The sequence below is a fragment of the Tachysurus fulvidraco genome, chromosome 21 (genome assembly GCF_022655615.1).
Source record: "Tachysurus fulvidraco isolate hzauxx_2018 chromosome 21, HZAU_PFXX_2.0, whole genome shotgun sequence".
Taxonomy (NCBI): domain Eukaryota; kingdom Metazoa; phylum Chordata; class Actinopteri; order Siluriformes; family Bagridae; genus Tachysurus; species Tachysurus fulvidraco.
The window spans coordinates 12,652,979-12,714,423 of NC_062538.1; the positions used below are offsets into that span (position 1 = coordinate 12,652,979).

Sequence of the window (61,445 nt, forward strand, 5' to 3'; positions counted from 1 at the left end):
TTCTAGAAAAGCCGCTATCTTACCTGCACATGATTTCATGGGTCAGTAACACACGACACATCTCAGGGTTCTTGTCCTGACCTTCATAGATGATCGCCTTGGAAAACAGAAAGCAAAGGTTGGAGTAACACTGCTTGATTTGTTCATCCAGTAGCCAAGAAGATACAGTTATTTTTTCATGCGAATTTGTGGGTATAAAACAGAGAATACATCTCTGATACTTTACAAAGAAGTACCTTAAAATTAGTACAGAATATACTGTAACACCCATTTGAGCTTATTCCAAGACTTAACTAACATATATCATCTTGGCAATCAAATGACGTCTTTCCAGTGACCCCTTACTTTTTTCCCAAACTGCTTTGTGATCTCTTGCTCCCGTTCAGCTCAGAATTCAAGAGCACAGATTCCACTTGATAAACACTCAAGAGACACACTGAGAGGGTTCAACAGCTTGAGTATTTTAGAGTGTGTGGTCAGGGCTGTGTTTAATAAAATGTCGTGGGAATCCAGCAGTGTCCTGCTAGTGCCTCTGGTCACTCAGTTTCTGAGCAGAGTGTGCCTCTGATTCCATGAAAAAAGAAGTGTGTTGGGGGAAAAAGTGACTAAAGGGTTTCAAATGTAGGTGTGGGTAGGAAGAGTTCATGAAGGTTAGGAAGCATCATAATTTCTACCTTGAGTAATTCCCCTGTTTTCCTTTACCCAGATTGACAGTTAGAGATAACTTGAGAGAATACAGAACACCTGTGAGCAGGTTGACGAGGGAAAGGATTGGGCAAATGAGCCAATCTGAGCTTTATATGTATACCTCAAAGAGTATTTCATCCTTCATTTGGGAGACGTTAACGTTCAAATTAAGAACTTTCAAAGAACAAAAAAAATATGACTTTTAAAATAATAGTTGTTAAGTGTTTTAAATACATACTTCATTTTATTCAGTGCAATTTTCATATGAAAACAATATAATTGACTATTTATAAGAAATAGGATTAAATTGCTTGATATTTAAAAAAAAAAAAAAAAGTCAAAATATTCCTGTCATTGCATCACTGGATCTCCACCCTATTCCCTCAGACCTTACAAATTCATGACTCATACTAGCCAGTCTTTCAAAAACTATGAAAATTGCACATAATTTCTGTCTCTATTCTTTCTCTATCTGCTTCAACTCTACATTATCTCTCTTTCTCTTTCTTGTTGTTGTTTTTTTTTATCTCACTTTGAAAGTGCCAAGGAAGCTGTGCAGGATAGGATGTGTAATGGCCTGTGCTCTCACTGGAATCTTGCCTACTCTAGCGTATAATGCAGCAAACAATCGCTGGGGTGTGGTGAATATGGGTTGGAGGGAGAGGCATGGAGGCAGGCATGAGGTGGGCATGGGGGCAAGCAGTTGGGATGCCAGACTGAAGCATGGAGGCACCATCTGGCAAGGCACCTCCTCAATTTTCTCCGAATCTTCACGGCTTTGCTCTCACCCCTCCCCAGTACAAAATAAATGTCCATGCCAGGATGGGGAAGCTGAATATTGGAGGTGGCATGCTATTCCAACCAATCCCTCGCTTGACAATGCCAAAGACATCACCTTGCTAGGACTCATGGATCTCGCTTAGATACTTGCAGACTGGTCACAAATCTCCTGTTACTAAAAAGTCTATAACCTCTATACAATGAGGCTAATATTTCTAGATGCCAAGCACAAATGTTAAAATACACCCAGGACTCATCTCCAGGCTAAGACTTTTTACTGTTATTGGTTGCATAATGAATGCTTAATAATAATCAATAGTTACTAAATAACTAATAGTGCTTTAGTAATGCAGGAAAATAAGCTGGGGCTTTAAGGGGTTAAATGAAACGGTAAATAACAGAAACACTAGTGCCAGAGTGTTTAAGTCTATTTTAAAGAGGGTAACTGGATGTGAGAAACATCCTTACTTGTCAATTGAGATGTTGGCTTACAATGGAAGACAATTGATACATTGTTTGATGTTTAGGTGTACTTTACACCACACAATGACACTGAAAGTGATATCACTGCAGCCAATGCTGTAGCTGGCAAGCTCATACAATCTAGTCAATTCAGTTACTTTTCTTTCACTTTGAGAGAAAAGGGCCAAGGGCTTTTAAAAGTGCACAGAATGCATCACTGTCTACCTGCTGCTCCATGCTAGTAGACCACATTAATCCATCTTATCACAGGTTCTTTAAGGGGGTCAACCTTATTTCTTTTCTTAATCACATGACACAAATACCACACCAGAAAGGAATACATAAGTTATAATCATATACAGTACACTTAGATCTGAAAACTTACTAGTCTTTGTAGCAGTTGCAGTACTGTAGCAGGACAAACTTCATTATACAATGAATTAAATCACACAATAATAAGTCATGATGAGAGATGAATTATCCATACGGGCTACACAAATTAGGACAAGCCAATCTTGACCTCTTTCTTTCTTTAGCAGCTTACAAATAGAAACATTCTCAACAAGTGTTAAATTATTTTCTGGTAGTGTTGAGTTGTTATAAGTCTGTGTTATTAGGTCATTCATGTCAGGACTTTGACATGCACAACTTAGCCTCTTTTATCTAAAAGATATCTAATAAATCAAAGCTTTTACAGACGTAAGTTCTACTTATGTCTATCTGTCAAAATATTCAGAAGATGCATTGCAAACAAACATGAGTAGCATTCATAATACGTGTCATCTTGCCAGCTGCACTTTCCTTCTCCGGATCCTTCAACAACTTTGATATAAACAAAACCCTATAAATACATGGAAACATGTTTCCTACAAGGTTAGTATCATCCGTTAGCGTGCCAACACAATGTCCTTTTTTTCCAAGCTGCTGTGTGGCTTTAAAAGGGTGCCGCAATTTCCTTCTTTGTTCCCAAACACACACACACCACCACCAAACCCCATATCAAATACACTTACATTCTGTTTCATAAACCAGAAAATGACACACAACCCATAGGAGGATGATGGAGGATAGAAGAGGAACAGCTACAGGACAAGTTCCAGTCCCAGAGTTTAAAGTTTTATCTAAGAGATTAAAGATTAGAAATTTGATGTCAAAATATAACACAAGGTGTAGGAGAAAGTGATATAAGGATGTACAAGAATGTGGAATACAAGTTCCTGCAAGTGGAAGGGAAATATAGAGACAGCATATAGCTAGATGCAGACAGGGAGAAATAATAATGCAGGGATGGAACAGGTCTCAGGGTGGAATCACCAGTCACAAACTTCTCCTTTCACTATCCTTTGTTTTCTTATAAGCTCAAAACCAATTCTGACTTAACTAATATTATACCTGGTTCTTCTGTACACATATTATCTACTGTTATTTCCATGATTTGTATATAGATCACTGTTACATAATTTAGGATATATTTTATTTATAAAACTTTTAGATGTGGAGAAAAACTCCAGAATAATAGAATCATTATGTCAGACTCTATGTGTATTTATGGTTACTGTATTTACAGATATATACTGGATACTAACAGAGATGTCTAATGTATGGTAAAGTGTGCATGATTAGCTCTGTTGAGCAGGAATACCATAGATGCAGATGTAAAATTCTTTATTTTACGGGTGCTCATATAAACCAAGTCCTACTTTTGTGATCATGCTAGCAGTAAATAAACCAGGATTTTGAAACATTATCTCTGACTCTATATCTGTTTACTTGTCTTTGCCAACAATGTATAAATCTCTTGTCATCAGCCTTGTTTTTACCTAATGATACACCACACCAACACAAAACCTCAAATTTTTGTGTCAGTTTTAAGTAGGCAATGCAGAAAAAAAAAGAAAGAAAAAAAGACAAACTCAGCTCGAGTTTCACACAATAATGACTAATAGTAGATGAACACTCTTAATAACCCCTTAAGGGCTCATCAACTCTGGTAAAATATGCTCAAACAGAGCCAAGGCGGAGTCTCACACCACCCAGTCCAATAACAATACGCCTATACATTTTATGCGCATTCATGATAAATCTGTCTGCTCACTCGAGGGGGTGCGTCGGGGGGTCTTGGGGCATCAGTGTGGGTGCTTAGTAAGATAAAGCAAAATGTTATATCTGTTGGCTGCATTTAACGCTTCATTAAACGAACAAGACTGTACTTCTTTCTAGACAATTTAAATAACACAGTCTTATTAAATAAATAAAGCTTATTACACCAGACTTTTGTTAGGTCGGGTTTGGGAATAATAAAGACTAACGCTAAATATAGTCTGAGGTATGAAAACTACAAAGAAACCCATAGAGAATTTGCAAAACTGAGGCAACTGATTTTTTTTTCTAATACCGATAAACCAGATAGAATACAAGCGACAAGGCGCACAAAAGCGCCAGTCCTCCCACGAAGTGTGGCAAAGCAGTGAGTTGGGAAACAGCAGTTGTTCCCAGCACGCAGGCTCTTCTTCTCACATGGAACTGTTAATGTACTTTGATATCGTCTATGACACACTTATAAAGCAAGAGATAGCAAGAGCGCGCGGGGGGGAGGGGGGATCGGGGGTGCAGCGCCTGCAGATATGTTAGTGACCTGCTAAGTGCTGACAGTCTCAGTCTACAGTACATAGAGTGACTGGCATAGCCAAGCATGTGCCAGGGTACCACCTAAATCTGCAGCTGGCAAACCCAAATGTGTGCTTGACAAAAAAGAAATAAAGAAAACCACACATTCTTAAATAAAATACATTCTGTCCAATATAATGTTTTGATTTCCACTATCTTTATTTTTTAATAAAAAAAAATCTATTTGTGTACGATTTGTTGATATGTACAGCTTTTCTAAAATTAGTGATGAAACTGAAGGATGCACTATATTACACGAGTTATTGACAAATTGTTTACGAGGAGTTTAAGAGGTTATAAGAGCGATTCGGTTATATGGATTTAGAGATAGAGGCTTTAAGAGCGCCCATGCACATCGTGGCGGAGGGACGCAAAGCAAGACAAACACAAGCTCAGACAGCAATAGGACCCACAAGCTCAAACAGCAATAGGACCTCTCACACTGGACGGTTGTGATTTTTATTACTTCTGTCTTTTACAGAAGTGCTCATGGAGACTCTGGATAACTAGGAAAAAAATATGATTTTTTCTATCTATATGCCATATAGGGGGAAAATTGTGTATTTTGCTCCGTTTCTTTGCGCATAATTTGTTTCCAGTTTTGAGTAAAAATATCAACTAAACTTTTACTTTACTGCCATTTTTATCTTCTTATGGTTTATGTCTTGACCTTCTTTCTAGCCAAGTTTAATAATAATATAGGAGAAAGGTTGGAATTCGGAGTATATTTAATTCTACTGTTGTGTTTCCACGTGATGATCTGTGTGTTTCAGGTTAATGATGAATAGGGGGTTAGGAATGTTTATCCGATTCTATTTTAGTAAATGTTAGGTACATTCACTAATGTGAATAATATAAATTATAAGAAAAAATATTCATATGAATATTAGGATCAATATGAATTAATATTAATAACATCAATGCTTGCATTTGTCAGGGCTGCAGACTAGGGCTGGTTTTGAATGTATATAAATATATTTTAAAGCACACCAATTTGGAGAGTGTTTTTGTCAATCAGAAAGTACAGTAAGACTTTAATGAATAGTTCAGACGATATCTAAGTAAAGACAAACATCCTGCGGCAGCATCGGAGAGCTGTGAGCAAGCTAAAGAGCCGGAATTCAATTCAGGTCTCGCTTTTGTAATTAAGTCACAGTTTAATAAGCCTGTACATGCCCTTAGGATTAAGTAAATCTGATCTAGGATCTATGAATACTATATATTTTGGATACTATATCATAAACATAGCTGGAGTAAAAGCCAATTACACGTTTTATCTAATTTTATCTAATAAGGATGAAGGACACGTGCATTTCTCATAAACAAGGCAAACAAATAAATAAACAAACTTTTTTAGATTACAAAAACAGGATACAGGGACACATACATTAAACACAATTCCATTAAATGGTTTGCATTAAACACACTTGCATTAAAAGTTTTGAACTATAGGGCATTATATTTAGGAGGACAGTTTACTATGCGGTTTAGTGAGTGGACAAAGTGTAATGTTTTCTTATGCTAAACAGATGGTTGGATATAGTGTTTTTGTTTGTTTGTTTGTTTGTTTGTTTGTTTGTTTAAAGACAGCATCCTTACCTGTTTGGTCATTGAATCAATAAGACGAACGTAAAAATCCTGCTCCGTCCTAATGCCTATAAACAGGGGGGGGGGGGACAGGGGGGACAGGGTTTAGAACTTTAAAACACTTTTTTCTACACTCATTACATCAGGGCTGTGGGAGTCAAACCAAACCAAAATATAGGACAACAACAAAGAAAAAAGTACATTTCTATTGTTGATTAAAAATGGAAACATGGCACGTGCGTTAGTTTTCAGCTGCAGTGAAGCATCTACATCAACCTACTTACCTGTGATTATGAACTTTACACTTTCTTATACAACAAAACAGTGAAACTTCACACACTTAATGAATCAAATAGGCTAGTAAAAGGCCGGTTTAAGACCGGTTCCTTAAAAAAAAAAAAAAAGAACACTTCCGGTTACAAGGATGACAGTCTATTTCATATAAGCTCTTTATACATTTTTATTGTAGCACAAGACACACATCTAGCTACGATTGAGCAAACTATCAGTCCTAATAAGAAGCAGTGGTCAGTGTTGTCAGTAAGGTAAAACACCTTACATAGAGCTTATTTATTGGACACATTCATAGCCCCTTTGGAATAACCCCTTTAACTGTCTAAAGTTAAGAGGTTATTTAAATTCGACCATCATTATAGAGACCGTGGCCTTATGTAACCAGTCTGAATTGCACAATGTTATTAATTAATGTCAATTCGTTTATTCACAGCGCGCATCTCCAAATGATTTTTTTTTATAAAAAGAACGATCAAATGAGCCAAGCTTCTATATTACATAGGGAGCGATGGCACCTGCTTTGGGTGTTAGTTTGTATTTTGTTTGTATGTAAATGAAGAGTAGAAAGAGAAAGATAGGGATGGATGTCTCACCGTTACTGTACAGAAGCTGGAGTCTGTAATGGATCCCATTGTTCGTTTTTTCTCCTGTCGTCTCCTGGGCACAAAATAGAACGTTACATATCCTATAACAGTCCAGCGGATGTCAAACGAATGTACAATCAATAACAACATCAGAGGTATGATAAATGAGGAGATTACGGTTTATACTGATACGAGCCATTCTGAATAAAGCATGAATCCCATGAATACATTTATTTTAGGGTTCAATGGGCAAACATGCGCAGTAATGGGTATAGAAATGCATTTTGAACGCGCACTGAATTAAAGCCGCACTTACACTGTACACTCAGGGCACATGAACCACTGTAGAAATGAGCTGAAATTGTACTGAAATTCTACACATTTTAGGAGGTAATAGTGAACATAGGAACAAACGAAAAATAACTAGAAACATAAAGCTTTAACGGTCACGAGTGTAAAAATAAATATGCATTCCATTGGAACTTATATGTTGTTTAAAAAAAAACATTGCTGGACTTTTTGTGCAATATTTATTATAGTTTATATTTGTTAAAGGTTAACAATAACATTATATTATTCGTTCATCCTACTGAATTGTTCTGTGTTTCACATAGTTCCCACTTATGAGAATAATAAATAAATGTAAGAATTTGCGTGAAGTTCTTGTGAAAATGCTTTTAGATCACACCTTCTCTTTTTCCACGAATCCGACGAACGATGTTCTTTCGATCTCCACGGGCTGCCCCTGTCGGTCATACAGAGCCAGAACGAAGTGGAAAAAGTTGGATTTCCGCAGGTTGGACGGCGGCTGCTTCTCAAAGTGCGCGCGGGCCAAACCCACTCCACTGCGGACACACACATCACCGGACCACCGGTTACCCCCCACACACACATAGTCAACATCAGTACGTTTATTCTTATACTCCCTTTAACTACGTATGTAACCAAATGAGTTTAGAATGAATTTGTATGTAAGGCACGAACGAGAACTTAAGGATAAATATTAGGAATGTGTTGAGGATGTCCTGCGACCTCTTAAGCATAAATTTAACTTTATAATTTACACTGGTATTACTACTACTCATATATTAATATACATGTTGTAATATAATAATAATAATAATAATAATAATAATAATAATAATAATAATAATAATAATAATAATAATAATAATAGAAAGAAGAATTTTTCTAAAACCCTAAGGTTTGCGGCTCCTGGATATCCTGGAGCATTGTTGTAAATATTTATAAAACATAATATAATGGTTTATTTACGTTTCCTAAAAAAATGAATCATTTCTTGATTTAGATTCAATATTCAGCGTTGTGCTCCTAAGAAGAAATTAAGCAACATACAAAATGATGGTATAAATTGATGATTAACCGGGGTTATATCCGAAGTTTCGTAAAGTATAAAGCACTGTCTGTTCTCTAACGCAAAGGAACCTGAGCCAAAGAGCACGTCCTGTCACATAACCCCGAATGTATAAAACCAGATAGGACTTTTTCAGAAGCAAGCGCTTGTCCATGGTCCCGGGAGTTAACGGCGTGTCTCCTCACCTCTGCGCGGCGGTGTTGGCGTCCAGCACGCCGGCGCTCTGCATCCACGTCCTCACGGCATTCATCCCGGCGCCAAGCGGCTCCTGCTTGAGAGTGCTTCCGCCGCGCTGCACACTCTCCGGTATCCCGAACATGAAGAATTCCCCCAGAACTACAGATCTCCGCGCTCCCTCCCTCTCCACCTGCACAAGCGGCGCGTGTATGTTTGCTCTCCGCTGTCCGCGTGCTGCCGAGCACCAGAGAAGCTGAAGAGATTCCGCGCGCGAGGGCGCACGCAAACACACACACACAGCGGGTGAACGGAACGAACGGCAGGGGCGGAATTAACGAACCTTTCAAGAAACAATTCCAAGCGAAAGAAGGAGAACAGTCAGCGAGAAATTGCAAACACAACCGGAACGAAATAGGTTTGAGTTACGTCTTCTTTCCTTCGCCCAGAGATTTTAATGTTGACAATTCGCAGAAATGACAGGGACTGACTTATTACAGCTTGATAGAGCGCGCAACATGAGATGTCATCATGCTCCAACAAGTTTTCTCCTGTTTGGCTTTTCTCATCTGAATGAATCTTACTCCGTCCAAGGAAAATAAAATAATTAAACAAATGAAATACAAATCAGGATAAGGAGGATTTTGCCGTTGCCCCTTCTTGTTAAAACTTAAGTGTTTTGCGCCCTTTCCCAAAGGACTCTCCTCTTTTGACTATATGCTCGGGGAGCCAAGCGCGAGCAAAGCGCACTGTGCCCAAAGGGTACTAGGGAGGGGCCGAGATTGTCGGACCGCCCTCGAACAAAGCCTAAAGGCCCGTGTCAGTTCCGCCTCATTACATATTTAATCCCACCTTCCTCTGCTTCGTCTACTGAACAAGACTGCCAGAAGTCACACGCCAAACAAGGCTGGAGGCAGACGTGGGCAACAAAATACGCGCAAAACGACGCCCTTTCCATTAACGTCTTGTGCACCGCGCACTACCGCCCTTAACGCTAGACGAAAGCTAGTGACACTTTACAGTAATAACCACTGCAGCAAAATAGCGTTTACATTGAGAGTTAAACTACTACTTTAGCCTTCTATTATACCAGATAGTATACGAGTCAATACGTGTAACTCATTATAAATCCTTACATTCTGTTTTAGTTTGGCTTAAACCATATTTTTATTTCATACAGCAAATTCAACGAATTGACCTCTGGAATTTTATTGTAAACCTTGTCATAACTACAAAATATTGAATACATTAAATATACCAAACAGATGTCAGAACAGTTCATACTAGTTGTTCATACAGTTAATACTAATAATTATTTGTGTAGAAGACTATCATTTAATTCTATAAAGTCAGAATAACTGCAGGTGTGGTTTAGTGATATTTTTACATGATTGTACAGTGTTTTGACATGTTTTTCAGCAACAGTCGACAAAAGCCATAAGTAGTAAAGTTCAATTAAAACTAAAAAATCTAAATGTGTTCAGTATAAATGAACTGCTTGCTTGGGTTTGATTGTATATTCACATGAGTGTGAGTGTTCTGCAACACCATGTAGATAAATAAAAGCCTATATGACTACAAGTAATTCAAAACCTGTGGATTTAGAAGAAAAATCGAATATGATCGAATTCTAACCTTTTCTTAATTTTTTGGTTTATTTATTTTTGTTTTTGTTCTGATTATTTTTTTTGTAACGCAGATCAACAACGAATACCTGAAATAGTAAAAGTATGAATAAATGAATCTATAAATGAATTAATATTTTAAGCAAATACAACATGTCTTCAAATCAAGAATTTTTTAATACTAGCCAGCAGTTGTTTGAAACAGTAACTGTTATTGAACATCCTTTAGGGCGACATTATATAAATAGAAGCTAAATGTGTGCGCCCATGGATTTTAATACTGCTGCTTGAAAGAGAAAATGACCGTGTTTACACATTGGGTCCTGGGCTGTGTGTGTGCGTGTGCGTGTGTGTGTGTGTGTGTGTGTGTGTGTGTGTGTGTGTGTGTGTGTGTGTGTGTGTGTGTGTGTGTGTGTGTGTGTGTGTGTGTGTGTGTGTGTGTGTGTGTGTGCGTGTCCTTTTGAACTATAGGACCTTTGCTGATGTCACTTTTTTTTTTACTATAAACTATAAAAAGATGTACAGATGTATTAAATATTTATTTAAAAAAAAGTAATGAATAAAACGGTTCTATGTTATTTTTTTGTTTGTTTTTTGTCTGTGATCGATTAGATATAAATAAAGTAGATCATGAATAACCAAGGAGTTTTGTTTAAATATAATCTTCCTAATAGGAGTTCATTAAACTCAACACCAATAACCTCACCATCATCAAGAACAACAATAAAAAAATTTACATACAATTTTTTTGTAATGTACAGATCTAATTCCTCTCATTATATCAATACTACTACTACTACTACTACTACTACTACTACTACTACTACTACTACTACTACTACTACTACTACCACTGCTAATAATAATAATAATAATAATAATAATTATTATTATTATTATTATTATTATTATTATTATTATTATTATTATTATTAGCAGTGGTAGTAGTAGTAGTAGTAATAGTAGTAGTAGTATAACAACAACAACAACAACAACAACAACAACAACAACAAAACAACAACAACAATAATAATAATAATAATAATAATAATAATAATAATAATAATAATAATAATAATAATAATAATAGTGAAGAAGAAGACGCACGAATTATTGTACTATTCATTGAGTCTAGTGCATTCAGTAGACCTAGATTTAAGGCACACAAAAAGACAGTAGGTCTGCATTTATTTATAAAATGACATTGCCCTATGTACTGGGTGAGAACTGTGCGGCTTTAAAGGATCCAGCTTACCTAATGAGAGCGCATGTAGATGTTTTAGAAAAAGCAACACCGCCACCATGTGTTTAATTTCAAAAAAGCACTTTTCTTTCATGGCATTTCACTATTTGACAATAAAAAGCAGTCATAATATATGTTTTCAGGTTAACAACTTAAAAATGAATCATAAAATGAATCAGTTCAATTGAATTCAATTTAGTATTACTATATAGCACTTTTAACAATGTACATTGTCTCAAAGCAGCTTTACATAAGAAATCTAATATATTATGAATAATGTCCTTTTAACAGTCTTTTTTTCTTGCAGAAGCTTTTCTTGTGAAAGCTGAGAATTTTTTTAGTTAGTTGGAAATCGTCCATTCTTATCCCAGCAGTAACACGACATGGTAGTGGTATGTAAGTGTGTTGTGCTGCATTATGCAATTTGTAAACAGCTCAGTTTCACACCTGTCAATATAAAAATTAAAACAGCAAATTCTACTTCTGCATTATTCTTACTGCTTCTGTAACTCTCGGTTTCACATCCTTTAATCATGGATAATTTCACATAGAGACCCTAAAAGTAGCTTATGTTTTAATTCACCTTCCTGCCTCAGAACATCACCTCCTCGTAATCATAAAGACACTCCTGTGCTAATCCCATGACTCCTATTGACAATATCAATACCAACCATTTTTAAGTCAGGTCAAGAAGACTTAACTAGTCTGTCTGAGACAAAATGCTCTACAGTAGATAATCCTTTTGTAATAGTGGTGAGGATGGAGGTGGTAAATGCTCTTTCCTCAGCCTTTGCAGAAATTAGAGATGCTCCTGGTCTTTCAAGGTGTGAGGTTCTCCACCATGTGATCAAGGAATATATAGTTTTGTCTAAGTTCAGAGACAGTTTGTTGGCTCTGCACTAGACCTGTTAGTTTTTGTACCTCCTATCTACTGTATATGCTGACTTGTTGTTTTTGCTGATGAGAGCCACCATGGTTGTCGCACCAGCAAACTTGATGTGGTCTGATCTGTGCATTGCTGTACAGTTATGAGTCAGCAGAATAAACAGCAGTTTACTGAGGGCACAGCCTTGAGGGGCCCCAAAGTTTAGTGTGATTGTGCTGGATATGCTGTACGCAATGCAGACTGTCTGAGGCCTCCCAGTTGCAGGGAGGTGTTCAGGCACAGCAGAATTAGCTTTTCAATGAAATGCTAAGGGATGATTGAACTGAATTTAAGTCTATGAACTGCTTTCATATGTGTCTTTTTTGTCCAGGAGATTAAGGACCAAATGGCGGGTGGTTGCAATGGTATCTTCTGTGGAGCGGATGTTACGAGACACAAACTGCATTGGGCCCAGTAAGGATGGCAGTTGGGTCTTGATTTGTTTCATGACAAGCATCTCACAGCCACAGGGATGATGGAAGTGGTCCTGAAGCATGTTGAAATGATGGGGCAGCTCTGGAAAATTATGAAGATTTCACATTGCCTGAGCTCACTGCCTGAATTGTTGTCTGGTCCTGCAGCCTTCCGTTAGTTAACATTGTGAGTTTTACTCACATCAGCCATAGTAAGATAAAGTGCCTGGTCATTGTGAGAGGATATCGTCTTCCTCACCACCACATGGTTACTGACCTTAAACTGAATGTAGGAGTTGTTCAGCGCATCTGGAAAGAAAGCATCATTGTCACAGGCAGGTGAAGTTGTCCTGTAGTTAGTGATGGCCTGGAAGCCCTCTAAGATGTGCTTGGTGTCAACCCTGTCATAGAAGTGGCTGTGGATTCCCTTGGTGTACGCATTCTTTGCCTCTTGACAGAATGGCCTGGGACAGTTTGGCTCTTGCAGTTTGGCCCTAGCTGTTGAGAAGCCATTCATTGCAAAGTCCAGAAGCTACTGGAATTTAGGGATTACTGCTTTGAGATTCACGTTGTTGAAATCTCAGACAACAATAAACAGTCTGACAGGGTGAGGATTCTGCAGTTTGCTAATAGTCCCATAGAATTAACAAAGTGAGTACTGACTAATTGGTCAGTAAACACACGTTTTAAAGAATACCCAAATCAGTGATTCTGCCCGATAATTTATATTTATTCAGGTGAATGAGTTAGACATTGAAGAACATTTAACGTTTTGGATTAAAAAAGTTTTGCTTTCCCAGTTTGCTTTGAGTCATTGGCCGTTGACATTGTCTGAATCTAAACACATAATAAACACTATAGACTTTATCCTTTTGCTTTCATTAGCAGTCATGTGAGTAAATACAAGCAAAATTCTGGTAGACTTAGTTTAGATTTGTCTCATTTGTCCAACAGATGTTGATCCAGAATTAGACAAGATTTTTTTGGTTCTTTTAAGGCTTACCAACGAAGCACAACTTTTGTAATTATTCAGATGAAGTCTTTTTTTTGATGACTGACAGACAGATCTAACTTATGGTAGTCTGGCCAGTTGTGAAAGCATTTTTCTTCTCTAAGAACAAAATCAAAATGTTCCTGAGCTCACCTACACACGTGGACAAAATTGTTGGTACCCTTCGGTCAATGAAAGAAAAACACACAAGGGTCGCAGAAAAAACTTTAATCTGACAAAAGTAATAATAAATAAAAATTCTATTAATGTTAACCAATGAAAGTCATACATTGCTTTTCAACCATGCTTCAAAGGAATTATTTTAAAAAATATGATAAACAAAAATGATTCTAGGTACCCCTAGAAAAGACTGAAAATAATGTGACCAAAGTTACATGTTAATTCAAGGTGTGTCTACTAATTAGCATCACAGGTGTCTACAATCTTGTAATAGTGTATAGTGGGCCTATACAGTCAGGTCCATAAATATTGGGACACCGAAACAATTCTAACATTTTTGGCTCTCTCTTTATATACCACCACAATGGATTTGAAATGAAACAAACAAGTTGTGCTTTAACTGCAGACTGTCAGCTTCAATTTGAGGGCATTTACATCCAAATCAATGGAATTACAACAGTTTGCATATGTGCCTCCCACTTGTTAAGGGACCAAAAGTAATGAGACAGAATAATATAATCAGAAATCAAACTTTCACTTTTTTTAATACTTGGTTGCAAATCCTTTACAGTCAATTACAGCCTGAAGTCTGGAACGCATAGACATCACCAGATGCTGGGTTTCATCCCTAGTGATGCTCTGTCAGGCCTCTACTGCAACTGTCTTCAGTTCCTGCTTGTTCTTGGGGCATTTTCCCTTCAGTTTTGTCTTCAGCAAGTGAAATGCATGCTCAATCGGATTCAGGTCAGGGGATTGACTTGGCCATTGCATAAGATTCCACTTTTTTCCCATAAAAAAACTCTTTGGTTGCTTTTGCAGTATGCTTTGGGACATTGTCCATCTGCACTGTGAAGCGCCGTCCAATGAGTTCTGAAGCCTTTGGCTGAATATGAGCAGATAATATTGCCCGAAACAAAGCCTGAACAAGGCCTGACAGAGCATCACTAGGAACTAGTGGAATCTTATGCATAATTTTATATTTGTTGTCACCCTCACTGTTAAATACAATTTACGCCCATGGGGGTACCATCATTTTTGTCTAGGCCTGTTCCATGACTCTATTTTTTTAAAATAATTCCATTGAAGCATGGTTGAAAAGCAATGTCTGAATTTCATTGGTTAACGTTCATAGAATTTTTATTTATTATTACTTTTGTCAGATTAAAGTTTTTTCTGTGACCATTGTGAGTTTTTCTTTCATTGACCGAAGGGTACCAACAATTTTGTCCACATGTGTAGGTGTTTTTTTTTTTTTTTTTTAAAAGAATGTGGCAAATAGCTGATGGCTTGCTTCACTGTATAGTTGATGGCAGTCACAGCTGTTTGAGCTTCATATTGAACATTGACAGCAACAGAATATATATATGTAAATTACACAGTTAAAATTAAATTAACTCTAGATCTTTTATCTGCTTACAATAATAAGGGAATAATACAATTCTGGCCATAGAACTACTCAGTTGTCACTTTCAGTCCCTTAAAATAGGAAGGACAAAGTTTTGTAACTCCTACATTCTCCTAATCTGGGTCTAAATATCCTCAAATTAAACCATCAAATATTTAAGATCAAATATGATGACAAAAAAGATAATTTGATTAATTATTTGAATTGAAAAACAAATGACCAAGTGTATTCAACATGAAATAGCTCAATTGCTTTATTTTTATTCCAAAATGTGCAAAATTAAAGACATCACAAACCATCAGATTCAGTGGTGTTTTGTGTTCATACATTGTATATGTATTCATCTACACAAATTCACCAAATATCTTAATACTGTCAATCTGACATTAGGAAGTAGCAAATCCCCATTCAGCATCTTTAGGCTCAATCCCACTTCTACCTGTAGAGGACATCGAAGTGTTCCCACGATCCCAAATGCTATGTCATAACGGTTGATAATGCTTCAATACTGTTTGGCATATCAAACAAAACTCAGTTAAAATATTTTACACATGTATAGATGTACACATAGGTATAGGTAGGTATATACCTGAACATAGATGTACACATATATATCCAAGAGGCTATAGCTCATAGTTCACAAGGATTACATGCTGGTAAAGACAGAGCCGATTTGGAAGCATTCACAGCAGGATGGCGTGGCATCAAGCTACATACAAATGACATCCCCCACTTCAATAAATCTACCTGTTCCTTAGGTAATTATTTAAAGCTCTGAGGCTCCTTAAAGTAGACATGAAAGAAGCTAAGATGGCTCAAAATCAGCTAACTAGTGCAATATTTCCCCAAAATTTGCCAGGGCTTGCCTCTGTTGATAGAAAGCAAAACAAGCAAAACATCCTGTTAATAACTGTTTGACCATGCATATGTCGAGAATTTGGGGTTGGAGGACATCTGTCCAAAATATCAGATAAACATTAACATATTTAATTGTAACATTTGTTAAGTGTAATTTAGAATGTTCTTTAGGATGGTTAAGAAATCTTGAAATAAATGTGGCTCATTTGTAGTGCAATAGAACATTATAGACAATTTGAACACCGTTTACAGAAATGATGGCAAATTGTCAACAAAAATCCACTCCTATGTGGGATCAGTTAGAAAGAAATGGGAAAATATGACCTATATAACTCACAAATCTGAAGAACTCGCTAGCACCCAAAAATTTTCCTCCAATGGATTATAACAGTCATAATATGTTCTGACTATTAATCTCTAGGACTCTTATAAGTCCTCTTGTTAGAAGACTTAACATTGGCAGCATTACAGTGTGACTGTGATAAATCTGAAGTCACCACTGAAAAAATGAACAGAGCACAGCTCTGCTTAAGGGGATGGAGGGACACTTGAAATGGAGTGTGGAGCTTGTTTGCCTAGCCTCTACTAGCTTCTTCAGTCTTTTCTTTTTCCACTTTTGAATCACATTCGCAGGTTTCTTCTTGAACCCTGCCACTTTTCATTTCTGGCTCTGCTGAACTTTGAAGACATGACAGGGTTGCAACATTTTGGGAAGCCTCTCCAACTGGTTTTGGCTCCTCTATTGCCACTAAATCTTGCCGTTCTGCCTGTTCTGCATTTGGATTGAATGGTGATATGTCAGGAGGAGCTGGGGCAGACGTGTTGGTGGATGGTGATTGGCTCTTGAGTGGGCCATGGCAAAGGGGGCAGGACTCCTGCACATACAGCCACTTTTTCAGGCAGCCTGCATGGAAAAAGTGACCGCAAGGTGTGATGACTGCCGACTTCATGTCCTATAAAAAAGATTGGATAAAATTTAGCATAAGTGGAATAAGAAACTGAATTTCTTGGATACACAAAACTACAAAGGCAAAATTTCTTTTTATGAAAATAACTTTGTAGAGCTAAAATTATGATATAACTATGATTCTGTGTTAAATAAATGAAACTAAAATTTATGCAGCACCACTACTTGTATGCCACATTTCAGTTAGGACAAACAGAACAATAGTTAGTTAGTTAGTTACTGTAGTTTACTGCCATGTCAGCTACTGAGGCTATCTTCATGGCAAGAATGGTTAATAAGAACTAAAATAACCTAAAATCACAGGAATAAATATTGACAAATATAGACACCTTAAATAAAATTTTTTACATTAATATATGACAGAAACTCTAAAACTTTTTCTGATAAAACCTTGTAAAATAGCTCTTTAAATGAATTGGCCTCATAAAATACCCTTCTGTGGTCATTATACGCAGGACAGTCCAACAGAATGTGTTTGACAGTAAGGGGAATGCTGCAGAACGAGCCAGAACAATAGTAAAAGTCAACAAGAATATGTTGTATATTCTGGGACATGATCTAATTATTATTATATGATTATTAACATATGCCTAAGAAAAAGCACCATTGTCAAACCCTTTTCTATTCCACGCTCACATAAATGCACATGCACACACACACACCTGATAGCAGATGGCACAGATATCATTGTACTGCTGTAATTGCAGTGTTGAGGCCGTGGGAAGGCTCTGAATCTTGTGCACAGCATCACGGCGCAACAGGAAGCTCTGCCAGCCGAGCTGCGCCCGCAGCCACACGTTGTAGTAGGCGTGCAGCAGAATGATGGTGGAACCCATCACACTCCACTGTCCAAACAGCGTCTCACATACACCATAGGCCACCACAAAGAGTGCCACCACAAACTCCAGCAGTCTATAGGTGCCATTCACAAAATACATGACCTCGTCCATGTTCTCAATCGGAACCTTGCGTAGCTCCTCCACCATGAACAGCACATAGATCAGCAGCGTACCGAGCACCTGAGGGAGAGCTGATACTTTAAAAATGTGTATGTGCATTTTGTATGTGCATATGTGTGTACTCTAGTATACACTTATTTTAAACTTCAAATTGGAAAATTTTCATACCCCTTGCCTACTGATTTGAAATAAAAAAAAAAAAAAAAAGTGTGTACACCTGCAGTGAGGTAAGGATGCTGGAGGAGATGATGATGAGCAGCCAGAAGTCCATATGAAAGAACTGGCAGATCATGTAGACCATGTAGGCAGGAAAGATCAGCAAGAACAGACAAAGACTCACTGCTCGGAAGTGCTTCCACAGACTCCTAGAAGAGATAGATACATACGATGAAAATAAGAATTCCATGGCTATGAAAAGTAGAACCATATGACCTTTACCAATGCCAATGTCTAATTCCAAAATCTGATGGTTTCATCAACTGGTTGGATTACGATCATGAGTAATGTTTACATTTATTCAGATTACCAATACAAGAAGACTTCTTGTAAAAGAAAATAAATCCTACAAAACAGTGGTACCAAAGGTCTAGTGTGTTCTCTGGGTGGAACATGCCCAGGAAAGAAAACCGATAACTTTCAATGAAAGTAGCCCACATATTTCTGCTATAATATTTAGCTTGCGCTGAAAGTTGGCACAGAAAGAGAAGATGCTCACTTGTCCCTGGAAGCCCCCAGTGCAAGCACTATGGGGTCAGCAATCTCCAGCATGGATTGCAAAATAGAGGCCACAACAATAAAGAGTATGATGCTCAGGAGAAAGGCCCGGTGGATGACCTGCAGCTCAATTAGCCCTGTCTGAACAGAGAGAATCAGCAAAGTGATTCCTTCTGTCATTCCCCTGAGAAAATAGGAGGAGAAAACAAATCAGGCACCAAGAGTCATCTACATATCTTGTACATCAAGAAAATACTGCAAATGCCTGTTCATGTTAATAAATATATAAACAGTAATGTATTATGCCATTATTAAGATATCACACTCTTTATACTGATTATAAGAAGCACAAGCTAAAAAAGGTTTGGGAGAATTTAACCTACCTGTTCATGGCATTGTCATTCATGAAGGCTCGGTAACCTTGTAAGTAAAACTTGCAGAGTGTGAGGACGCCCAGCGCCACAAAAGACACAGTGAAGACCAGCCCCAACAGTGAGTATGGAGAACAGCAGCACTCTGCAATGCTGCACACAGAGGCATAAGGTGGTTTATGCCCACAATATACAAAAAAAACCCCTTACCCTTCATCTTTGTGTATGCTTTTTCTGAATGACTTTATTAAGTAATCACTACAAATACATCTAAATCTACTTTTTCAAGGAACTGTTTAGATCTTGGTCTGGCAGAGGTGCCATGATCACAATGGACAGAAAAGACAGACAGCTTTTAACATATAGCTATTTCGACTGCATTCTTTGCAAAGCAACAAAGTTCTACTTCACAATCTTCTGACTACAACTTTATAGTCTACACTGAGGTGACTACAACAATTCTTTTTTTGTTAATGTACTTGAAGTGTTATTTTAAGCATCTATTTGATGTGTTTTGTATGATAAGTAATGCAAAACCTGTTTCTGTAGAGCAGAAACTTAAGCAAGCATTAACCAATCAGAAGCTCAAAGAAGTTCCACAACCAAAAGGGGTGTGTGGAAAAATTCAATGTTGCCCGAGAGAAGCCTTGCAATGACAAACAGTAGCCTTAGTTTTTTAGAGGTTTGCATAGTTACTCTATGCAATAAGACTTGTCTTTTATGAAACACTTTTTGATGTTTAATAGACAATTATTAATCTAGCAAAACTGGACATCAAATATCTGTATATCAGCACAGTGTGTTAGGTAGAACATTTTCCTATAAAAAATGGCAAAAGTTGGACTCCCATTTGGGGTGACAGAAAAGCATTTGGTCTATTGTTGGGAGATGGCAAGTTCATATTCCAACAATGCTATAGACATGTGTAGTCAGGAGTCCAAAGAAACTAAACTGGCCATCCTATTTGGATAGGGAGGTGACATTACTCTCATGGCTGTAAATTGAAGCAAAGCTAACTAAATTGTAACTTTCTTGAGTAATTACCCGAGTTTCTTCAGCTGCCCTATGATGCCAAATGAGCAGCACTTCGACACAGATGAAGTCAGCCACAAATCTTTTTCGGAGCAAGGTGTGCTAGCCTGCCCCCTCCCTAATTGATAGCTGTCTCATGTTAGGGGAGAGCTACCTGTGGGTATTAACTGGCAATTACCCAAATAAGGGAAGCAATTTAAAAAAAAAAAAAAAACAATCAAACAAAAAAGACCTGGTAAGAAAGAGGAAGAGCAATCTCTCGCGTGAGGGAGGTTGGTCCCGTGTGCTGAAGTACGAGTAGATCTGCAGCGTAAAGAGCACCAACCAGAAGCACATGAAGAGCATGGGCAAGACAAGCTGATTCCACAATGACATGCCCAGAGCCAGTAGCCCATACACCTCCACCACCTAGAAAGTGAAAGAGTGAGAGAGAGAGAGAGAGAGAGAGAGAGAACAAGGTCAAACAAATTTGGTTACACTATAATTCAGTACACTCTGTCACTTTAATAGGAACATCTTTACATTCGCAAGATCATGTGGCAGCAGCACAATGCAAAAAAAAAAAAATCATATGGTGATACAGGTCAAAAGTTTTAGTTAATATTCACATCAAACATCAGAATGGGGAAGAATGTGATCTCTGTGTTTCGTAGGGCATTTAGACCTTTTCTTTTTACGCATGATGTGAGCAGGTGTAAAAAGCCCCTAAGAATTCATGTTTCTTAAATATTTGTATAGCACTTTTAAAATCCCCTCCTTGAACCGCCACCTTATTGTGGTGGAGGGGTTTGCATGCCTGAATGATCCTGGGAGCTATGTTGTTTGGGGCTTTCTGCCCCAGGTAGGGTCTCTCCCAAGGCAAACAGGTCCTGGGTAACGGGCCAGACATAGAGACGTTCAAATCCCCCTTGTGAGAAACTCAAAATCAAAGTCTGTGACGTCGCCCCGGTATGGCACAACTGGGGCCCCACCCTGGAGCCAGGCCCGGGGTTGGGGCACGTATGCGAGCGCCTGGTGGCCGGGTCTTACCCCACGGGGCCTGGCCGGGCTCAGCCTGAAGGAGCGACGTGGGGCCGATCTCCTGTAGGCCCCACCACCTGCAGGAGGAACCGTAAGGGGCTGGTGCATTGTGGATTGGGTGGCAGTCGAAGGCGGGGGCCTCTGCGACCCAATCTCCGGACACGGAATCTGGCTCTAGGGACATTCAATGTCACCTCGCTGGGGGGAAGGAGCCTGAGCTGGTGCGGGAGGTTGAGAGATACCAACTAGAGATAGTTGGGCTCGCCTCCACGCACAGCTTGGGCTCTGGAACCCAACTCCTCGAGAGAGGCTGGACTCTTTACTACTCTGGAGTTGCCCGCGGTGAGAGGCGGCGGGTTGGTGTGGTCTTGCTCATAGCCCCTCAGCTCAGACGCCATGTGTTGGAGTTCACCCCGGTGAATGAGAGGGTCGGTTCCCTGTGCCTTCGAGTCGGGATAGGTCTCTCACTGTTATTTGCTCTTACGGGCCAAATGGCACTGTAGAGTACTCAACCTTCTTGGCGTCTCTGGGAGGAGCGCTGGAAAGTGCTCAGAACCGAGGACTCCGTCGTTCTACTGGGGGACTTGAACGCTCTGTTATTGGACTTCTGTGCTAGTCACAGTTTGTCCATAACGAACACCATGTTCAAGCATAAGGGTGTCCATCAGTGCACGTCTCACCAGTACGCCCTTGGTCAGAGGTCGATGATCGATTTTGTGGTTGTTTCATCTGACCTCCGGCCGTATGTCTTGGACACTTGGGTAAAGAGAGGGTTGGTGTCAACTGATCACCACCTGGTGGTGAGTTGGATCTGATAGCGGGGGAGGAAGTTGAACAGACTTGGCAGACCCAAACATACTGTGAGGGTCTGCTGGGAACCTTTGGCAGAGTCTCCAGTCAGAGAGATCTTCAACTCCCACCTCTGGCAGAGCCTCAACCAGATCCTGAGCGAGGTTGGACACACTTGAGTCTGAGTGGACCATGTTCTCCACCTCCATTGTCAACACGGCCGCCGTGGCCGTAAGGTCTCCGGTGCCTGTCGTGGCAGCAATCCCTGAACCCGGTGTTGGACCCCAGAAGTAAGGGATGCAGTCAAGCTGAAGGAGTCCTACCGATCCTGGTTGGCTCGGGGGACTCCGGAGGCAGCTGATAGGTACCGGAGAGGCAAGCCAGCTTCAGCCTTGGTGGTTGCAGAGGCAAAAACCCGGATCTGGGAGGAGTTCGGTGAGGCCATGGAGAAGAACTATCGGGCCTTGAATACATTCTGGCAAACCGCCCGGCACCACAGGAGGGGGAAGCAGTGCCCTGCACACACTGTTTACAGTGGGAGTGGGAATCTGCTGACTTCGACTGGGGACTTCCTTGGATGGTGGAAGGAGTACTTCGAAGATCTCCTCAACCCCACTGACATGACTTCCACTGAGAAAGCAGAAGCCGAGGGCTCAGTTGTGGACTCGTCGATCCCCCAAGCTGAGGTCACTGGGGTAGTTGAGAAGCTCCTTGGTGGCAAGGCACCGGGGGTGGATGAGATCCGCCCTGAGTACCTCAAGTCTCTGGATGTTGTGGGGCTGTCTTGGCTGACACGCCTCTGCAACATCGCGTGGCGGCTGGGGACAGTGCCTCTGGACTGGCAGACTGGGGTGGTTGTCCCTCTGTTTAAGAAGGGTGACCGGAGAGTGTGTTCCAACTACAGAGGATCACACTCCTCAGCCTCCCCGAAAGGTCTATGCCAGGGTACTGGAGAGGAGAATTCGGCCGATAGTCAAAGCTCAGATTCAGGAGAAACAATGCGGTTTTCGTCCCGGTCGTGGAACACTGGACCATCTCTATACCCTCGCCAGGTTTCTGGAGGGTTCATGGGAGTTTGCCCAACCAGTCCACATGTGCTTTGTGTATCTGGAGAAGGCATTCGACTGTGTCCCTCGTGGTGACCTGTGGGGGGTGCTCTGGGAGTATGGGGTCCGGGGCCCTCTGCTAAGGGCTGTCTGGTACCTATATGACCGGAGCAGGAGTTTGGTTCGCTTTGCCGGCAGTAAGTCAGACTTGTTCCCGGTGCATGCTGGACTCCGGCAGGGCTGCCCTTTGTCACCGGTCCTGTTCATTATTTATATGCCCTTTGTCACCGGTCCGGTTCATTATATTTTTATATGATCCCGGATACAGGTGGCCGAAATGAGTTTCCTCCATAGGGTAGCTGGGTGCTCCCTTAGAGATAATGTGAGGAGCTCGGTCACTCGGGAGGAGCTCAGAGCTCCGGATGCCTCCTGGACGCCTCCCTGGGGAGGTGTTCCGGGCATGTCCAACCGGGAGGAGGCCTGGGAACGACTCGGTATTCCCCAGAAGAGCTGGAGGAAGTGTCTGGGGAGAGGGAAGTCTGGGCGTCCCTGTTTAGACTGCTGCCCCCGCGAGCCGGGCCCGAATAAGTGGCAGAAGATGGATGGATGGATGGATAGACTTAAAAATTCACATTGTCTCAAAGCAGCTATACATAAGTATAGAAACAGATAAAAAAAATGTTAAAAGTTTAAAACTAAGTTACTATATACCTCTAATTTTATACATGCTCTCTAGAGTTTACACCAAATGGTAAGGAAAAACAAAAAACACTGAGCAAGGAACAGCTCTGTTTTATTACTCTTAACAACCATGGTGAGCAGAAATGCATCTCAGCATAAACAAAATGTCAACACTGATTTGGTTGGGCAACAATAAGTATTCTGCAGTAACCTGTACCTGTGCAAGCTCCCGGTAGGCATTCTTAGCCAGGTTGTAGGGTACCAGGAGGTTAGAAGCAAGGAAGTAGATCACTTCAAGCCCAGTGAAGATCATGGCAAAACGGTTAACAAAGACAATAGTTTCCAAAGGGACAAGGCACAGACGAGCCACCAGGGGAAGGAGGTGAGCTGAAAACAGCCAGATCTGTTTCGTCTGCATCACACAGGAGCACAGTGTACACACCACCAACTGACCTGTTTAAACCAAAAAACCAAAAGCATGTTACAATTCCTAAATACTAAAACTTGGGTATAACCTTGAAAGCATACACAAATGCTAGACTCCACCCAATATTTCGAGATAATACATGTTTGCTTTCCAACTTGAACAGACCCCATCCACTACACATTCAAACACACCATCACAGTGTTCATTAGTGACCAAGTATAGGAGTATAGGTATAGGAAAGTCTTCTTACTTTACATTTACAGCATTTAGCAGATGCCCTTATCCAGAGCGACTTTTTTTATACAACTGAGCAATTGAGAGTTAAGGGCCTTGCTCAGGGGCCCAGCGGTGGCAGCTTGGTGGACATAGGAATCGAACTCACAACCTTCCGATTGGTAGCCCAACACCTTAACCACTAGGCTACCACATCCCACATATTACAGCATATAGGTTTATGCAAGAAAGGGTTAAAATAAAATAAATAAATAAATAAAAACATTTAAATGAATTAATTTTAAACAACAATATATTTAACTAATAAAGGTAAAAAGAAGTTTCTATAATGTCTCTTTGTAAAATGGATGAAGCTTGGAACCACCAGGACTGTTCCTAGAGCTAGCTAGCTTTCTGGTCAAACTCAGTAATTGGGCTTAGAGGTGCCTTGGTCAGGAAGGTGACAAAGAACTCAATAATTTCTCTAACAGTTAACTGGAGAAATGAGATATCTGGATTGAAGGACAACCATTTCAGAAATACTCAATCAATCAGGCCTTTAAGACAAGCATGAAAAAAATATTCTCTGGTCTGAAATGTTACTTTTTGGCTGTATTCCAAGTTATAAGTCTGGTTAAAAACCAGGTACAGCTCATCAACTGGCTAATATTATCCCTATGGTGAGGCATGTTAAGGGAGTGATGAACTGTCAACACAACAATTATGCAATCCATGTAGCAGGGACAACAGAGTTTCTTGGGAACAAATCTTAAAATGTTCTTGAGTGGCTCAGCCAAAGCCCAGACCTGAATACACAAATCATCTGTAGAGCGAGCTCAAGATCACAGACTCTCTCCAAATCTGAGCTTGAGAGGATATGGCAAGAAGAAAGGGAGAAACTGTCTAAATTTAGGTGAGTAATGCTTGTACAGACTTACACAAGATTAAAAGATGTAACTGCTGGCAAAGATGCTTATACAATGTATTGAACTAAAACTAATGTATTGAATTATATCAAAGGTTTGGATTTTATAAATTGATGGCCAAATTTCAATTTAATTCAATTTAAGCAAGCCAGGGATGAAGTAAAATTTCAATCTTATCTAATATAATAAATTAACCTAAAAAAATCTTAATTTTAAATAGAACTACAGTTCCATTCAGCATCTAGCCAATAATTAGTAAACTGCTCCATATGAAACAAACATGACTGATTACTTGCTTAAGTGTGACTTACAACATCTGAAATCAAAGATTTCAGATCTTTTGGTATCCAAAATGAAGAAGACAAAAATAGAGCAAAAACCACAGATGTGCTTTTTTACATAACTATAAAAGCAACCGTAAAAGCTACATAATTGTTTTAACAACTTATTTCCAACATTAGACCTAATCAAAGGTCCACTGAGGTCCTATTCTAACATGTTTCTCATGAACAAGACTATGAATCAATTCCTCCTTCATTGCATTCAGACAGCTTACAGACTAGCACATGGCCCTTTAGTAAAATCCAGGTTCCTTACTCTCAGGTTTCATATATCACTGTGGTTAAACCTTTCAGCCAGAGATGGGAATTAAAAATGCCATTTAAAACCCATTGATAACACCTCCTCCCACAGAAGCACAACATATGCCCCAAGGAACTCAATACCATACTGAATTAGAACACTGAAGATACAACAGGTGAGCCATTGGTTTATTTGGAACCTGGTAGATCAAGAATTATTTACCAATTAGAGCTGTGGTGAATCGGTTCATGGAGAGTGGATCCAGATACAGGGGTCCTTCAAAACCAGAGTCAAGCTCGCTGCGAACATAATCCCTGCAAAGAACATGAGATGCATTTAGAATACTGTATATTTCTACCCCAGTGAAGTAGCGGTCAATGACTGTGGTAGGAAGGTGCTGCAATTTCAGGGAGAAATCATCACCTACAGCAAAACCTTCTAATAAATGTGTCTCATGCTTTGTTCTTACAATTAGATTATGGAAGGGGAGAGGGTGATAGATAGATAGATAGATAGATAGATAGATAGATAGATAGATAGATAGATAGATAGATAGATAGATAGAGAGAGAGAGAGAGAGAGAATGTGTGCTATTCTCTCAGCAGTTCAGAATACAGTAGTGCAAATGCTTAATAAGTATATATGCTCTACTGCCAAACATCCCCCTTTCAGTCCCATTTCCCCCTTCCTGAATGTTTCTTATTCATTTGAATAAATAAAGTTTCTACACTGCTGATCTTTAACAGCATGTTATTCGGGTACCCCACAGTAGTTTTGATCACTTTCAGACATAATTAGCCTGGGTAATTGTGTAAATTAATAATACATTGTTAAAATAGTTAATATTAATAATAATCATTGTAAACAATTGTACAATAATGCTCACTGCTTGTGCTGATTTGCTGTACCGCAAAATTTGTTAAATTGCTTTCGCTAGTTCCCTGCTCTTCTGAACACCTGATTTGTGACTGATGTGGCTATGGCCAGATCTCAGCGATATCAAATGAGAATTACTCATTTTGAAGCACACACACACAGCACTAGAGGTTTGTGTGTGTTTGTGTGCGTACACACCTGGAAAGCTGGTGTCCGGCAAATAGCAGCAAAGCGGTGAGCACGTACAGGTAGAGGCGTACCAAATGCTGCCGTGGTAGAGTCAGCAATACCAAGCTAAGAATATAGCCTGTGGAAAGAGGAAAAAAATATAAAAGCTACACATTTAAGCAATTCTATAGAGTTTTACTCACAGTGAACCAGTCATGTTTGATTTTAACTTCACCTACAGGCAGCAGCTTGTGACCAGCTACAGGCCACATGCTTGACTTATGTTGAACTAGTGAATTTCTAGTGTAACTCTATAAAACCATGTTCTGCTCTATGTGCATCTAGATAAAGAGTTATACAAAACCACAAACATTTGATCCATATTGAAAACTGCATATATGCAAAACAGAAATGTATTTATTTTTTCAGTGCAGTGTATTCTAATCCTATGAAACCAGATAAGATACAACAAAAATTCTGCTAGGGCTTTTCCAGAGATATCTTATACAGCATATTAAAACAAACTACCAAACCCATAAACACTGGCCTAGGTTAAACAGACTTTTTTTTACAATACAAATGCGATGATTATGCGATGAACTCAGAAAACCACTCCCTTTAATTTAAATGTTCTCTTGCTTTCGCTAGTTCCCTGCTCTTCTGAACACCTGATTTGTGACTGATGTGGCTATGAACTGTCCCATAAGTCATGTGCAGTCCAATGCAATATACAATTTAGTGTTGGAGCAGCAATCACAATCTGAAATACCAATCAAAATGCTCTGACACAGCTACAACATTGTCTTCTGTCTTTCTTAGCAGTCTAACTCAACCTGACAGCGAACATCTTGTGTTAGAACCCATTCTTACCATTTTGTATACCAGCTTCAAAGACAACATGCTATTATTTGTTTCAGATAACTAAATTTAGGAAAAAGTGACAAGCAGCTGAGCAAAACCAAGAAAATACAAGACTGGATGCTGAAATTCATTGTTTAAAATACAGTAGATAATAACCTCCATGTTAATTTTTTGGATATGTCATCTCTCTAAACTGTTCAGTTTATCAGATAATCTACTTGGACAGCATTCTCTGCTTATGGGATAGTTTCCATCTGCTTATTTTCTGTTCCAAGTAAACAAAGTGAGCTGCTTATTTACATAACTTATAAAAAGTCCATATTGCAGGTACATTTGCAAAAAGGGAGTAAAGTTGATTTATGCCAGATTTGGACCAGCAAAATAGCCCTAAAATAAGTCTCTAACAATATCACCTACAGCAAAACTGAAGTACAAATTATTTTAATAAATGTCTCATGCTTTGTTCTTACAATTAGATTATGGAAGGGGAGAGGGTGATAGATACTAGATAGATAGATAGATAGATAGATAGATAGATAGATAGATAGATAGATAGATAGATAGATAGATAGATAGATAGATAGAGAGAGAGAGGTGTGCTGTTCTCTAAGCAATTCAGAATACAGTAGTGCAAATGCTTAATAAGTACAGTGAGGAAAACAAGTATTTGAACACCCTGCCATTTTGCAAGTTCTCCCACTTAGAAATCATGGAGGGGTCTGAAATTGTCATCGTAGGTGCATGTCCACTGTGAGAGACAATCTAAAAAAAAAAATCCAGAAATCACAATGTATGATTTTTTTAACTATTTATTTGTATGATACAGCTGCAAATAAGTATTTGAACACCTGAGAAAATCATTGTTAATATTTGGTACAGTAGCCTTTGTTTGCAATTACAGAGGTCAAACGTTTCCTGTAGTTTTTCACCAGGTTTGCACACACTGAATTTTGGCCCACTCCTCCACACAGATCTTCTCTAGATCAGTCAGATTTCTGGCCTGTCGCTGAGAAACACAGAGTTTGAGCTCCCTCCAAAGATTCTCTATTGGGTTTAGGTCTAAAGACTGGCTAGGCCACGCCAGAACCTTGATATGCTTCTTACAGAGCCACTCCTTGGTTATCCTGGCTGTGTGCTTCGGGTCATTGTCATGTTGGAAGACCCAGCCTCGACCCATCTTCAATGCTCTAACTGAGGGAAGGAGGTTGTTCCCCAAAATCTCACAATACATGGCCCCGGTCATCCTCTCCTTAATACAGTGTAGTCACCCTGTCCCATGTTCAGAAAAACACCCCCTAAGCATGATACTACCACCCCCATGCTTCACAGTAGGGATGGTGTTCTTGGGATGGTACTCATCATTCTTCTTCCTCCAAACACGTTTAGTGGAATTATGACCAAAAAATTATCATCCAAATGTTCATTGGCAAACTTAAGATGGGCCTGGACATGTGCTGGTTTAAGCAGGGGAACCTTCCATGCCATGCATGATTTCAAACTATGATGTCTTAGTGTATTACCAACAGCAAACTTGGAAACGGTGGTCCCAGCTCTTTTCAGGTCATTGACCAGCTCCTCCCGTGTAGTTCTGGGCTGATTTCCCACCTTTCTTAGGATCCTTGAGACCCCACAAGGTGAGATCTTGCATGGAGCCCCAGTCCGAGGGAGATTGACAGTCATGTTTAGCTTCTTCCAGTTTCTAATGATTGCTCCAACAGTGGACCTTTTTTCACCAAGCTGCTAAGCAATTTCCCTTTACAGCCTTGTGGAGGTATACAATTTTGTGTCTAGTGTCTTTGGACAGCACTTTGGTCTTGGCCATGTTAGTAGTTGGATTCTTACTGATTGTATGGGGTGGACAGGTGTCTTTATGCAGCAAACGACCTCAAACAGGTGCATCTAATTTAGGATAATAAATGGAGTGGAGGTGGATATTTTAAAGGCAGACTAACAGGTCTTTGAGGGTCAGAATTCTAGCTGATAGACAGGTGTTCAAATACTTATTTGCAGCTGTATCATACAAATAAATAGTTAAAAAAAATCATATATTGTGATTTCTGAATTTTTTTTTAAGATTACGTCTCTCACAGTGGACATGCACCTACGATGACAATTTCAGACCCCTCCATGATTTCCAAGTGGGAGAACTTGCAAAATAGCAGGGTGTTCAAATACTTATTTTCCTCACTGTATATATGCTCTACTGTGAAACATCCCCCTTTCAGTCCCATTTCACCCTTCCTGAATGTTTCTTATTCATTTGGCACTTTGTTTATATCTGGTCAACAACGTACGTCATACACGTATCTTGCACCTTGGGTTTTTAGCAGTGTGTACTGCGCATATATTTGTGATGACAAAGATCTACTTGAGGATATATTACACTCTTAATTTGTTTTAATGGCTAGTTCTTCTGGTGACTAAAGAAAAAATACTGATCGTGTATTTCCATAGCAGCATTATAAAAGACTTCTGGAAGAAAAAAGAATTCAGAAGAAACTTTCACATCTGGAATTTGGAATAATGCACAGCAGACAAGAAAAAAGTGCGTACTCGAATTTGCATTCTTCTTCTTTATATTATTTTTTAGTTGTAGTAGTAATCCCAATAATAATAATAATAATGAGAAGATAATTACATCAATTCCTAGTTTAACAAGTGTATGTTATATTTTTGTACACTGATCCAAATATCCTGAGCCAATGGCATTTCAGTGCTTGCTCAGTTTGGCCCAGCTTGTGCCTCATTTCAAAACCTGTAAAGATTTGTGGAAAAACATGAAAGATTCCATCATATTGTCAGCCATTAATTCAATGCATGCCACCATACTTCAGCGAGATTCTGCATGTTCCTGTCAAGTTAGTGTTTGAAAAACTTACACTATCTGCACTCAATCACATATTATGACTAAATAATAACAACAATAACAACTATAACAATAGCAATAATAAATATGGCTATAAGTGGTCATCTGTGGGCTCTAAGCACCACTGACAATAGCAGCCCCAGAGGCTAGTTACAATTTTGAGATATGCATACATCATTGTATTAACTATGTGAAATACCGTTCTCCTCTATGAAATAACTCGGCTCCCTGTGTGTGGCCTTGCCCCACTGATTGAACTGACCCACAATCTTCTTTCATGCATGAAAATCTATGCAACCAATAATAAAAGTAGAAAATGCATTATAAAAGTATTAATTGCTTAGCCTTTCAGTGGTGTGTGTTTCTCACTTGAGACAATTTCATGTTAAGACCATTTTACACCACACCCTATGTGATGCACTGGACAAACCACAACTGCTCTGCAACACTATTCATGTACTAGATATGACTTACACCAGTCCATAAATGAAACACTACATACCTAAATAGTGTAGGTACAGAGCCAGGTACTTGTACTGAAAGAGAGGGTTGTTGTTCAGGCTGCTCCTCTGGATCTTCTGGAAAAAGGAGCTTACATCCCAGCGGTACAGCACCTCCAGGAGCATGATGCTGGGCACCCGGAGGCCCACATTCAGCACAGACTCCACACGGTCCCACACTGCCATTGCCGCCAGCTTGAAAAAAGTGTGTTAAAGAGAGTTAGAGCAAGAGAAAGAAAGAATGAAAGTGAGAATGAGAATGATTTTATCTATTATCAGCTTGTAAAAAGAGCTACACCCGAGCACAGAAACCTTAATGTAGCTTGAACCCAACGTATAAAATACCAAGGCAATAAGAACGATTTGTGCCAACCAAGTCTCATGATGTTTCTTCTGTCAAGGAGGAATTGTATTTAAAAACATTACACAGGCAGAAAGCAGAAAGCCAGCATGCATGCATAATTATTCTACAACCGAATTAAAGGATGTGGCAAAATTCTGTATCCTTATTTAAGTTAAACAAAAGGTATATTTTCTGAATTATACTGAAGTGATATATGGAAGTGACCCTTGCTTATTGATAAGGGCTAATCAATATTAAGGTCCCACCTGGTTATCACCCTCACAACAATTAAAGCAAAACCAAGTGATCTCTGCAATATTCTGAATCAGAAATTATTGCAGATTTGGGCTAAGATGTGTTGTGTGCCATTACAATGCACATTCAGCCAAAGCCCAATTTATGATCACTGCCATCATAGAAAAGAATGCACAACTGTCTTCATTAACAGTGGTAGTTTAAAAGAGGAATTTTGTGCCTTCAGTTTTGCCAGTTCAAGTTGAAAAAAAGCAAAACACATTTAGATTTTGCAGAGAAAATACAATCAAGCAAAATCATAAATCAAGCAATGTTCTGCTAAATACTGGAAGGACTGATAAGTGACAAGACGTATTTTATCTGATTAAATCATTTTAAAATACTCCTTATGTATAACAATCCACCCAAACACTAATAGTAACACCACCACAATGAAATTACAATAAGACAATGAAAGCCTAAAGTCACTGGAAATCAGTAATAGTAATTATGTTTTGAACAAGTCAGAATGGTGGCCTTCTGTTGGCCTTCATTCATAATCATCATGACTTTGTCTCACATGAATGAATTCACAGCAGACTCCAAGAATGTCACTTTAAAAAATGCTGATATATTAGGTATAAGGTCAATTTAAAATGCAATACACAGGAGCACCTTATTGCCTTAAACGCCTCAGTGATAAATAGCACGATTAATTATTTTCTTAATTGTAAAATATGTTAAACTGTCATCTGATAACTTGCTCCACAGGCAAGAAACGCAGGCTAATAGATAATCATGTTAATCATGCGATTGCTTTTTCTGAAATGGCTTTGAGCTACACACAGGTATCTAGTCACCTGGGACACCATGTTAATGCCATTGTATTGCTTTGGTTGAAGTTAGCAGCTATACAGAATAAAAATCTTCCAAACTAATTTGCTATTATCAAACTATTAAGAAGATTTAGCAAAGTAGCTACAGTAAGCCCACAACGTAGCTACAGTAAGCCCACAACGTAGCTACAGTAAGACCACAACGTAGCTACAGTAAGCCCACAATGTAGCTACAATAAGACCAAAATGTAGCTACAATAAGACCACAAATTCAGAATTAAGTCCCTGCACAAAGAATGCTGGAGGTAATTATAAGAAGCTGAACCTAAATTTAAAACAGCACAGAAGAAACTAAGCAGGAAATGGAGTGAAATGTTCCACAAATGTGCATCAAATATCGGTATAAAACCTGCCAGAGGCGGAATAACACCAGTTAGCTTAGCAGCTCGGCATCTCCGACAAGCTTTACTGTGACAAATGTTAACTCTAACTTAAATTAACAAATGTCTAACGTTATTTACTAGCTGGATAATCAAACAGTAACTTAACAAAGTAGCTTCCTGTTTGGACTTTGGTTTACAATTACGAGCACAGTTGCCGTTAGCTTAGCTTAACCAAACCCAGTTAGCGTTTTAGATGCCAAGATGTTCCGCTTCTCACAAAAACACCGCCTCTACTGACAACGTCAATACTTACATTATATCAGTTTATCAACGTTCCGTACAGTCTTCTTGTATGTCTCCGTACAGACATACACCATTTTAATATGGTTTACTTAATATTACCGGTCTGTTAAATCCAAAGTTTTTCCAGGAGACTAGAAGCTATATCGAGTTTCACTCATACTATTTGGCAGCCATTACAAAACTTCTTTTGCACTGCGCATGCGCTTTAGACCAAGACTAAGAAGAAAAAACAAACACGATGTGGCGCCAGTGTTCAGAGGTCACATGCACACGGATTTGAGTATTTTGATAAAATAACAGTCTTCAAAACAATAGTCTTCTGCTTTGGAAATGAAAAGACAAGTATAACATAATTAATTTGTCTATTTATGCAGAAAATGAAAAGTTTAGATTTTCTTTGTCCTTTTAGCCTTTCAGTATCATTTATGCTCTTACTATTTATAGATAATAATTGTATTGATTTTAATTATAATTTTATCTTTTAAGTAGATTTATCTTTGTACTGATTGGGATTTCATTTTATAAGTTAATTCGTTTCCTTCCAATAAGCACTAAGAATAACATTGATTTTATGTTATAAAATCACTAAAAAATCCTTTTTTAAAATTTATTTTTATAAGCATGCTCTCTGACTCATTAAATCTCTAAGGGTTGCTTATACACCTCAGGACCCAGCCCAGTGATGGATGCAACCTTGTGTGCACCCAGGTTTAATACCATGTTAGCCTGTATTTCAGCTTGTCTGATAGTTAAGACTCAAGGAACATTTTGTATTTTTTTTATTTAAAAATATAAATAAAAGACAGTTATAAAAAAATAGACATGGAATTTTTTCCAGATTTAGAGGTAGAGAATGAATGAATGAATGAATAAATAAATGAATTTCACAACAATTTCTGCAGCACAGTTTCCGTCAATATAAGAGTGGATTTATCCTCTACCAGCCCACAGGCATAAAAGAACTGGTTTGTAATTGTAAGAGTAACTTGCTCTCAACAAGTCATAAAAGCCACATTTAAAACGCCAGTTGTCTTGATTGGACAAGATGATCTGCAGGTCACACATTTAAATGCACTGCAATTCTGGCCAAAGAGTTGTTGATTAATTTAGTGGTGGTGCAGTGACCTGGGTCAGTGGTGTTTGTCTTAGCCAGCATGACGTAATAACCTTGCGTGACTTTAGTGTTATTACATTACACTGAGTGTAGATGCACAAATGATAGGGTTTGATGTGTTTACATACATGGCATGCAAAAGCAACACACTTGTAGCTTTTTCCCCCTTGCAATAAAACTTTCGCACCAGTCTGCAGTAGTTAAACTCTATGATTAGATTTACTGCAATCCTAACAGAGGGACATTTATGTTTCCAGTTATTTATCTCCATCAAGTATGTTAAGCTCAGGCAGAAATACTGGGTGTATAAATGCAATGAAGATAAGTGTCTGTACCAGCAAAGGAAACACTAATCCTGTAGGTGGCACTATTGACCAAGTAATCGGATTTTCTGTGAACATGGTGACAGTTAGGAACAAATGTTGTCCTGGAGCCCTAAATATTTCTACATAAGTCCTTAATAGTGTTAAATAATCCCTTTCACGTACTTAGGTGCATTACATATGCAGTATTTAGGCGGAAATACATGTCAGACCACACCAGTCTGACTTGGACAGTATTTAAGGAGGTTGTTGTCTTGTAAATTCTCTTCTATGTCACTGTTGCTATGAAGCCCAGACCAATCACACCGCAGGCTGTCAATCAAACACGTGAAGGCCGTGTCATAGCTGTCCGTAGAGTAGTGCGTGTTTATTTAACTACACATCGTGTCCGGTTTTCTTTAAGGCTTCGGGGTGTAATGTAATTGTCAGACAACATGCACGAGGCAGCTCACGTTAAAGTAGCGGAATATACAGGGGCCATTTTCTGTATAGCAGCAGCACACTTGAAGCTAACGAGGAAGTGGCGCACACACTGAGTCTCGAACCAGCAACAGCTTCACAACAGAGAAGCCGTTCGTGTATCGTGTATGGCACACTAGCAGTTTAGAAACACCCTACACCATGGATGCCATCGGCATCTTAAACACCAATCCGCTGGACGAATACGAGCTGATCCACCGCATCGGGAGCGGCACCTACGGAGATGTTTTTAAGGTAGACTTTGTGATTGGGCTATAAAACTATATAACCAGTGTGTTTAAACTGTGATTTGGCTATAAAAGTATATATCACCAGTGTGTTTAAACTGTGATTTGACTATAAAACTATATAACCAGTGTGTTTAAACTGTGATCGGGCTATAAAACTATATAACCAGTGTGTTTAAACTGTCAACACTAACTTGTATGACTACTTAAGGCTTGTCACAGCGACTATTTTATCTATGTATCCTATTATTTATTTATTTTATTCAGTATTTTTTGGTCCAATCCCCTATTAACTTGGATAAGAGTTGTCTTCAATTTTCCAAAGTTATATTGTTTAAAATAACAGTCGTACTGTATGGGATGTTATCTGTGGTGTAATCATTTATATTTAAGCAACTGAGGCAAATAGAGCCACCTTTAATATTTTGCATACTTTACATACTTGTTTGGGAGTCTTTTTAATTTTGGAATATATATATATATATATATATATATATATATATATATATATATATATATATATATATATATATAATGAAAGAGCAATAGAGACAATAATGCTGCAAAACCACCCTGATTGCCTATTGACTGTCAGACCACAGGAAACACTGATTTCATCATATAGATGTTTATTAGTCTGCTAGGTGTAGTATAAACGTCTTTACACTAAACATTTGCCTTGCCTTAAAAGGCATGTATTCAATATAAATATTACATCAACACCCTGTAGTTTCTGCATGTGGTTAAGCATGCAACAGGAAAACCACACACTAGTGACTAAAGAGTGTTTCAGGGAGAGTTAACAATTTGAGCGTTTGTGGCAAAATGTGTGATCGGTCTTTGTCAGGTCAGACCATGTCAAAAATACAACACACCTTTGGCAATTCATGTTATCTAAATATTTACCTACATGAATCTTATGCTATGGCTGATCAATCAACATTGTAATATTTGTGCAAAATACTGAACTATGTATTTTGATTTCACACGGAGAAAGATCTCACAGGATGTGATCGGGTAGAACAGGAAAGAAAACAGGAAATCGGTGGTGCTGCTATTTTTTCTACTGATGTAACCTGCCCTGTGGCAGCAGATCTGTCATTGGTTCTGCATCACCATGGTTACAAGCAGGCAGCCCCTTACTCATGGAGATGAGCATAATCCAAGTAGACTATATCTTCATGGTGCATAAAGTTTACAAAGCTTTGTAACAAATTTGCATGGAGAATAATGGATTGTACAGACCTACAAGCTGACGCAGGGTCAGTGCATGTTTGTGTACATTTAAACTGATTTCATGTCATTTAAAAAAACTAAAATGGTTTTCCTCTGGATACTGTATATTGTCATGTAAGTCATCTGGTCACCATGCAAGTGCTACATGTGTGTTATACTAATGTCCAAGTTGTTATATAATCTGTGTTCCATGGGTTCTGCTCATTGCTGTCAGAAGACTTTGCCACGTCATGGTTTCCGTATAATACAGTAACAAGTTGCTACAGTAAGACATATACAGTTAAAATTCAGAAACCAAAATTACACTTCCTTATCATGTAGAGCTTCTCTTTTTACCATTAACAGAGCTTTCAATTCTGTTGGCATAGCCAATCTTTGCCGCTATGAAAAGGGGTAATGTTTAGTACACTTATACTTCATTATAGCTTATTCTTCCAGTTATTCTGATCAGTTATTTTATCCATAAATGGCTTTCTATGATATAGAAAATTAAACATCAGGAGTCCCAGGAAGTAGCCTAGGGACAAATTAAACAGTTTTCCAGGAGTCTGGATCCTTACCTCAATTTTTTTTTTCAGCTCTGCCCTTCTACATGTACAGCATTTGGCAATTACCATTTTCCAGAGCAACTTACCATTATACATTTGAGCGGTTGAGGGATACTCAAGGACCTAGTAGCTTGGTGGTGCTAGGATCAAACTCACACCCTTCACTTTAACCTCTGAGCTACCACTTCCCTTTTTCTATTCACAAACTGGTGCTCAACTACTCCCCTTCCTCTTCAGAAACAAAGATCAATCACTCCAGGTCTTTTTTCCACTTTTTATATAACAAGCTTGAAATTCAGAATCATACACTTGTTAATGAAATAATTCACCAAATAAATAAAGACCCATTTCACAAAGAGGTACAAAACAATCAAATTCATTACATGATACATGGAATACCAAGAAAGCCATCAACAAGTGGTGAAAATGGGACATGATAAGAACAGGAATAGAACAGAATATTTGGTCACTCACTGTCTCCTGTTTTGTACATGTCAGGTGCATGGGGTAGGTTGGACAGACAGAGAAACTTTCTTATAAAAAAAAAAAAAAAAAAAGAAAACAACAAAAAAAAAACCTACTTAATCATCCCAAACCATGTGGGTTATAAAAATAAAAGAAGTGCAAAGTTGGTACACACTTTACCCAAAAATACTGAGTGATGTATTATGCTGAGTACTGCTCCGGGTGTGTGTTCACGGTGTGTGTGTTCACTGCTGTGTGTGTGCACTTTGGATGGGTCAAAAATGCAGAGAACAAATTCTGAGTATGGGTCACCGTACTTAGCCGTATGTCACTTCACTTATAAGCAAAAGGTAATTTAATAAAGTATTAGTTCAGGATTGTTCACACTTTAACCAATTTTTCTTTGTTTCTTTTTTTCTTAAAACCGTTCTATTTTTTGTGGAATCAGATGTATTAATGGCTGCAAGACAAACCTGAGGTTTTCATCCTGTCGGATTTATCTTATTTTTATTTTTTACATTACAAAAGCCTTCAGGAATGTGTTGACTTTTTATATCCGCATGTACACAAATAGTAAAATTAAAATTTGTTTGTATTTATGAACATCTGTTGACAGTCAAGACTTTGTGGAAGCTATTGCTAAAGTTTTATATCAACACCTCATGACAGCATGACTAGCAGCCACTGTAAATGACTTGTAGTATCTGTAATTTGCTTGCAATGTTTTAACAGTTTCCTCCCTCTTGTTTGGATCTCTCTGTAGGCACGTAACATTAACACATCGATCATCGCAGCTATCAAAGTAGTCAAACTGGATCCTGGTAGGTCATAAGCTCCTGAGAGGTTAAAATTGAAGAGCTCATATGCTGTTTTGATTAAATTAAAGTTTCTTAGTTCATAGTATATACTCCACTATACCATCTAAATGTTTTAGGGACATCATCATCATATCAGGTGTCAGTTAGGAGTTTTCATGGTCCCTTGGCAGAATCAAGCAATTTGTGTTCTCTACCATTTTTAATTCCCCATTTAATCAAATAAATGTTTGTTATCGTATGCATGTATTTGTCATACATAACTGTCAGTCACAGTAACAGGTCATCAAACATAACATTAATTCTGCAGGTGAAGCAGATCCCTTAGGGCATATTACAGATCACTTTAAGACTGTCTGTGTTTCAGGAGATGACATTTCCAACATTCAGCAAGAAATCACCATGATGAAGGACTGCATGCACAAAAACATTGTGGCCTATTTTGGCAGCTACCTCAGGTTTGTCTTGCAGCCTTTAATACATAAAGAGATATTTATGGAATTGGTTTTAGATAGCAGTGACATTGAGAATCAAACTTGCATATTTAACAGAAACAACAAATTGTGGATCTGCATGGAGTTCTGTGGAGGAGGGTCATTGCAAGACATCTACCACGGTAATGTTTATCAGGGTTTACAAATGTATTTGCATCATCAGTGATGCTTTTAAGTTATTGAATACAGTTTTAAAATTCTGAATTCTAACTCCTAAATTTAAGCTAAACTGCTTATAAGCAAGAAAGAATTTGGCAAGATGGGAGGCACCATTGCACTAAATACCAGCCTTCCTGCTATGATGCCATGTATTTTGAAATGTTTGACCAGGTGCACAAGCAAAATGAATGTTTGCAATAACTGCCTATAGTTTGCATTTGTAGTACCGTAAATTCCGGACTACTGAGCGCACCTGAATATAAGCCGCACCCACTGAATTTAAAAAAAAATATATATTATTTTGAACATAAATAAGCCGCACATGTCTATAAGCTGCAGGTGCCTACAGGTACATAGAAAAAAATTAAAGGTAGGGTCTCAGATTTTTAGAAATGCTTCAGAAAACTGAGTTGGAACGACAAACTAAAAATCAAAACAAACGTGTAGCCAATGAGCAGAAAGGGTCGGGGCTTGTCAGTATGCGACGGAGAGAGTGTACAGTGCGTATGTGTGACGTTAGCAGAAAGCGGTTTTAACATTGACATGAAGGATAAAAACAAAGAAATTTGCTTCATCTCCTTCGGTGTCGAAGTTCTGTAGTTTCATTGGTCTAATGAAAGCTTCATTCCGCCAAAAAACTGAGCACGTCACAGAATGTGTTTTTAAAAAAAAAAAAATAAATAAATAAAACATTGAAAAATCCATATATTAGCCGCGTCATTGTTTAAGCCGCAAGGTTCAAAGCGTGGGAAAAAAGTTGCAGCTTATAGCCCGGAATTTACGGTACTCTAGTTTCCGAGTGTCTAGGAAAAGTTTCCATGTATAAATGTAAAATGTGTAGTGGTCTTGTGACTTCCTCTACTGTATATTAATAATTGTAAAATATATGTAATTGTCAGACATGATGCTGATTTCTCTAAACCCTGAAATATAATGAGGTGAATATTTTCACAGTGACTGGACCCCTCAAAGAGAGACAGATAGCATATGTGTGCAGAGAAACACTACAGGTAAGGATGGGCTGAATAGCAAATTTGTAAAATTTGATCACAGTATTAAATTATTTATATATACATATATGGGGTAATGGACAAGTGTCTACAAACTTCTACCCATAGGATAGTTATCATGGGGGTTTGATTATAGCATGTTACATTTTTTCAAGGGCTGGATTTGAATTGGGATTAGGGTCAGCCGTAATTTCTACTAAAAGTACTAGCACTAGTGATTATGTGAATATCAGATTACATGAGATTAGACTGAGGTTCAGAGTAAAGATTAATCTTTATAGACTGCTTTCTCAAAAAGTCATAAAGCATAATGTTAATGAGACCATTTTCTCTTTTACAGGGACTACATTATTTACATATGATGGGGAAAATGCACAGAGATATAAAAGTAAGACCAGTAACGTCATTTCAACAAATGACATTCTAACAAATGACATTCTACTTAGTCATCACTTGTGCTCTGTGTCAAATCAACAAGCTGTGTGTATGTTTGTGTGTGTGTGTTTGTGTGTGTGCGTGAGAGTGCGGGTGTGTGCGAGAGAGTGTGCGAGAGAGTGTGCGAGAAAGTGTGTGCGGGTGTGTGCACGTGTGTGTGCGTGTGTACTTGTGAATTGGTCTAGTATAAGAATCTAATGTCATGTGTGCTGTCATTGTTTTATTTTGTGCTCCACAGGGAGCCAACATTCTTCTGACCGAAAGAGGGGATGTCAAACTAGGTCAGGCCTTCTGCATATCTCTCACAGATAGCCCATCTCACGCATATAAAGCTATACATTCCTTTAATTTCCTTCCTCTTTATTCAATTTTCTCCCTCAGCTGATTTTGGGGTAGCAGCAGAAATAAATGCTTCAGTTGTGAAGAGAAAATCTTTTATTGGTACTCCATACTGGTGAGTAGTACCTGCTAATCAAAAGCTCAAACCACTTAAAGATTATTTTTTTTGTATTGTGTGTCTTAAGTTTAGGGACATGTGTACTTCCAAATGTTCAATTTTAATACATTTAAAATGTTTAATAAGCAATAACATTTTAAACATGTTTTACGATTTAAGATTTGCATAGGATGGATTACCAGTATCAATTCATGTACAGTACATGAGTATTTCACTTAAGAAATCAACCATATGTCCACAACCAAAATTACAACACTCAAAGCAGGGGAAAAAAACACCTAAAGATTCCTATACCCTGGGTAACAGCTACATACAGTATTTTCAAGGTAGTTAGTGAGTCGCGGTTAATCTTATGGTCCATGGTGTCAAAAGCATCTCTGAGGTCCAACAGTAAAAATAGTAGTAAGTAAGTAGTAAGACATAAGTTACCTTTATCATTACTTACTGTCTAGAATTCATGGTTTTGCACTGTGTAATTGACTAATAATGTATTAATAATGGACAGAATACACCAAGCCGTTATATCAAAAGTCTAAAAGTCAAGAAGGGATGAAGTCAAAAGGGGAAACAGTGGGCTTCATATTTGATAACGAATCTACTAAGATGGGAACAGAAATGGGGTCAAACTGTCAGTGAATTGTAGAGGATTGTCTGGACCTCACTTTAAATGGGACAACCTCAACAAAAACAGCAGAGCAAAAGTGAAAGGAGGTCACACATCCTCTACGCTCAGCTGAGAACAGACATGTGCAATAGGATTGATCGTGTTCTGATCGTGTTCTGAAAACAATCTTCTTCTATTTCAGTGACATTAACAGGCAAGCCAAAAGAGAAAATATTGTAGGCTTTTGTCTGTACATGTACAAACTACATTAACACATCACAAAGACTGACATCATATTACTTATGACGCAGAGCTTGTTGAACATAGTTTGTGTATGAAAAGCAGCAGAGTAAAGTAAGAAATCCTGGTCCAATAAATGACAAATCCTGCTTAAACATCAATGTACACAAACATTAGTTTTGCTAATAAAAGAAAAGAAAGGTTCAGTTAGTAGTTTTATGAACTTAAGCATTCCCTTTCTCTTTCCTTTCATCCATTTCCTTTGTCTCAGGATGGCTCCAGAGGTGGCAGCTGTAGAGAGGAAAGGCGGCTATAACCAACTGTGTGATATCTGGGCAGTGGGCATAACAGCCATAGAGCTAGCAGAACTTCAGCCACCAATGTTTGATATACACCCAATGAGGTGAGGACACACAAACTCAACAACGTACAATAACATCCCAACATTTATTCTATTTGTCTCATTCTTTGTCCTAAGAGACCTAGGTCTTTACCATAGTTTTCTTTTGGCAAATATAGCATCTGTGTAGGCTCAGGTCTTAAAGGGTAAGCCTTTGATTTTTTTAGGTAACATGTCACTCAACTGGAATGATGTAGATTCTTATGTGAAGAAGAACTTTAACATTTGTGAGTAAACAAGCTGGAAGGCTGACTCTATTTAAAAGAGGAAATTGCACAAACAGAGCTGTAATCAGATCTTTAAACTACAGGGTTGTTGCAGTCTTCAGCTTATTCCCAAGTATCTCCTGTTGTAGTGGCATATAAATGCTCTTTGTTTTTTGTGATGGTAGTAGAGGAGATTGTGAGTATATCTGTGTCAACATCTGCAAGTATCTCTTCTGATGGGATTTTATCAGTGAATTAGGCAGGAGCGTAGTTTTTGGTTGGCTGTGGTGTGATAGGTTAGTTAATCCCCAGTTGATCCCCAGTTGATGAACTACCAATTAGAGGGCTGCATTGGGATTGGGCTCCCGTGGGACCCAATGCAAATCTCGTGGGAGCAGGCGGTTTCACCTTTGATTTTCACCTCAGTTAAACAGAACAATGGAATCAATGAACGGCTTGGTATGCAGTGGAACTGTAAATACTTCACATGGAGATGAACTAGACTGTGGCTTTTAAATCTTAGAAACCGGACGTACTGTGATGGATTGATTCGGAAATGCTCAATATTTGGGCGAGGGTTCCACCTGGGAAGACAGGTGGTGAGTGGTAGATAAAATCGTGACACCCTGCAAAAGAGTAAAAAATATTAAAGATGTACTCAGAAGGACGAATGATATGGTGCAATATATCTAACATCACTATGTATTTTGTAGCTAGCTAACTATCAATATAACAAGTTAGAAAAATCATTCTTAACAGTATTATCTTTTGTGTTAGAATTATATAAATGGTGTTTGCAATTTTACCGTTATTATCAACAACATAGTTGTAATTAGATTTTATCAACTGTTCTTATGCCTTGTGTAATTTGTTTTTGTGGATGGATGGATGGATGGATGGATGGATGGATGGATAGATTAGAATGAAATTAGAAAACAATTTGAACAAGAAGCATTTTCACTGGTGGGCTCAGACTTTTGGATTCCACATATAGGTGTGCATAAACATTTAGAGACGGTGATTTAATATCATCCTATTTTAATGCATGGCATTGGGTTGTACCATTTTTATATAATGATTTTTTTTATTTTTTATTTATTATTCTCACCTTTAGTCATGTGAAAAATTATGCTGCTGAATTCTTTTTCACAGAGCTTTAATGCTGATGTCCAAAAGCAGCTTTCAACCACCTAAACTGAAGGACAAGACCAAATGGTAATCATGCAGAATCATGGGATAGTTTCCTGAGTCCTGTACACATATTTTTATGATATGTCTATGATCTTGCATTTCTATTATAGGTCCAGAGAATTCCACCTTTTTGTCAAGATGGCACTTACTAAAAGTCCTCGTAAAAGGCCAACAGCTGAGAAACTACTTGAAGTACAACATAATATCTTACACAGAACACTTCAACTTTAATTCAATTGTTTCAGCACTTGTCTGATAGACTGTATTGGTTTTAACTAAAAGTGATGGAGAGGGTTGTGGAATGTAGCACTTTCTGTTTTACACAAAAACCTTTTGCATACATTTTCTACAAAAGTGAAGTGAAAAAACTCTTTGATACAAGTTTGATATATAACTGTAACTGCACTGTGTAGCAGTGAATTACAATATGTTGTTCTTAACCATATCCATAGTGTGAAGCCATGGTGTGAAATTCACACGTGTATTTATTTCTATGATCCCCTTTAAAATAGCGTTTCATGATGTGTTAAGATATTTTCATTGATTTTAATTTTAACAATATAAATGCATTATATATTATGAAATATTATGAATATTTTTTTACAAGACAAACTAGAAATAGTTTTCATATTAAAATAGTTTTTATACTCCATGTTCCAAAGCCTGCTACTGAAGGGATTAGTATTTTGACCTTCTAAAAGTTTGGTGACCCACAGAAGAGCAGATTGTCCATTTCAGTTACCATTTCACAGTTTACAAACTGTGTTTGACTGTGTATCTTACATGCTGATATGATTGATTTATTGATCTCAGTTTTATGTATTTTCTCAGTATTTTCTCCCTCCCTCTCTCTGTCTTTCCTTCTAGCATGTTTTTGTTACCCAACTGCTGACACGTAATTTGGTCATAGAGTTGCTAGACACTGCCAACAACCCTGATCTTCAGCACTCTCAGACTATGGATGACAGTGATTTTGAGGTGTGAACTAGATGAATCGAAGAAAGACTGGAGATAATTGACAATACTGTCATTACTTAGAAACAACATTTATGTTTCCACAGACATGCAGTATTTTTCCTGATAAGATTACATCTTTAGGGAAACACCTGCCTGTCAGAAAAGAGCAGTGTAAGTATATAATTATTTCAGAAACATGAGTATTTCATTTATAGTTCCTATGTATTACAAACAGCATTTTTACTAGATATATGACATTTCTCATTGCCTAAAATCATCTCTTAACCATTCATCCATCAGCAAGGTGCATGTGCTGTACAAGAGGCAGATCAAAATACTTGTCTGCAGCAGAAAAGCATTATATAGCCATAACAGTTTCATAAACGTTTGTTATTTTCATGACCAGAATTAACCTCTAAATGTATTAATTTATCATTCAGTTATTAATCTTAAATAGTATTATTTAGTAGACTAGACATCTGTCATTTACTAAATATAAAATTTCAACTTTATTTTCAAAATACATTGTAATCATGGTTTGAGTAAGACACAATAATTAACCTACAGTGCAAAAAACTAATCACTAACTGCTAAACATATACTTACTTGGATTACTGAGTTAGCTATGATGGATTTTTGAAGATTTGAAATGATCTTGGATTTACTGGATGTGTGTGTGTGTGTGTGTGTGTGTGTGTGTGTGTGTGTGTGTGTGTGTGTGTGTGTGTGTGTGTGTGTGTGTGTGTGTGTGTGTGTGTGTGTGTGTGTGTGTGTGTGTGTGTGTGTGTCAGACTTGTTACCAAGGCAACAAGCTGTAAGCTCAGACATTCTCAAAAGCTAGCTCATTATTTTTTTCTACCAGTGAATATTATACAAAATATAATGTGGTTCCTGTGTGACAACATTAGCTGTACTCATGATAACACTGGAATGTTGCATCAGAATGTTCCTTCTACAATATGTGTATGATGACAGCAAAAAAATGCCATTCTAGTCTATTCTGTATTCTACAGCAGCTATAGTCAGTTGAACTACTTGAATTGGTGGCATTGTACATTATTACCCTAAAGTGTATTACTTTCCAACAACAACCCACATCACAATTTACTCTTCTTAAACCATAGCAGTTTGCATGTGATTGCATTTTTTTTATTAGTAGTCCCTGAAGTTCCTGTTATCAGTTATGTTTTAAACATAACCAACTATAAACTGTGGTTCCCTCACCAGTCTGTTTTTTTTCTCCCTCTTGTTATATGCTGTTTTATGCTAATCCTAGCAGGGTTATAGCATATTAAGGCAGGCTGCTAAGACTACTGGGACAATAAAGACTGTTATTGTTACTAAAGCACCAGGAATCAGACAGTTTTTAACCTGAGGTGTGTGAGAGGTGTTATCAAATGTGTTAGTGTTGGTTTATTTGAATCAGAAAGAGTAAGTGAAATGGGAAGTAGTGTGTTCTGGCAGCTCTTAGGAAGCATGAACCGAAAGACGGCACACACCACACTCATGTTCTTGTGATTAATTTCTGCCACCAGTTGGCCATGAAAAGTTTGGACCATCCACACAGAAAGACACAGACCCTTGTCCTGAATCACTGGTAAGTATGGCAGCTCAGATGATCTTATATGCATTCTCTAAACCAATCTGTCCCTGTAAATCTTTCATTTTACTGCAATTTTTCTAATACTAATGGATATAATAATATGGATTATTTTATTAAAATCTTCACTAGGGATCCTATGATGATTGGAGCTCCATTGGGAATGAGGAAGAATCTCCGTAAGTTAATTAACTGGATTAATTAACTGACTTAATCTTATTAAAATATATTACCTTCTTTTAATGATTAAGTAAGTTAATTAACTTTATTAATTAACTGACTTAATCTTATTAAAATATATTACCTTCTTTTAATGATTAATTAATAACCAGTATTTTTTTTCCATATATATATTTTATATATATTTATTTAAACAAAACCACGTACTGTATGTCTCAATTGCTGGCACTCTTTGAATTTTTAGACCAATCAGCCATAACATTAAAACCACTGACAGGTGAAGTGACATTGTGAAAAGTGACACTGACATTATTACAACATTTTTGTGGCAACAGTCAAGGTGTGGGACCTTAGACAGCCAGTGAACAATTAGTTCTTAAAGTTGACATGTTGGAAGCAGAAAAAGTGGGACAGCCTTTTTGTCCAATACCACTGACGGGCTACTGTAGAACAAAGTGTTGGAAACATTAAAGCTGGCAAAGATAGAAAGGAACACACAGTGCATCGCAGCTTGGTGTACACGATGTAGCTGCAGACCAGTCAGAATGTCCATGCTGACTCCTGTCTTTCACTGAAAGCTCCTACAATGGGCATGTGAACATCAAAACTGGATCAAGGAGCAATGGAAAAAGGTGACCTAGTCTGATTTTTCTGTTACATTCTTTTAATGCCATAGTGTATGTGTGTGAGTGTTCTTTCCTGTGGATGAGATGGCTCCAGGATGCACTATGGGAATAAGGCAGAGGCAGTGTGATGCTCAGGGTAATGATTTTAAGGACCTGCTGCTAACTTCTGATACCACATTATACACCCAGACATCTTGAGTCCTTCCAGTGTCAGAGCAGTTTTGGTGGCACAAAGGAAACCTGACCAAAGGGGGCAGGTGGTTTTGGGCAGATCAGTGTATTATATGGCCAAAATGTAATTAAAACGTGGTATAAAGTTATTGACATATGGAATATTACAGAAAGTACAGATGAAATGAGACAAATGTGTTCCAACTTGTATTGTATTATGACTTAAATTGTATTATGGTATTCTGGTTAAATTTGTTTATGCACCGTGATTGGAGATTGGTGGTTACCAGATTTTTGGGGTCAAACAATTCTCCGAATGTACAATTAGATGCCAGAGGAGAACAAACAATAGATTCTCCACCTTAAAAAAAGGGATGGGTAACAGAAAATAACTTACTCTATAATGTTAAAATTGGTGGATCAGTTGTGCTAATGTGTGGCCTCATACACTTAAACATGGTCATGAAATAAGAGTAGACTTTAAATGGCTGGGTCAGGGTTGCATGACTTTCATGTAGACAAACCATTCCACACAAAATGGTTCAAAGAGCACAGAATCTAGTTTGGACATAGCCATTTCAGTTCCTTGACCTAAAATCTGAGGGATGATATAAAAGAGGATGTACGAATGTGGAAAAACTATAGAGATTCTGTATTAAGGGGTTTCCATTTCTTGCTTTATATTATCCAATCTCAGCAAGCATTAGGAGACTCAGTGCTGTTGTGTTTGGCCATGCATTATGTACCAAATGCAATAATTGTGACATGAGGTTTTGTTTAAATAAAGTCTTTTTTATCACTATTATTATTACTATTTAAAATAAGTCATATCAAGCTAATAAAACTCTTTTACCAAAGTCTTAAAAGTCTTTACCAATGGTGCCAATAATTCTATATTATTAGTTACTGTTATTATGGAATGCCTTCTTAGCTCTTAGTTTCTTTTGTGGATTTTTGCAGAGGTTTACTGGAATGTGTTGAGGAAGCTTTGCTGGAGAGGTGAGAATAACTACTCCATATGGTATGGAGACCACATACAGTATATTATGTCAGAATCAGAATCAGTTTATTGGCCAAGTATGTTTTGCAAACACAAGGAATGTGGTACCGTCTGTTTCGTGACCTTAAAAATACAGACATAAATAGCAACACTAAACATTTTGTTTACAGACAATTCTTTACAGATTAAATAAAGACCACGATATAGAGAGTATGTGGCAGGTCAATATACTGTATATAAAGTGTGAAAGTGCATATTGAGTCTGAGGTCATTTGTATTTTACTTAATATTAAATCTATAGTTTATAGGATCCAGAAGACTCAAAGCATGATGGAAATAGTAATTCACACTAATTCACATTCAGCTACCACTGGCCTCAGAGACACATCAAGTCCCACAGGCTTTCTCTGAAAGTCAGTGCAAGCAGCAAGCTGACAGATTTTAACCAAGAAGTCTTTCCCCTTTAACAACGCCTTTAGTTTTTGCTAGCCAGCTAGTGTTAGTCAGCTCACATGCTACTCTTAGCTTTGTGTTGTACTCCGATTTCACCAACACAGTTCCTATTACTCAATCATTGATTCTCAAACAGCAATGTAACATCACAATTAAGCTCAAAACAAGACAAACGCTTTTTAAAAAAGAGACCGTTTGCTCATTCACCTAGCATCCAGTAACTCAGACTGATGTGCATTTTTTGGTTTTTGCAATAATTCAGTAATAATGTGAGATAATTATAACAAAGGGTTTAGCTTAGGTTCCAAGCCTACTGCTACGAAATAGCATGTCAGCACACCGATAGTTTCATTGCTGTTTACTTATCCTATTTAGTGTGTAGAGTGTGGTTTGCATTAATCTGCATTCTGAAGAAAGACACAACACCATATTATGCCACATTGTGCAATATTCCTGTCTGAAATAGTGTTTGCAGAACACACACTGTCTAAATTACATTGGGATTCAGTTAGTATTGGTATTCAAACGGATCACAATAAATAGGCTGCGTCTGTCCTTTTTTTAGGAGCTTAACTATGAAGAGAGCACCCTCAGCTGAGGTAAGTGAAACAGTAAGCTGTTGTGTTATTTGCAGTCCTGCTTTAAAATCATTGGGGGTTTTTTCATTGTGTTTCTGATATGCAGGACTCACCAACAGAAGAGGACAAATATGGCACAGTAAAAAGAGTAGTCACAAGGTCCCAGGCAGCTAAAATGAATTCTCATTCAAATCAGGATAAAACTGGCTCCACCTCCTCTCCAAGTCTCTCTTCCCCTCTCACTGGCTCAACACTCCACTCAAATGCTAACCCCTTGCTTGTTAATGAGTCAGCACAGCTGGTTGGCTCAACATCCTCTGACCTTTCCCTCCTCACAGACATCTCGCTCATCAGTGACTCCTCATTCTTTAATGATTCCACCAGTCTGGGCTCCCTATGCATGACTCCAAACAACGGTAAAATGCACAAAGTAACTTAATTTAGTTCCAGACAAGAAAGTGCATAACTTTGCATTATATTGATTTATTATTATTATTATTATTATTGTTTAATTTGCTCTCATCTGATCACAACATCTTATACAGCCTGTAGTGTGGATGCTGTTAATATGGGCTTCTTTCATGCAACACTTCCAGGCAGCTTGCAATGAAAGTGTTGTTTAATATTCTAAAATAATCTTTAATCTTTTAACCATCTCTGTGTGTTTAATTAGGAGTGTCTAATTTCATATTTATATTAAGGGAAAAAGGATAGGTTTAAACACAATCTCATTATTATTATTATTATTATTATTATTATTATTATTATTATTATTATTATTATTATTATTATTATTGGGCGTTTGGTAAATTTTAGATAACATAATTCTGGGGTCAGTATACACTGATGTCCAAAAGTCTGAGATCGCTTGTGAATAAGTGTGTGCAAAAACGTATGATTTATTTTAGACAAAATTATTATATACATTATATACATTATATATACAACATCTTGAAAATGTACTTTTGTTGTTGTATGAATTTATATATAATTCTAATAGATTCTGTTCATTGTAATGCATTTTAAGATTTTAAAAGAAGGTTATATAATTGTGAATAAACTTGTGGTGTAGACTGAGAAAAGCGAGGTATTTAAAAACGATGACGTTTTAGCCATGTGATACAGTCATGTGAGCTATTCAACATAAAACAAACAGCTTTTATTCTTGTGTTACCCACAGCAACACCACCTCCTCATCTGTCCCTTTTGAAACACTTTTAATTGTGCTTTTATGCTGTTGCAGCAGTTCCAAGAAATGAAAAGGAACTTGAACACCTCACTGAAATGATGCAGCTTATTAGTAGTTTCAGGGATGATGAGCAATTTTTGTAAAATCTTTGAAATGCAATGTTTTAAAACAAACACTTTCCAGATCTATCTACATTAATGTGGACATATTTACAAGTTCAGAACATAAAAATGTCTACTGAAAGACCCCCGTGTGTTTATCTATAAATGATCTATATAATTATCTATAAATCATGTTTTATATTAACATGCTTGTGTGTTTTGAAAGATTTAATAAGTGGAAGTGCTATTAAATCAGGAGGGAACAGAGGTCACTCTCCTCCCCGGCAGCCGCTCTCACCTGAATGGAGCACGCTTAGAAGAAAAACAGAAGACTCTGTGAGCAAACAATTAATTAGCTATTTTTAACATGGAAACTATCCTAATATGTGTTTGGGATGTGAATCTTTGGCAGTATCTCATGTTCATTAGAAATGTGTCTTTTCATTTTAGAAAGATGGTGTTCATGGACTGCCACCTACACCTCGAGTGCATGTAAGCTGTATGCATTATTAGATGCTGGTTTTATAAAGGAGACATTTTACTTCATTTTTCTTTTCCAGTCATCTTTTTACATCTGTGCATCATAACAGTGATGAACATCAGAGTTTATTGTGTATTCTAGATGGGAGCCTGTTTCTCCAAGGTATTTAATGGCTGTCCTTTGAAGATTCTCTGTGCTGGTACTTGGGTTTTACCAAAGACCAGAGGTACCGCTCATTTTATTCTCCTATTTTATCCTACTAACTGCTAATATGTAGTATTTTTTTCCAAATAAAGTTCTAAAATGTAACATGTTTGATCTTTTACCCAACAGATCAACATTTAATCCTAGGTGCAGAGGAGGGCATTTACACTCTCAATCTCAATGAACTCCATGAGGACACTATGGAGAAGGTAAAATCATGTGCCTAGATTTGACACGTTTTCCCTTAAAGTTTGGGCCAAAGATTTTATGTCAGTGCATTTTGCTGCACACAGCTTACACCTGCTAGCACTTGCATTGGAATTTTCTAGCTTTTGCAGTGAGCATGACTATGTTCGCAAGTTGTTAGTTTAAATGTATAACTTAACTTATGTTTAGTTTCAAGACAGCTATAAGAAATAGCTATAGCTAGAACTTTACCTAAACCACTTTAAGACAGGTCCTTATACAGTACAATATGCTTTGAATACACAGGTTCTTTCATCTCCTACAGAGGGCTTGATCAGATCAGTGATCATGTAATGATGTGAAGTTCCTGTCAAATAGCTGATACTGCAGGAATCATTTTAGTTCAGCAGCATAATGTAATAAATTTGTTCCTGTGGTACAAGAAGAATAAAACCCTTTGGCTCATCCTGCTATAGGAAAGTAATAAGGTTGACCTGCTGCTTTGTAGCAGACTGAATCACACACCATTTTGTCATTGATTATTTTTCTAAATTAAAACTCACCATTATGTTTTATTTATTTAAAAACTGTTACTTAGTGGGTCATTTTAAGTGAATAATTGTATTTATAATTTTTTTTTATATACATAACTTGAATTGTAAGATTTTTATATTTGGTGTTTCATCACTGCAAGTTAAATAGTGCCTTAAAAACCTTGTTTAATACAGTCAGGTCTATAAATATTTGGATGATATGCTAAATTATATTGTCCCTTACTGTATTACAATATAGTAAAAATATTATGTAATATATTACTGCATGTTGCCTTTATAGCAGTAGCAATTTCTTACTTCTCGGTCATCAGTCAGATTTAAATGATTCTCCTTTTATACTTCCTTTTAACATTTAGTTTATTTTTTATTTGCCAGTTGCTCCCACAGAGATGCAGCTGGCTGTATATCATGAACAATGTGCTAATGTCTGTCTCAGGTATGTTCTGTACTGAAACTATATTGGAAACCATTAGCATTATTGTACTGTACCCCAACCAAATATGCAAATCTAAAGTTTCCGGATATCTTCTGTTGTCTATAGGAAAGTCCTCACAGCTGACCTCCCACAGTCTGCCTGCACTCTTTGAGCAACGCGAAAACATGCTACGGCGCCAAGGTCACCTGTCAATCAATGCCCACCGCTTAAGTACAAGAATCAGCTTAAGGTCTGCAGCACAACAGGCATAAAGCATGCTCTTTTTTTTTTATCAACAGCCAAAAGTCTCTCAACAATTTCTTTTTATTAACCAGCAATAAATTGTTTAAACAATAAATCAAACAAATATTCTTAAACAACAGGATTATTTGTAAGTTGACATAGTCTGTGGTCTATGTTTCTGCAGGAAGTATGCCATGTCTGTGAAGATCCCGGACACTAAAGGCTGTAGAAAGTGTAGTGTAGGTAAAGAAAAACACTGCAGTCTGTTAAAACAACTGCTAACACAACCTTTATTTCTCATATTTTGTTTTGATATTCTTTTTTCTCTGCCTCAGTACGAAACCCCTATACGGACAGCGTTTTCTTGTGCGCAGCAGTGCCAAATGGACTGGTTCTTCTCCTGTGGTATGAGCCAATGCAGAAGTTCATGCAGCTTAAAGTAAGCATGAGCACAAAAGGTGGATGGATGGATGGATGGATAGATAGATAGATAGATAGATAGATAGATAGATGGATAGATGGATGGATGGATGGATGGATGGATGGATGGATGGATGGACAAGAGCTAGCAATCAAAAAGCATACTTATAATATGGCAACAAAGAAATTTTATGAACACCCATAATGCCAGATTTAGACAAAAAAATCCATAATGGATTACTATCTAACATGATTCCAATTCTGGTTGGTCAGAGGGTGTAGATTTATTTTCGTCACATGACTGTGTTATTAAATTCTTATATTAATTTGATATCAAAGTAGCACTGACAGGTTTATAGTAGTACACATGTTTTATTATGTTATTGTTTCTAACAAGTCAATGACAGGGACTAGATGATATATAATAAATGGATTAAAATAATATTTAAGAAAGAAAAACCTATAGTTGTTAATGTGGTGAGGTTTACTTTTTCTTATGAGATATACTACACTGTGAGCCCATCATTATGAGATATAGTAAACATGAGCCCTTCATTGTGAGGTATTGTATAGTGTGTGGTTTAAGTTATGTATCCCCTAAAATAGCCTTATTGTAACTGTAAGGACAATACAGTGCATTCTATATCTTATATCTTCACTCCTCTCTCTTCTTCAGAACATACCTCTGAATCTGCCTGAGTCTTTGCCAATCTTTGAGCTTCTTGTGGAAGAGAGCGAGGAACTTCCACATTTGTGTGTGGGGGTGCACTACAGAAATCACAACTCGAGAGAGGCCAAGGATCATCTAAAATTCAATATCATCCCTCTTGATGATACAACTAGAGAGCACCCAGGTATGCAAACACACACACTACTACACCACAATAAAATGTAATCACCTTCTAGATATTTATAAAATCATAAATATTTGCACCATACAACAGTTTAAAGTGTTTACAGTAATGTTATCCAACTAATTACAATGTTGTAGAGACATGAGACATAAGTGTATGTAGTGTACAGTAGACTTAATATGTATATTCATATAGTTGCATCATTGCATTAACAGATGGTGAGAGTCTCAAACTGAAACAAGTAACTCAACTGGATAGAGACACAGTCCTCATAGCTCTGGGAGGTATAACTTAATCCAGTTTTTATGGTTAAAACTATCTGTATGTATTATATGTATGAAGCCTGTATAAAGTCAGTATATGGTTTCCTGCAGACACCGTTAGGGCTGTAAATCTGCAGGGCTGCTCCACAAAAGGTCTGATCTCAGAACTTATCTTCAACTTCTCCATTGAGACACTTGGTGAGCACAGGGCGTTGCACCACTTACGAATTGTGAGCTAGTTTATTGAAATTATATTCAGGAGAATATAAATATTCACCAATAAATACCAAACCAAATAAATGGTTTAGTTAAATATTACTATATACAGTGTCGCTTGAAACTTTGTGAAACCTTTAGAAATGTCTCTATTTCTGCATAAGTATGACCAAAACATCATCAGATTTTGAATTGAAGTAAAGTGAACTCAGTAAAACAAATCAGACCCATATATTATACTTGGTAATATTTATTCAGGAAAATGTTACAATATTATATAGCTAACCCTAGGCAAAAGCATTTGAACTTCTAGGATTAGTATTTAATTTCAAGGTAAAATTAGAGTTCATCAGATTTCAGTCAATGAGATGGCAATCAGGTCTCCGTGAGTGTTCTATTTTATTTAAAGAACAGAGATATATGTTTATATATGTTTATATATGTTTATATTTATATATATATATATATATATATATATATATATATATATATATATATATATATATATATATATATATATATATATATATATGTCTGATGTTCATGATGTGTGTATGTAGAAGGTGAACACTGAACAACCTTGGTGTGCAAGGCAGAGTTGCAGGGGAAAAAGCCACTACTCTCCAAAAAGAACATTGGTGCCCATGAAGTTTGCTAAAGATCATGTGGACAAGCCAGAGGATGATTTGAAAAATATTTTGTGGTGGAATGAGACCAACTTTTTGTTTAAAAAAGAGAATTTTTTGGAGAAAGGAAAACTGATTTCCATCACCAGGAACCATATATCCATCAATGATGGCAAGCTGGCCTGGCCCTGTAGTTGGTAGTATCAGGGAAAGGCCAGCTTGTCATCATTGATGGAACAATCAGTTCAGAATTATGCCAGTGAACTCTAAATAAAACTGAATCTTAAGAAAAAAATGGGTCATACACCAAGACAATGATCACAAGCACTCAATTCTCAATTCATGTAAGCTGTTGTGCATGACTGATCAAAAGTTACCAAAAATCTTTACTTACAGTTATTGCTGCAGAAGGGATCACAACAAATACTTAAACAAAGGTTCACATACTTTTGCAGGTCAAAGATATGCAATGCTGGATCATTTTTCTCAATAATTATATGAAGAAGTATAATATTTTCAGCTCATTTGTTTGATTGCATTTAGTTTGTTTACTTTCAGAATTTGTGGACAAATCTGATGATGTTTTGTGTCATATTTATGGAGAAATATAGGAAGTTAGTCTCTTTCAAGTGACTGAATACAAACCAATACTAAATAGTAATAAATGGCAACAAAGTAAACACATACACATGCTTGTTAATGATACCATTTGATTGATAGTTTTTACATTTCTCGTAGATGTCGGCTCACTAATACCATTATTGTTTCCCCACAGTGTGCTTGCAGGATAGTGTTCTTGCCTTTTGGAAACACGGACTAAAGGGAATGAGCTTACAAAGTGGCGAGGTATATCTGATCTGTCTTAATCAACTAAAATGTTTATTAAGACAGGGTTTGCTAAAGGTCCAATGTTTCTACTGGATAAAAACATCTGTCAAATCTAAATGCAAATGATCACAGAATAGATTTATTTTATGAACATATTTCAACTATTCAAGTATGGTGCATGGTCAGCAAAAATATACCATCCTTTCTATTGACTGAATACATTACAATTCACAAACCTGATGTATTATGCCACAGAAAATACATTTTGTACTATATTAACAGTACTAGTTTTAAGCAATAACATTGTAAGTAAAAAGTTACAATTTATACATTTTATCTTAAGTTATGCTTTATATAAAATCTGAAAAACTTTTTTTTAATATTTAGATTAAACTCTGAGTTACATGAAATAAATGAAAATGATGTGATGCTATTTTAAAGAATTGACAGCTAAAGACTAAGTATGGCTCAGCCAGTTTAGCCAGTCTCATTTGACTCACTTGTGGTGAAGTTAAACTGGTTTATTTCAAAATGCTTTACTATACTTAATTTTATTTCCTGCAGGTAGTACAAGAGATCACAGATGAGAGTCGTGTCTTCCAAGTGCTGGGGACAAATAAGTATGTTCTGCACATTTATACACAGCCATTCTAGCCCAGGAACACAAGAAAGGCACTTCTAAGACAAATTTCCATACTTTTTTCTCTAGGGATATCATCTTACAAAGCACTCCCACAGATGACCCGTCTGCTATGAGCAACCTGTATATCCTTACTGGCCATGAGAGCAGCTACTAAAGCAATTGGATGTTGATCTACAGTCATACAGGCACTTCTGTCCTCTACAACAGATAGAGGAGGTGACCGCAGATCCCACAGAGCTGGGAGGCAGAGGGCACCAACATCAATCCTGCCAATGTGAGAAATCCAGCAGATTCACACAAAAGCAAGAAGAAGTGGAATGAATGGCAGGGCTGAGCTGCCAAAAGCTCTGATACAACAGCAAATCAGTAGAGAGATTGAAAGACGGACTTGCAGTTACTACAGTTAGAGATGAGAAAAGACAAAATTGATGTTTGAACTGTACTGTAGGAACATGGTTTGGTAATGTTATGTAGCAGAAACAAGACTGTGAGCACCTTCTCAGCTGAAGGCTAAACAGATTTGGTGGCAAACAGCAAAGCTTGTCCTGTTCTACAGTAGTTCTACTACTGGTTGTGCTACAGCAAATCTCGACTGTCTTTGGTGGCGTTGTACTTTTCCAGAATGGTGGGTATTTTGGTGTGTATTATGTAGACAGCAAAACACAAGCTGACTCATTTGATCATCTGATCAGAGAAATATAATTGTTGATTTCTCATTCTGACTACTAAAGAATGTACACTGCACTGTGAAATCTGATGTAGAAATTAACAAGTATTAAAACCTATAACACTCTTTTGAATTATATAATTGTCTGTTTAATACTAATGCCTCCTGAATAATATAGGTATTTTATAATCCTATAGTAGAAACACCTGTCTAGAAATACATAGTTATTTTTTTTAAAGTTTTTTTTTTAGTGCTTTACAACTGACCCTAAAATACACTACAGTCAGCAGACTATACACAAATACATTAAACCATGTCAGACATGTGATGTTTACATGGTATGTTTAGATCATGTACTCCAAAAGCTGATGGTTTTCCCTACTCAAGACCCACCATCTTTATTTTAGGTTTTTGGCCAATGTATTACATTTGAAGCAGACCCCAGGCTATCCTCAAACACAACAGCTGACCTAGGCCCCATTCCCACTCTCTGAGCATTAGCTGTAGCACTTTGTTAAAGAGAAAATAAGAGAAGCAGGTAGATGAGAGTGGAAAATGACTTGGTTGCCAACACAGCTACATATTTTCAACTATGATTTTAATACTATGCATTGACACACATACCCTGTGTCACTTCCATACAGAGTATGTAGCATGCTACTGATGCTATGAGTTTCCTCCTCCAGTTCAAATGACCCTACGTATCTAATCCTCCTTCAAACATCTGATTCAGAGTGATGTTCTAAACTGTTTAACACATTTAGATGTAAATATCAGGAAAGAAATGCTGAAATTCTTATCTATCTTTTGACAAAAACAAAAGAATCGATGGTCCAGTACTTTCAGAGGATGTATGTAAGATAACATTTCAATATTTAGGAGAACATATTTGTATTTTTTTGTTACATTTGTGTAATGTCTTGACCTAGATAAGAAACAGTCCAGCTTTTGTATAAACCATCATTAGGCTCTAATCTTCCAATTTATGAATACTTACATATTATCTTAGTATTTTGCACTGCTACCCCTTCAGCTGTTTGCATAGTTTCTAAATAACTCTGGATAAATACAATGCTAAAATGACTAAATGAAAAAGCAACTGATTCTCTTTGTGTGTGTTTTATTTTTTCCCCATAAAACACGGTAGCCATTCTGGTTAAACAGTACGGTGATGCATGACATAATTTGAATGCATCGAGTAGGATAATCGCATATGCTTTTCTGCAGAGAAGCTCTACTTCATCTTCTCAAAGCCGATCTTGAAGAATGAACGTTTGTGGACCTTTTTTTTAAGATATGGGATTAAAAAGTTAAAAAAAGACAACACGTATGCATTTGTTGCATTATTCAAGCTGGTTATTTTTTTTATTTTATTTTTTTTAAGGACAATATGTGCTGAAGTAATATGTCACAACTTGTGAAGGATGACCACTTTAGTGTTTCAGCTAAAATGTCCTGTTTTCATGCACAAACTTTCAGACATAGTGAATATTATTTGTCTCTGTCGCTAGAGGGCACTAGTTTGTATTCGTTCTGTAGTTTCTGTGGACAGGATACAGTCTTTTCTGAGCTATCGTCGATTTGGTCGGAAAAAAACCCAAAACAAATAGGAATACAATTCTTGACTGAGGTTGATGAAATATATACAGCTAAAAGCTCAACCTTATAAGAGCATGTAACTATATTATTATTGTTATTATATTCTTATTCCACTGGTTTAATATTAGCAGTGTCTTCTACTGATTAGGTGCAGAAATACGACCTCAAATCTGGCTTTTGAATTTGAATCTCGCTTAAACATTTCCTAAGTTGTCGGCATTCTTATTGGTTTATTTTGTTTGTTTTATTAATGTCCCTGGAGGTAGCTTGTTTGTCTTTTAGACAGCCTTATGCAGGGCTCGTGCTGAACGGCGTGAAATCTGTAGAGACACGATGGCGCCCACTGCTGGCAGAGATGAAGAACTGCACTTTGGCAATCCACATTGCACAGAAGGACTGGGAAGGAGACGACTGGAGAAACATTCTCACAGATAATTGTGCAATGAAACAGTCAAAAGTACAAGAGCTTCTGGAATCGGGGGACAGGTTTGGCCGTGGTGTCGTGGCAGGTGAAATGATATTGCAATATTTAGTCTTGGTGAAATCACTGTGAGGCAAAAATAACACAAATGTAATTAGTGCCGAGGAGAAAGGAAGAAAATTAGTGAAACTAAATTAACATTTAATGTGCATAATATTTCTGTAATATCTGTATAATTAAAAATGATAAATATTTCACAAGTGAAAGTTTTAAAGCATCTTCTCCTTGTGCCAGTTAAAGATCTACAAAAATGATTAATTATTATTTGTTTATTTAATATATTAATATTTTAAAAAGTTTTGAGTTTGTTTGAACTTTATGACAGCAGAAGATTTATCGGTCGATTCCTATAATTAATGTACAAATACTTGGTGAGACCATTAATAATTATAAAAAAGGTAGAACTGACAGCAATTATTTTTTAACAATATATTGCGCATCCACATTTTAAACACATTTGTCCTCTGCTTGTCAGGTCTTGTGGATGTTGGAGAAACATGGATCTGTGCTGAAGATGTGTCTCCAGAGCAAATGAGAGAGCTGGAAACAGCAGCTTGTCTGACTGGACTGGCCAAAAAATACCTCACGAGACTGTCCAGGCCACGCTGGCTCACAGAGCCGCTGTATTCAAGAGGCCGTAAAGACGTGTGGATGGTACAGATCCCAGCACATCTGCTACCTTCTGATCCTGAGTTCTTATAGCAGTCAGTGAGACCTGCAGCGCTGTTTGTTTAATGACTTGATCTGAGTTGATTGTACTAACTGATGACTATTCATTTGCCTTTAACCTCTTCACATTTTAACTGCCATCAAATGTTATTCCTTTACTTGCCATAATTAGGCTGATTTCAACTGTAGATTTAAGGATTTTTTAGCAAACATGATGAATTAGAAAGAAATACATAAAATCCCACCATCATGTTGGAAAAAAATCTTAGTAGAAATAATTAAAATATTATTCCTTACAATACTATAACCAAAGTAAAGTATTAGGCCCATTTAGGCCCAAGTATAAAGCACATTTGTAATAACAACTTGTTATGTAGAAGGGAAAAGACCATTGTTCCCAGACCTTAGCTCATAAATTGTTATGGAAAATGAAGAACACCATGGTTCTCAGACCTTGGTCCATAGCAATAACATGTTATGTAGAATGAAAAAAAAAACAGTGGTCCACAGACCTAGGCCCTGAAAAATAAGGGAAGGAAAATCCATAAATGGGCATATGGGTGAAAGGTAATGGGAAATAAGAGGAAATTGGGTCAGAGTATTTAGAAAACATAGGAGATGATTCCGGTAAATAAGGTGATATGGCACCTGGGCTAGGAGTGCCAGGGTATATATTGAGAAGATATCTGAGGTTTTTTTTTGGTTCTTCGGGGGCGAAGGCGTGTGGGGGCGCGTGCGCGCGCACTCGTGCCCGTGTCCGCGGGTCAAGGTGGGTGGTTTTTATTTTTGCAAGGACGTCGCGAGAGTTCTTGTTTTTCTTGATTGATTTTGCATGACATGCTCTTTTGGGGGGTTTTCATTTGTTACTTTTAATTTGGCAATTTGTTACTTTTAATTTGGCAATTTGTTACTTTTAATTTGGCAATTTGTTACTTTTAATTTGGCAATTTGTTACTTCTAATTTGGCAATTTGATACTTTGAATTTGGCAATTTGTTACTTTGAATTTGGCAAATTATAATTTGTTGGCTGATTGACCACAATAAAGAAGTTTGCTCATTCTCATCCAGGTCTGAGGAGTTTTCTCAGTATTTTTGTAGTAATTATAGAGTTAACAGTGAAATTTAACTAAAGGCCTAAGAGAAGAGATCACCCTGTGATGTGTCGACTTGGAGACCGGCTCTGAGTTCCGACACTTTCTTATGTATACATTTACTTAATCACTTTATTCTGTTCACATCTGACTTGTTTACAGCAAAAATAAAGAAATCACATATTTAAAATAAAAAAATGTGCTGCTCTTTTTTTTACCCTACCTTTGGTCAAAAACAGCTGAACATTAACAGTTGACCAAAATAAAATAAAAAAAAATAAAAGCTTGTCATGTGTTGATTTACATATAATTTTCATAAAAGATAAATTATATAAAAACTGAATTTGTATTTAAGGGAAAAATTGTAAATTTATTGTTTGGCCCATAATGTGTTGTCA

The 61,445-nt window shown here is 37.5% G+C and overlaps 4 protein-coding genes across 7 annotated transcripts in view; 2 read left to right on the top strand and 2 right to left on the bottom strand.

Moving 5' to 3' along the window:
* The window catches only part of ebf1b (EBF transcription factor 1b), a 98,782-nt gene extending 89,429 nt beyond the window's left edge, over nt 1-9,353 (bottom strand). Inside the window, exons 1-5 of one of the 3 annotated variants that reach the window (XM_027139961.2) lie at nt 8,622-9,353; nt 7,750-7,906; nt 7,071-7,134; nt 6,196-6,251; nt 24-97 (exon numbers count right to left, since the gene is read on the bottom strand). In XM_027139961.2, the coding sequence (XP_026995762.1) occupies nt 24-97; nt 6,196-6,251; nt 7,071-7,134; nt 7,750-7,906; nt 8,622-8,755 (485 nt within the window). In that variant the 5' untranslated portion in view covers nt 8,756-9,353. The remainder of the gene's footprint in view (nt 1-23; nt 98-6,195; nt 6,252-7,070; nt 7,135-7,749; nt 7,907-8,621) is intronic. The other 2 variants (XM_027139959.2, XM_027139960.2) reach the window with 2 other exon arrangements.
* A 6,267-nt stretch (nt 9,354-15,620) lies between these two features.
* rnf145b (ring finger protein 145b) lies at nt 15,621-33,551 on the bottom strand. Its single transcript, XM_027139965.2, has 11 exons — nt 33,358-33,551; nt 31,251-31,443; nt 27,052-27,160; nt 26,200-26,291; nt 24,047-24,282; nt 20,526-20,701; nt 19,274-19,414; nt 18,892-19,074; nt 18,394-18,541; nt 17,880-18,236; nt 15,621-17,203 (listed from the first exon to the last, which is right to left on the bottom strand). The coding sequence occupies exons 2-11, from the start codon at nt 31,432-31,434 to the stop codon at nt 16,826-16,828; spliced, it is 2,004 nt and encodes a 667-aa protein (XP_026995766.1). The 5' UTR covers nt 31,435-31,443; nt 33,358-33,551; the 3' UTR covers nt 15,621-16,825.
* Nucleotides 33,552-34,967: 1,416 nt separating this feature from the next.
* Nucleotides 34,968-57,332, top strand: map4k6 (mitogen-activated protein kinase kinase kinase kinase 6). Of its 2 annotated transcripts, XM_027140092.2 has the most exons (32): nt 35,042-35,498; nt 38,504-38,561; nt 38,923-39,013; nt 39,107-39,171; nt 40,163-40,218; nt 40,559-40,606; nt 40,892-40,934; nt 41,035-41,107; nt 42,226-42,357; nt 43,713-43,775; nt 43,862-43,943; nt 44,619-44,729; nt 44,813-44,879; nt 46,244-46,305; nt 46,441-46,487; nt 48,246-48,284; nt 49,304-49,337; nt 49,423-49,732; nt 50,833-50,942; nt 51,057-51,098; nt 51,229-51,313; nt 51,421-51,500; nt 52,407-52,467; nt 52,573-52,696; nt 52,874-52,932; nt 53,025-53,128; nt 53,786-53,963; nt 54,179-54,247; nt 54,338-54,424; nt 55,844-55,914; nt 56,461-56,516; nt 56,606-57,332. In XM_027140092.2, exons 1-32 carry the CDS (start codon nt 35,406-35,408, stop codon nt 56,691-56,693), a joined length of 2,688 nt encoding a protein of 895 aa, XP_026995893.1. In that variant the 5' UTR covers nt 35,042-35,405; the 3' UTR covers nt 56,694-57,332. The 2 variants fall into 2 exon arrangements, with proteins under 2 accessions (XP_026995894.1, XP_026995893.1); XM_027140093.2 differs by lacking the exons at nt 54,179-54,247; nt 54,338-54,424; nt 55,844-55,914; nt 56,461-56,516; nt 56,606-57,332 and having other exon boundaries at nt 34,968-35,498; nt 52,874-52,928; nt 53,786-53,938.
* A 1,403-nt stretch (nt 57,333-58,735) lies between these two features.
* On the top strand, nt 58,736-60,307 carry zgc:110222 (uncharacterized protein LOC550336 homolog). The gene is made up of 2 exons (XM_027140096.2): nt 58,736-59,314; nt 59,762-60,307. The coding sequence occupies exons 1-2, from the start codon at nt 59,056-59,058 to the stop codon at nt 59,986-59,988; spliced, it is 486 nt and encodes a 161-aa protein (XP_026995897.1). The 5' UTR covers nt 58,736-59,055; the 3' UTR covers nt 59,989-60,307.
* The last annotated feature ends 1,138 nt before the right edge of the window (nt 60,308-61,445 follow it).

What these genes read in the sequence shown, in the direction of transcription:
- rnf145b (XM_027139965.2), bottom strand. Translation starts at nt 31,434, where the DNA reads ATGGCAGTGTGGGACCGTGTGGAGTCTGTGCTGAATGTGGGCCTCCGG. An exon ending in GCCGGACACCAGCTTTCCAG is followed by an intron (nt 26,292 to 27,051) that starts GTGTGTACGCAC and finishes TGTTCTTTGCAG; the next exon opens with GGATTATGTTCGCAGCGAGC. An exon ending in CCTACCGGGAGCTTGCACAG is followed by an intron (nt 20,702 to 24,046) that starts GTACAGGTTACT and finishes TTCACTTTCTAG; the next exon opens with GTGGTGGAGGTGTATGGGCT.
- map4k6 (XM_027140092.2), top strand. Translation starts at nt 35,406, where the DNA reads ATGGATGCCATCGGCATCTTAAACACCAATCCGCTGGACGAATACGAG. An exon ending in TGGATGACAGTGATTTTGAG is followed by an intron (nt 44,730 to 44,812) that starts GTGTGAACTAGA and finishes ATGTTTCCACAG; the next exon opens with ACATGCAGTATTTTTCCTGA. An exon ending in GGTTTTACCAAAGACCAGAG is followed by an intron (nt 51,314 to 51,420) that starts GTACCGCTCATT and finishes TTTACCCAACAG; the next exon opens with ATCAACATTTAATCCTAGGT.
- zgc:110222 (XM_027140096.2), top strand. Translation starts at nt 59,056, where the DNA reads ATGTCCCTGGAGGTAGCTTGTTTGTCTTTTAGACAGCCTTATGCAGGG. An exon ending in TGGCCGTGGTGTCGTGGCAG is followed by an intron (nt 59,315 to 59,761) that starts GTGAAATGATAT and finishes TCTGCTTGTCAG; the next exon opens with GTCTTGTGGATGTTGGAGAA.